The 60,948-nt window shown below is 40.7% G+C and overlaps 1 protein-coding gene across 5 annotated transcripts; it reads left to right on the plus strand.

The window, feature by feature from the left end:
- The first annotated feature begins 5,851 nt into the window (after nt 1–5,851).
- Nucleotides 5,852–59,868, plus strand: nwd2 (NACHT and WD repeat domain containing 2). 5 transcript variants are annotated; one of them, XM_017310539.2, is made up of 9 exons: nt 6,432–6,817; nt 7,010–7,140; nt 7,820–7,991; nt 22,302–22,390; nt 34,047–34,163; nt 41,734–41,937; nt 42,985–43,135; nt 47,175–47,764; nt 51,661–59,868. In XM_017310539.2, exons 1-9 carry the CDS (start codon nt 6,742–6,744, stop codon nt 55,555–55,557), a joined length of 5,427 nt encoding a protein of 1,808 aa, XP_017166028.1. In that variant the 5' UTR covers nt 6,432–6,741; the 3' UTR covers nt 55,558–59,868. The 5 variants fall into 5 exon arrangements, with proteins under 5 accessions (XP_008433687.1, XP_017166028.1, XP_008433685.1 ...); XM_008435465.3 differs by lacking the exons at nt 6,432–6,817; nt 7,010–7,140 and adding an exon at nt 5,852–6,416; XM_008435463.3 differs by lacking the exon at nt 7,010–7,140.
- Nucleotides 59,869–60,948: the final 1,080 nt, after the last annotated feature.

Here is a 60,948-nt window from a genome sequence, read left to right on the forward strand (position 1 = left end):
AACAAGCTCCATGTGATTATGCAGTGTTGATTTCCGAAACAGTTTCTCAGAGGTTGTGATTTTTTTTTTTTTTTTTTTTTCACTCCGGGTGTTCCTGTTTGTGAATAATCCCATCTCCAAAGCCTGCAGCAACCATCAGTTTGCCTGCCAGTCTCACCCACTTGAGAAAAAAATCTAAACACCAATTCAAAGCTGTTGTTTATTAGAAGGCAAGTTTGGACCACAAAACAAGCTTGAAGAATGAAGAGATTCCCGGTTGATGTGATTGTAAGAGGCTATGAATAATTTCGGTTCGCACCTTGGCTTTGGATTGTTTTAAAAACGAGGGAGCAAATAGCTGATCTCTCTCTCTAAGTGACCAAATATAACCGCGGTGTCTTGGCTGATTGTTGTGGTGCAGGATTCACACTCTGTGGGAAGTTAGCAGGAGGAAGAAGAGGAGGAGGAGGAGATTTGGGCATGTTGTATAAAAGTCTGTTTCAGTTTTTTCTTAAAATGAAAGAAATTCAAAGGTTTGACTTCAGAAATGTGACTGATAATGTTTTTGGGGTTGTTTTTTTTTTTCAGAAGGACTGCATATAGAAAGAGAAGGTTACAGCACCTACAGCTGATGTCTGTCATAGCAGGGCAGCAGACTCTACCTGTGTGAGTCTGTGTATGCAACAATAGACTTTGACATCTTTCACAACATGAACACAAAATACATAATACTGCTTATATTATTACATACATAATATGCATATATTAGCTGCATGGTTACTCAGTTGATTTCACTGTTGCCTTGCAGGAGTTCCCATCCCAGCCTGGGGCCATTTTGCCTGAGGTTTACATGTTCTACCTGTGGATGTGTGGGTTCCCTCTGGGTACTCTGGCTTACACAGTGTATTATAATATGTGCAATATTTTCTGCTTCTCTAAAAACTGTCCCTGATTGTTTCATATTTCATTTTTAGAAATCTAATTGCCGTGTTATCCTATATGTTCACATATTTGATCGCTTCAAACCATCCCCACCACCTCCTAATCCTGTGCTCTTCTAGCAGATGTTTAGAACAGATCAGAATAGTGAGAGGAAGTAATGATGCTGATCTCCGATCTGCATGCTGGTTTGACTAATAGTAGGATTATATTTGAGTCCGCCAAAGCCAGAACTGCCAGGGTTGATTCTCTTGTTTTTCTTGGGCATCTCCTGGGTTTCATTATGCGAGTGGCATCAACGGACGTGCAAATGTAAACACCGTCCAGGGAGACAATGTAGAGGAGGACAGATGCGCTTATAGAAAGAGAAAAAAAAAAACTCGTCCTCGGTGTGCTCAAATCATTTCCGTACATCGAAACCAAAGTGGCGAGAACAGCTCTAATTTATTGACGTGGAAGATTTTTCACTCATGAATAAACCTTGTGATTTGCAAGGTGCCGAACGTTAATCTGCTTAGCATACATAAATTGTTCATCCGTTACTTATGGGAATCTTGAAATTCAAGTCAGGAAATCAGCAAATTGCCTACTCATTCACACACTAGAGACGAACCTGAGCTTGCACATGAAATGTAAAAAAATAAAATAAAAATTATCATTCTGTTTAAGCACAAACGGTAGGACATGGGTGAGAAAGGTCATGGTAACAACAGCTGGAAGTGAATCTTAATCGTACAACAAATAAACGAAGGTACGGCTCATTAAAAATTCCTTTGATACTTTATGGAAATGAACAATGCGGAGAGAAATGAAGCTGGGTCAGAGTGCAGCCTCTGGTATGACAGTGCTTTCATAAGCTTGTGTTCACTCAGCGAAACATCTGTATATATTTGGACTCCTTGTCCCTTACTTTGGTGTTTACTACTGTTGATTCATTGTTATTCATGAACATATTTATCTGGTTGCTAGCACAACAGTTCACTGGCCGACAGCCTTCAGGCCACAGCTTCTACACTTGGATTTGTGAACATGGTCTATTCACATTCTGTGTCCGCACCCTTCTTTGGAAATGAGAGAAATGAGTTAAAGATCACTCAACCATCCATTGCCAGCTCACCTGCGCCACTTGTTTGGTTTTACCTAGTCTGTCTAGGAGCCCCCTATGCCACCAACTACCAGGTGGTGATTGGTTGAAAGCTCTGCCCTTTTCTTCACCTGAGTATCCAAACCGATGGGATTACAAAATGCTATTACAAAATGCTATTACAAAATGCAATTACCTGGCCCAAGGTGTCCAGGTACCAAGTACACTTCTGAACCTCTTTTTGCTGGTCCATGCTGTTTATAAGACATTATGTGCCTTGGACAGAATTCCTTTAACAAACCAGGCCAAGGCTCCCAAACTCCCGTCACCCAACTTGCATGGCAAGTGGGCCACATAGGACATATTTCCTGGATTTTCTTTGGGCTAGGCAAAGGAAAATAACTAAAGCTCGGCCGCCAGGGGAGGTCACTGGTGAGCTCTGAAACCTGATTTCTATCAGAGTGTCTTTCTAATCCAAGTCAGGTTCACATCTTCTTGTGTTTAACCAGATCATTGGAATCACTGAATCAGTGACCACTCCCCTGAGGCCAGTTTGACATGGGAGCTAAACTCTCCACCAGATTATATTTATTCACAGGGCTACCTTTAAATCGCAAGGAGCTTGTGTAAAGTTAATGTAAACAATCTTTTTTTTTTTTTTAAAGAAAAACCCACTGGTCTGTGCATTTCAGAAAGTCTCGTTCAACCCAGACATTCACTCGCAACCAGCTTTTGGATATCCAGTGAACGCCAGATGGGTGGACAGAAATGCTTCGTTGATGACAGAGGCTGAAGGGAAATAGACAGACTGGTTTGACATAATAGAAAGGCAACAGTAGCTCAAATAACCACTCATTACAACCATCTTATGATACTATCTCTAGAGAGAGATCAAAATTGGGCAATAACAGATTGAGTATTGATTTCAGCTGCAATATTCAGATAGTAGGGGGAAACGGCATAAACGACATGAAAGTGTGTCGATGGTTCAGACTTGTGGTGGCGTAATGGTGTGGGAGGTATTTTAATGAAATACTTTGGTCTCTTGAGCTTTGTTCAAAGGTCACAGAGTACCTAAAAGTGTTGTTGGTGACCAGGTCCTCCAGACAACATTTATGTAGTAAAACAGAAGATTCACATCATGGATTTAGTGCATATGATGAAAATGCACGACATTAACAAGTCAACGTGAGTGAAAATCTCTTAAGATCTCAGGAAGGTTGCTGAATTTTGTCACCTTGAAGAATGAAGACAGTTCTTAAAACAAACAAAGGTCCATCAAAATCAGTATGAGCAAGAAATACCTAAGAATTTAGCTATTGTTGCTATGACTTTTCATAGCAATTGTGGAATTCCACAATTGTTATGAAACCAATTCCACAATCTAAATCTCACTCTCACCACATCAGTTAAATCTTCCCACCGCATCAGTGTCTTAAAACTAGGAAGAAAACAAACACGTGCGATTAATACGTTTCACCTCTGAGTCAACAAACCAGTCCAGGGAGCGTTATAACTGAAGAGTTAATGTAGGTGATACCAAAGGGTATCACCCCAAAATAGACCAGCCCTGCCCCAGTGTTCCTCCTTCCCTCCCACTCTGTTCCTCTCCAGCTGTTTTGAAGAATCAACCGTCCATCACCAGCTGTTTGTGCAGTCATTGTTTCCGTCTGTGTGTATGGACGCCAAGTGAACAGCCAGTGTCTGTTCTTTGTGTTTGTGTGTCTACCAGGTGACACATCACATCTCATCATCCCAGTGACTCACATTTTGCTTTGGGTGGTCCGATACAGCAGCAGTCCTAGAACATTCAAGATGTAACTTTTTTTACATTTTTTTAACTCGCCATTATTTAACTCCATTAAATCCAAACGTAGCTTTGCTTCGGCAAGAGTGAAAGCGCACATTTATTCGGCCTGATCACATTAACCCATCAAAGCGCGTGCTTCGGAAAGACTGCAGTGTAATAATCCAGTGCAGGTGCACCCATGATTAACTAGCTGGGTGTTATGAAAGGAAGCGGAACAATCAAATAAGGAAAGGTCATACCACTGTTGGGAACAAGGCTCCGGTCCCCCCGGTGCTCCAGTTGAGCTCTACCGGAGTCTCCGTTTTGTTCTGGTGTGAGTCGGTGGCCCTGCAGGCTGACTTAAATGGGTCGGAGAGACCCTGCAGAGCCCCAGTCATTCTCAAGACCTGCAGCAGTTCTCTGCTGTCTAATCACGCAAGAGGAATATGTTTATTGAAATAATCTAGATTTTTAAAATCTACTGATCTAATTAGATTTACATACAGCTGCGGATCAGTGTACTCTTCTATTAAAGTGCAGCGCTTTGGATGTTTCTGTTTACGTTCAGGATCTCAATGCTAATGTGTAGCTGTGCAGCCAGTCCAAACATTTCTCCATCGAAATGTGTGAATCGAAATGTTAAATGTTCAGATGTTAAACTTTGGGTCAGGGCGCCACATGCTTCTCGCCAGATTCAGACAGCAGCTGGAACACCGAGGCTGGAGTGAGGAAAAATATATGGTTCTGCGTCCCCCACCTCCAACACCACCACCCTCACAAGAACAGCACAGTAATCAATTCCATTTAGTACAAGTCCAATGCACTTAAACTTCCAGCACGAATAACCACAGGCTGCAGAGCAGAGGTACATTTATCGATAAAGCAATTAATTTAAAACCCCTCCTCATCCACTGCTCAACCTGTCTGAGCAAAAGGGACAGTCAAGTACACCCTGATGAAAAACAAAAGAAACAGCAAAACTTACTTGTAACCCTAACCCTAATTAAAAAAGAGACACGTATTTAGTTATGTTCCTCAATTTATTTCGCAATTTCTGGATTTGACGAGGCCAAATCTGACTCCAAAAGAGTAACATGAAAATGTAGAGATGTTTTAAACATTAAGATGGCTGAAGAACAAAGTTAGGAAGGTTCAGTCAGCGAGAAATGTTTAGCCAATGTCCATCACAAAAGAAAAAACATTTCAGGTTGTGTCCAAGACGTACAGCCTCATTTCTGGAGCATTTTATGGGATGGATTTTTACCTGCTTTTCTGCTCTGGCCCTGGTTTCCGGTGTGAAAATGGAGGAGGGAGAAAGGCTTATTTAACATATTTATGTTAGGTTTTACTTCTAGACACGGTGTACTTTTACATTTCTACTGAAGTGTTTAACTGGCAGAGCTTGGAAATAGATACTGGAGCCATGTTTTGGTATGGTGAGAAAGCTTTTCATTTTAACCCGATGTAGTATCTGGTGATAACGACATTTATATCTCTGTAAAAACCCAATATATATTCTCTTTTAAACAAGAAAGGTCGTAACAGTAACACCTCTTGGGGTATTTGAGTGTCGTCTAGAAGGATCCACGGTGAGATAATGGTGAATCAGACTTTTTTAAAAGTCGTAATCTGTCAGGAATGTGTTTTTATATCTCTTAGAGTTTTGTACCTGGGTGTAGTGAAAAATGTTCTCTGGTAGCTGCTTCTGTATTTATTTCCCAGCTCTCGCAGTTAAGTGCTTTCTTACATTTCGCTATGGCCGCATCAGTTATAAGTTTAACCCTTTGATGTGATAAATTACATGTGATTTACATGTGAAGGAATTAATAAGAGGTTGTTCCTGTTTTATATAATTAGGCTAGCTGCCATAATCTTGGTCTGAAAATTGTGAACTTTTAAATCAATCAAAAGGAGAAAATACAATACAAAACAAAGAGAGCAGGATTTAAATTTTTATTTGTTTTTTACCAAAAACTTGCACTATCTCTTCTCATTAATAAGTATTAATTCAGATTGACAACACAACACAAACTTGCCTTTCAGTTGGCTGCTACCTTTTAGACAAAAAATTGCAAACTTTTTCCTCATTAGAAATACAAATTTATATTCCTGAGCTATTCAATATTAAGCACAGGATGCACTTTGTTTTTTACCATCACATTACACAAGTTTGGCGATATTCATACATCAGCGGCTGTTCCCCATTTAGCTAATTGGGCTAGCTGCCGCTATCTTGGAGAGAAACTGAGAAACTTAGTCTCCACAACAAAAAAGACAGCCAACATCAGAAAGTAAAAGCTTACTTCAAATATATGTGAGATTTGCTGATTATATATCAGATTATTTTGTCGAGCTTTTGCGCCTTTTATTCATTTGGTGTGGACATAACAGAGGTAACACCATTTATGACTACACAATGCTGACTTGGCGGGCCGTCACAATTTTAATAGGGCCTAGGGTAAACTCCCCCTTCGCCGGAGAGGAGGGTGACAGGGTTTAGGAGGAGGAGGGACCTCCACAGCATCCTCTGCTTGTTCCGTCAAGCCGGACATTCAAAGCTAGGAAGCGGCCGGAACTGCGCTCCTCTTTAACGTAAAAACGGTAACTTCGGCGGACGTCGTCTCGGTGAGTACGAGGCTAAAAACTTAAAAACATAACACTCGCGGGATATACATAGGTGTATTCATTGCTTATTTCCTTATTTTTCTTTTATTAAATACTGAAAATGAGACGCTTGTAAGACGTTCCTGAGCGCGACGGGATTTATTTTGAAGGTGTCAACCGGTAGTGGTGCTTTAATGTCTGCGGACTTTACGCTCTCTCCCTGGGCTCTCTCGGAGCTCCAAACAGTCGGCTCGCAGAAACACAGCAGGATGCCACGGGGAGCACTCCGACTCTCGGCGTCCGTTTCACCGTCTCCAGACGTCTCGCGTCGGTCACGGCCACTCTGATGGGCGTTTTTGCCCCCTTCTTGTCGCCCTCGACGCTTGGACATTTTCGGAAGCCGCGAAATGAAGCGAATGAACGTGAGCAACAAGAAGTGCATCCTTGCTGTTGTGCCTGTCTCCAGCATCACTAGTAGAGACCACTACTCTTCTCTGTGGATGCGGTGCCTCTGTGCTTTCACTATTCTTAGTCCTTGTTTTGAGGATTTAATGTAGACTTGGACTACTTGTTTTCTTTTTTATTATTATTATCACTGTTGTCTTTTTCTCGAGGTTTTCCGTCTGTGAAACAAAAAAGATTTCAAGATAGAGAAACTCCGGAAAACCAGCGACCACCTCACTTGGCATCTGGAATAACCTTTGTTAGCGGTTATTCGCCTCCACAAGCATCTTCTTTCTCTGGGGTGGGGAACCCGACTGATGCTTGCCTTTGCTCGTCTGTTCGACTTCTGTATCGTCTCGTTCTGTTTGTCTGTTTGTCCCCACAGTGGCATGACAATTCATGAATGCGTCCAAGGACATGTTTGCACATTACGCATGCACCGTGGCGGTATAGTAGGCTGTGCGTAAGCTCCTTTTTTATGAATGCCTTAACAGATTCATTCAGTATCGTTGCTGTGTTTTAGAACAGATTTGGCAGATTCATTCTAACTTGACGGATGCGTTTGTGCGTGGTGCGTGCGTTTGTGTGTGTGTGTGTGTGTGTGTGTGTGTGTGTGTGTGTGTGTGTGTGTGTGTGTGTGTGTGTGTGTGTGTGTGTGTGTGTGTGTGTGTTAATGGGGGTTACATCTGTGGCATATCACATTGTTTCACCAATAGGTTTTATTTATTTATTTTTTTTAATTACAGGATTGTAATTTGAATTGTTTCCAAAAAGTTTAATAACATGACATGTGAGGTTTACAATGTTTCAACGCCCCATTAAATGTGTGTGCGTGGATGAGTCAGAGGGAATCTGCGCGCAAATGTATTGTCAAATATAAAAAAAAAAAAATTCCTGGCTGCTCTAACACAATCCCCTTTGTGTGTGCGTGTGTGTGTGCGTGTGTGGGTGTGTGTGTGTGTGTGTGTGTGTGCGCGCAGCCACGCTGGAAGTCGCCTCCCATGTGGCCATCGGGAGTGGGGAGCAGGCAGCCGTGCCCGCGCGAGTCGGCGCTGCGCAGGGCGGCCATCAGCGGCAACATCAACGCCCTGCCGCCGCACCACGTCCCCACCGGCCGCAGCGTCCGGGTCTTCATCTGCGCCAACCCCGATGGTAAGACTTGAGAGCGTGACACCTGCTTGATACAGATCTCAACCCCGTGGAGCCCACAGACCCCTCTCATCGTGGCACCGGAGCATTCACCCACAGTGCCTTGTGCAAAACTGTTCGTAGACTTCCTGAACTTCAATGTTTTGAGCAGCATCATTTAGTGCTTAATGCAAAGTGAAATATGAAAAGACAACCCCCACCAAGCTCCCCAAAAAAAATAAAACGCCCTCATGAAGATTAAAGATTACCACAGACACATCAGTTGTAAGAAAGGGATAAGCTTAAAACAGGGTTAGATAATGCAGCAATAGCCAAAGCTGAAATAACATGAAACGTTTTGAATACATGACAGAACTGTCCAGTCCATTGTGCAAAAATGCAAAGAAAAAGACACAAGTCCAAATGTCTGTGACAACTACAAAAATCCGCCATTTATGGAAGAAAATCATTGTTCAAAAAAAGTTCAAAGAAGTTCAGTTTGTCTCAAATCAAACATTTTGATGAAGGTTTGGGTTAAGATACAGATTTAACTTTTGGTCTACACACAAAACACAGTGTGTGGCAGAAAACCAACATTGCACATCATCCTGAAGCATCACTGAATCATGGTGATGGTGGCATAATGCTGTGTGGATGCTTCAGGAGAGACAGGGAAGATGGTCACAGCTGATGGGAAAATTGGTGGAGGTTAGTAGCTGGAGACGACTTGAGACCATTTCCAGCAGGACGGTGAAAGAAAAGACTGGAATGAGCTGGTTCGAGTCGAGACTCTGTGGCAAGACTGGAAAACTGATGTTTTTACAGACAATCTTCAACCAGTTCCATTAACTTGTTCCACTTTTCAAATGATATTTTCTAAAACACAGTGAAAACCATGTAGACTTTTTCTTTCAAATTCCACAAATATGTATCGCCTTGGCCTTACTCTCTATTTTCAAGGCACTTTTTTTTTTTGCAAAGGTTTCACGCCGCGGAGCTTTTAGAAGCCTTTGCAGTGTGTTATCGAATGTTAACGCAACTAGATCCCGAGTGTGTGTACACTTTTATTTCCTGCATAAATCACAAACGAGGAGACATTATCGCCACATTCCGAGCTTATGTGTCTTTGGCTTGCTGCTACAAAAACGTGGCACTTTGATTTACACGGCACTGAGGTGTTCACTTACCCACTTATTCTAATTGTAGCACAGCAAGGGAAAGCTGGGAAGAAAAAAAAAAAAAAGCGTTGTGAGCCTTTTCCAATAAAGCATGTGACACAACAGATTGCTTTCAGCACAGATTGCGTGGTGCGAGCAGAGTGTAAGACAGTCGGGTCGCAGAGGAGACACCCAGTTGCAGCTCTGGATTGGAATATGCCCTCTGGGCGAGGGTGTAAAAATAGTCTCGGTAAAACTGGAGTAAACAAGGCAGGAGAAGTAGAGTAGGCTATGAGAGAGAGCGACGGACAGAGCGGAGGACGGCGGTCGCTGTCATTGATGTGTCTCCGCCGCTTCCCTTTCTTTGATCAGAACGAAGCCTGCGTTGAAGGAACAGGTGAACTCACCTGAGATTATTGGGGCCGTAAAGAGCCGGGTATTGTTTGGCCACCTGTGGCCTGCTAGGTCGGGGCAGCTTCCTGTGTCGACGGGATCTGCTCACGGGTGGAAAAACGATGAGAGGGCGAGCGAGCCGTGCTCGGACTAAATCTTTTAACAGCATCAAGCACAAATGGAAAGATACACACCTCAGTCAAAAACACAAAGACCTCTAATTACGAACCTGTGTTTTCAGATAAGTGAGGCACAAGCAACCAGTGCAATGCGCTGGTGCATTCAGTCACCAGGAAGCAGATTGTATTATTCACTCCCTCAGTTACATAAAAACTCCAGAGTGTTCAGAAGCTTTACTAACCAACAAATCTGCCCTGTTGGTAGTAGATTCAGTTGGTATCTAACAATCACCTCCGTCCCTGATTAATGAAATAACCTTTCTTTGCCCATGAGCCCTGCTGCAGAGCGTGTTTCCTTATGTTCGCTAGAGGGGGCTATCCATGCACTTATTTAGCACTGTACTTTTCTCAGTGAAAAGATGCTCTAATCTAAGGTCAGTGACCTGAATCGGAGGAATCGGTTCACATTCTGATGGTGCTTTGAGCAGCTCAGCCTCTTTTCTCCTCTTTACTGGGATTTAAATCCCAAAACAAACAAACAAAAAAGCTATTGATTGTAAAAGTCCTTTACAAAAACAACTAATCTGAAATGATAACATAAAACGAATATTTGAAATATTTTTTCCTGGATAATTGAGAGAATTGGACGCAATTACCAGTAGTGTTCAAGCATATTAGCGCAAAAGAGATCCTCTACATGTGTCCTATGTTTATTTATAAAAATAAAAATGTTACAAAATTATGCAGCGTTTTCCGTCAGCTTCTCAAATCAAATTGTGTTGATTTGCCACATAGTATCCCAGACTGTGGTTTGTGTTTAAGACATATAATGGGAACATTTTCAATGCGTTTCGCTACAATTGCAAAATAATTTATGTGCATGTGTGTGCGGCCACAGCTGATCATTTAAAAACCCATTAGGTTTTGTTGCTACAGTACCCAGACAGCAGTAACAAACCAGGAAAAATCCTCGTGTGATTTGTTTTGGCATGTATCGGTGGATAGATTTTACAGCTCGTCGAATCGGTCGATTATCTGCGTGCGCCCATGGATCCATACGGAGGCAGCCGCAGCGCCTGGCTCAAGTCACCTCTGGGGTTCTGGCGCCGAAGCCGTAGCCTGCTTTCAAACGGCAAGATGTCTCTTAAGCTGTTTAAATTTGGTAAAAAGCAAGAGACCTTAGAGGCAAGACGCATGAAATCCAGCCTCCAACGCACCACAATCATTCCCACTGTTTTAATTTACATTTTTTCATTTTAACATAAGGCTACTTCACCAGAATTTCTTTCAGCCTTTCTCAAGCTTCTTTGTTATCTGTTTCTTTCCACTGAGTCTGAGGGAAAACTATGTCAAATTGTGGCTGCTTTTTAAATAAAAGTGCTTCGTTGAAAGGGTGCTGAAAGTTGGACTTCTGGGGCTTTGCACGTCCCCATTCTGTGCCACGAAAGTGTTGGTGTTTTCCGGATGATTTCTTCTCTCCTGAGGCTTCTTGCCTCTGCTTGCTCCCTGAGGGAACGGAGGAGGTTCCTTTGATAAGTCTGGCAGCAGCTCCTGCTGACCTCTCCCCCAGTTTTGCAAAGCATCGCTGAGCAATTAGGAACTCGGAGGAATTGGTCTTTGGTCCCAACTCTCTGAGACTTTGGGGCTTAAAATGGAACAAGTTAAATTAAAAATATTTAATTAGAGTCAGACGGTGCTGCTTTTTGCAAATAACGATGGCCCCAATTTTGGATAATCTGAAGACAATGAAGTGATAGTGACGATTACCTCCAGTTATATGTGTAAGAAAAACTCAGAAGTGCTAATATAAATATTTGAATTCATTCAGGAATCTGTCAGTGGGGTACATTTGTTGCTCATGTTACATCCGCTGTATCGTCCTTCTGTTTAATTTTGCGTCTTAAATTATTAGATGTAAGAATTTAATTATGCACCAATAATCTTGTGAATACTCTCTCAATCTTAACAATTACCACCCAGCAGTTTCAGTCAAGTTTTCAGCCCCAACACAGTTAACAAATCATCAAACAATCGAGAGACGTAATCCTGCTCCTTGCTTTTAACAACACTTCTCAGAGATGTGCCTTTGATGTAGTTTCTCATTATATTCTCCTCGTGAGATTAAAATCGTTTGCCATCAGTGGCATCTCACAAATTCTGTCTTCCAGATCATAATTATTATGTAGCGTTACAACATTTCAGGTTCACCATTTGTCACTGATGTTACCCAAGGCTCTGTCCGATTTCCTAGTCTTTTTATTTATTCTTCTATAGCTTTTGGTTTAAGTATTTGGAAATAAGGCAGGGGGGTTTTGTCTTCTGCTGATGATACCCAACTTTTATATATCTAAAAACAATAACAAATTCCACACTCCCAGCTTCTTTCTGATTGACTGTCAATCCAAAATTGAATCATGGTTATCTGCTAACTTTATTAACGTAACCCAAATTTGTTTGGGATAATTTTTTTTCTGTTAACAATCATCTGATCTCTTCTATCAATCTTACAAACTTTTTTTTGATTATATACATCCACTTTGATTCAGTTCAACTCGGTTTATTTAATTTGTTCCAATTTACATCAAATGTTGTCCCAGAACACTTCACAAAAATCTCTAAACAGAGATATAAAGTGCATTTTATCCAATCTTACAGACAGATTCAATGACAGTTTAATGTATTTCTATCCAATCCTAGTCAATGTGGTCAAGTTCAGTTTATTATTGCAACTGATAAGAGTTTGTAAGAAAAGCCAGCTGACTGCATTCGGTCTTTGACTTTGCAGCAGTTAAGCCTATAACTTATGGCTAATGCTACTGCCATTTTTGTCGATTTTCTGCTTTGCTCTGACCCTATAACAATAAAATCTATGTTGTTCTATGTTGTTTACCAAGACCGGGTGTGCAAAATCTGTAAGATTCCTCTGATTTTTTTGTTTAGCTTGTAGCTAGCCATATTTCCTTGTAAAACTTAAACTGGTCTTCATCGATAGTTCTTAAGTTGTTTCGTTGGTCGCACAGCGGTTCTATGAAATTCGACTGCTTTTTCAAAGTTTGTTTCTCTCTGGTATTTTGATCACATCTGTTCATAATTTGGGGGAATTTGGGTGTTTCCTTCAGTTTTGGCAGTTTTAAAATGGAAAAACTTTGGCATATAAACTGAACATGCTATGACCTTTTATTGCAGCTGCTATGAACATATGCATATTTCTGTCAGGCTGAGTATTGCATGGAAACACTGTCCTGACTATGTAATCGAATACAAGGTCAATGGGCATGATGCGGGGGAAACTTACTACAGTTATCCTCAACGCTGATCAAGCTGACGTAGGTAGTCTCTCTGTAAGCTCCAGTGGGTTTTCTCCATCCTCATTAAATTTTGTTTACATAAGCTCTAAGGTCTCCTCATGATCGTACAATGCAAGAACATCTCATCCTTTTGACTTAAGGGTCACTTGTTATTGATCACCATTCTGTTGACACGTTTCGGTTCAGTTCAGCAGAAGGTGTTGAACGCCACATTAAGCCCTTTTGGTGAAACAGCAAGTACTTTCTCGCAAATTAAGTATGTGTGCTGATTATGGGCCCGTTATGCACAGTGTGTGCTTTGGGGGAGATAGTTGGAAAGTGTATGACGTGAAAGTGCACAGGTAAAGAATATGTTACTTCTCAGTGGTGTAGACGCATGCTTTTTGTTGCTCAGGTGTTTTGTTATTAACTGTCATGCTGTTGGTGTCTTTCGGTGATGTTCTCCGCATGTGTGTCATTTGTCGTGCTTCGTTTTGCAATGATGGGTGGAGTAGCCGTCTTCATTGTTCATCTTAGCTCCATTTTTTTGTTTTACTTGAACAGGTGCATCGCATCTTACAACAAGAAGGACACTTTATTTTTTCATTCCCATTAACCAACCAATCATTTTGGGCTGAAAGCTCAAATATCCATCCTTCCATTTTCTTACATGCTTGTCCCTAATGGGGTCAGGAGGAGTGCTGGTGCCTCTCTCCAACGAGACACTTTGGGCGAGAGGCGGGGTTCACCCTGCATGGGTCGCCAGTCCATCACAGGGCAACACAGAGACAGACAAGACAAGCAACCATGCACTCACACTAGAGAGACCAATTAACGTAACAGTCATGAATTTGGACTGTGGGAGGAAGCGGAGTACCCGGAGAGAACCCACACAGTACATTGTACATGAGCTCCTCCTAGTGGTCAAATAACGAGTAGCTGAGTAACTCAGCCAAAAGAACAAACTGCTTTCAGTTTGCTCTTTGTCACTCTTCACTTGTGCAGACAGAAGAATTTCTCTTTGCGGAATAAAATAGTTTAAAGTTATTTCTGTGGCTCTATTAAATAATTGTTTGTTGCATCTTTTGCTGCAAAGGAATACATTTTAGGCAGGATATTTGTATTATGGTACGTTAAAAAATTTGTGTCAACCTGCTGTTTCTTTTACATCAGCTCTTTATCAGAGCTGATTCTGTAAAAATGCAACTGAATGTTTGTCCTCTGGATTGTTTTGTCAGTAACTTTACAATAAGACTTGGATAACACTGGAATTACTTTTTTTATAATGCGTTTTAACCAAATAGGAGAATAATAGTTTAAAACTAGAAAATTCCTGCAGAAATTCCTGCAGAAATTTCTGCAGGTGCCTGCAGAAAAGGGGCATGCCAAAGTGTGGCCGTCGGATTCTTAATAAAGCGTTCCGATGGTAAAAATTAGCAATCATGCTTAAGAAAGCTGCAGTGTAGTCAATAACGTGGGAGTCAGAAGCATGTTTTCTTAAGCTGTACTCGTACGGTAGTATGAGCATTTTTGCTCATTTTAGTATGTTGCATAAGCTAAAATGAGCCAAAATGCTAACAATAGCATGAATGCTATTGGAGCATCAGTAGCATGTTTTCTGTCATTACTTGCGTCACACATGGCAGATCAATCCTTGCTCCGACCAAGCTTCCAACCAAAAAAAAACCTGACCTGTGTAACAGGTCACAAACACGACAAAAGTCTTTTTAAATCCTGAAATTATTCAAATAAATTCTTCATAAACCCAATATATTACCCGGATAACAGTTTATATATTAACCTGATAACAGTTTATGACGGAGTATTTCCTTGCAAACGGCTACGTTTTTAACCATTACACATATGCTGTAAGATATATTTATTCTCAGTACTAGATGTGGTCTCAACAAACCCATGGCACTTCAACACTATTATTTTACCTTTTATCTGGAAATAGTGTCTGTTTATTCTTGCCATATAGTCTCTGTATTAATTATTGCTCAAAAGGTCTTGCCATACCAGTTTATTCCTCTGTATTTACTTTAGTTTCTTTGTTTATTCTTGCATTGTGTTCTTCATTCATTTCCATTTAGTTTCATTTGATTAGTTTTATCCTCTATTGGTTTATTGCTTTGTCCACTTTAGTTTCTTTCCTATTGCTAGATTTATTTTATCATTTATTGACGCTCACCATCAGTAATCTTTACTCATCACCTGCTGCACCTCCTAATCGTCATGTGTTTCACATCATGTGTTGATTTTTTCACCGTTCAGCGTCAGATTCTCTGTTTTTATGCCATAATTCACATCTAGTTCGTCGCTCCGTTTTATGTCCCGCTTCTCCTGTTTCAGAGTTTTGCGCAATGTGCGCGTCTGTTAATTATTTTTTTTTTACCGCGTATGGTGCAGGGCGGTCGGGAAGCGTATCGATGGGGAAAAGGCAGACTGACATAAACATTTTAAAACAACGGAAACAATATCTGCATTCTGATTATTTAAATTTAAAAGTGCTGTGTTGTTCTATCACCCCCGTTTCATACCGGACCACTTACAGCACCGTGTTAACGCTATAAAATGAACGCTCTCTATCGTGGTATCACCCATGGAGGGATTTCTTTATTTAAATGGGTTCATTTTTCAGAGGGATACAGAACCGCTACTCTAAATCATTGTTTCTTCTGCTGTGCCATCACAAATAATAAATTTTCAAAAAAATGAATCACCAATGAACTGACTTGAAGGAAGATGGACGAATCTCCAGCAGTAGCAAGCCATAAACAGGAAACGGGCCCTCCTGCCAGTAGGGCATGTGCACAGCGCATTGCAGGGTGTCAAATTACGCAGTTAAAACTCTGACCCGGGAGTGAATTTACAAAAGCGATCACCTGATGTCTTGAAAGGTCAGTCTCTGCCATCACATGGTACTGATCATGTCCGGTCAGCAACTAAATATGTTGTTTACAAAGTGTGTTTTATAAAACCACGACATGCCCTATAGACCTTTAAATTTCATCAACTGTTTGTAAATAGCTATAAAACCAGAACATTTAGTGCAAAACTTGCACATGGGATTGTTTTCAAAGAATTAAAGACTCCTCTTGCGGACAAGCAAAAAAAGGAAAGTCACGTGTACAGGTTGTTTACCTGAACATCCGCAAAACAGGTGATTAGTTATGCGATTAGTGATCCCATGGGTAGGCTCATCAGGTGCCTAGCAGTCATGCTTTTGGACTTTGGGAGGAAGCCGGAGTACCCGGAGAGAACCCACGCATGCATGGGGAGAACATGCAAACTCCATGCAGTTACTACGAAGCCCAGGAGGTTAGCCAAGAGACCAACAGGAATAGTTATGGAGCATTGGAATTCGGGCAGGAGACTGACAGGACTCGTTATGAAGCCCTGGAGAAGTGTATTGCATATTGCATTTTCAAAAGTGTAGTGGAGAAGTCTCCAACCACACATCTGACTACAGGCTGCTGCTTCTGTGGCTGGTCTGAAACAGCCGCAAAACACATGATTAGTGATGTGATTAGTGATCCCATGGGTAGGATTGTCAGGTGCCTAACAGTCATGCTTTTGGACTTTGGGAGAAAGCCGGAGTACCCGGAGAGAACCCACGCATGCATGGGGAGAACATGCAAACTCCATGCAGTTACTACGAAGCCCTGGAGGTTAGCCGAGAGACCAACGGCACTAGCTACGAAGCGTTGAAGGTTGGGCAGGAAACCGACAGGACTCGCTACCAAGCCCTGCAGGTCAGACCGGAGACCGACAAGTCTTACTACGAGGCTCTGGAGGTCAGGCAGGAGACCGACAGGACGAGTCCTGGAGAAGCCCTGGAGAAGTGTAGTGCATATTGCGTTTTCAAAAGTATAGTGGAGAAGTCTCCGACCACACATCTGAATACAGGTTGCTGCTTCTGTGGCTGGTCTGAAACAGACATGCTGTATTCATGATGGCTAGACAAGACTTACTACTGGCAGCTATTTATGCTGCTTCTCTGTGTCCCTCAGCCTTTTCTCCAACTGTTCCACTTGAAGCTGCAGGTTTTTGTATATATTCTCAAAAATAGTGCCCTCCTTCTCCAAGGTGGTGTATTCCTGCTCTAAGGCGGTGTTTATTTCCTCCAAGTAAGTGTTTATTTGCTCCAACATGGTGCTTTTCTGCTCCAGATCGGCCTTTTCCTTCTCTAGGGCAGTGTTTTCCTGCTCCAGGGCAGTGTTTATCTGTTCCAAGACCGCGCTTTTCTGCTCCAGAGTGGTCTTTTCCTTCTCCATGGCAGTGTTGTCCTGCTCCAGGGCAGTGCTTTTCTGCTCCAAATCGGTCTTCTCCATCTCTAGGGCAGTGTTTTCCTGCTCCAGGGCAGTGTTTATCTGCTCCAACATGGTTCTTTTCTGCTGCAGAGTGGTCTTTTCCATCTCTAGGGCAGTGTTTATCTGCTCCAACACGGTGCTTCTCTGCTCCAGAGTGGACTTTTCCTTCTCTAGGGCAGTGTTTTCCTGCTCCAGGGCAGTGCTTTTCTGCTCCAAATCGGTCTTCTCCATCTCTAGGGCAGTGTTTTCCTGCTCCAGGGCAGTGTTTATCTGCTCCAACATGGTGCTTTTCTGCTGCAGAGTGGTCTTTTCCTTCTCTAGGGCAGTGTTTATCTGCTCCAACACGGTGCTTCTCTGCTCCAGAGTGGTCTTTTCCTTTTCCATGGCAGTGTTGTCCTGCTCCAGGGCAGTGTTTATCTGCTCCAACACCGTGCTTTTCTTCTCCAGAGCGGTCTTCTCTTTCTCTAGGGCAGTGTGTTCCTGCTCCAAGGCAGTGTTTATCTGCTCCAACACGGTGCTTTTCTGCTCCAGAGTGGTCTTCTCTTTCTCTAGGGCAGTGTTTTCTTGCTCCAGGGCAGTGTTTATCTGCTCCAAAATAGTGCTTTTCTGCTCCAAATCGGTCTTCTCCTTCTCTAGGGCAGTGTTTTCCTGCTCCAGGGCAGTGTTTATCTGCTCCAACACCGTGCTTTTCTTCTCCAAAGCGGTCTTCTCTTTCTCTAGGGCAGTGTTTTCCTGCTCCAAGGCAGTGTTTATCTGCTCCAACACGGTGCTTTTCTGCTCCAGAGTGGTCTTCTCTTTCTCTAGGGCAGTGTTTTCTTGCTCCAGGGCAGTGTTTATCTGCTCCAACATGGTGCTTTTCTTCTCCAGAGTTGTCTTCTCCTTCTCTAGGGCAGTATTTTCCTGATCCAGGGCAGTGTTTATCTGCTCCAACACGGTGCTTTTCTGCTCCAGAGCGGTCTTCTCCTTCTCTAGGGCAGTGTTTTCTTGCTCCAGGGCAGTGTTTATCTGCTCCAACACAGTGCTTTTCTGCTCCAGAGCGGTCTTCTCCTTTTCTAGGGCAGTGTTTTCTTGCTCCAGTTCAGTGATTATCTTCACCAAGATGGCACTTTTCTGCTCCAGAACGGTGTTCTCCTTCTCTAGGGCAGTGTTATCCTGCTTCAGGGCAATGTTTTCCAGCTCCAGGGCAGTGTTTATCTTCAGCAAGACGGCGCTTTTCTCCTTCTCCAGCTTTTTATTTCTAATTTTAATCCTGTTCATGTTCTCCTCATTTTCTTCCGTCAGAGTCTGTCTGTTGACAAACAACATGCTGACTTTTTTCAATATTTCAAAAAACCACATACTGAGCTGACTCTGTAGATAAATCCAAAAATTCAATCACTTAAGAGACAATACTTATCCTTACTCTTCGACTTCTGCAGTGGTAATGACCGTAGAATTCAAGACTGCAGCCTTGTGACATCAATGCATCACTCTCTGTGACATCAATTTGTGTGATGTCACAAATTGATGTCACTACCTCAACAGAACTAAGTAACAGTAAGATAACAGTTTATGACGGAGTATTTCCTTGCAAACGGCTACGTTTTTAGCCTTAGCTCTCTGCTAAAAGAAAAAGTACAACACGGTGAAAATGTAAGAAAATAAACACAAAACTCACCAAAACCGATGTAACTTAGTTCTCATTAAATCCCAGTCAGTTTTCGACCAGGTAATTTATGTTTTCTCAACTATATTAAGCGAATCCTCTTCTGCTCTCTCTGTCAGGTTTGTGATCTGTAGCATCACCCAGGCGCCGCGTCTGTGCCGCTGGTTCCTTAAAGGAGCAGCGACGTTATTTTCTGTCCACAGACTTTTAATCAACTATTTATTCTTATTTATGTCAGATTTTAACATGGGGGGACATATGTGTAATGGTTATAGTCTTGAATCAGTAGTATAATGCTGAAAACACAAGAAGTTGTAAATACCAGTAAACCCTACAGTGCAGTCCTGGGGAGCTGCAGTTCCAGACACTGTGTTCTGTTGCTATGGTAATTAATCCCCTGCAGCTGTGAGAGCCAAAGAGCGGGAAAATCCTCTTCAGACACAGTTTCTATACTTGGGAGACACCAGGCGTCAGTCTGAAGGACCCTGACAAAAAGCATTAAGCCCTAGCAAATTTTTGTAAACATTGTACATGAGCAGGCATGTGTATCTATGTTATGACCAACTTTCAGACCAATAGGGCGATATTTATGCCTGTGAGGGGGATTTAAAAAGGGTTTTTGATTCAGCCATAAACAGTCCTGTGTGTGTGTTTCATAGAGAAAGATTACTGATTCTGTGAGACACAAAATCTCAAATTTTTTAGTTTTTATTAATTTATGTAATCATTTTAACTCCGATCCCCAATAAAAATAATAGGTCCCTTCTCGGGTACGAGCCGCACGTTTTGATACCACTTTTGTGGGTGGGCACGCAGCGGTACGAGCCGCATTAACGGTAATGGAAGAAGATGTTATAATAATAATAATAAACAGACATTCTATTGGGTGTAGAATAGGTGCCTGCCATGCAATGCATAAGGAGAGCAGTACTGACTTGAAGCAAGTCAGTACTGCTCTCCTTATGCATTGCTATGGCATGCCCCTAAAAAAAAAAAATCTAGGTGTAGTCTTGGACTCTTGGAGATCTCAGACTATTTTTGGATTTTAGTCCAAAAATAGTGACTCGGAAGGGAATCATCAGGGATGTGTGGCTTATTTCCGTGTCCGTCCATTACTTCTCCAGAATGAGGAGAAAGAAAGAGATGAAAATAAAGACTGTGACAGCACGAATAAAGAGACCTGACAGCACATATAAGAACGGCGTATTGTTCATCGCTAGTCAAACCAACAGATAGGAAAACTGAAGAGATGGACACACGGGGAGACAAAGCGGGCGGGTGTAGGATCCAGTCTTTGTTCTTCTGCATGCTGCTGTGTGGACGATGGACCCACACATACGTCAGGTTGCCATAACTCGTCATCATCCCACCGAAAGAAAAGCGACAGTTCCTCGTTACGAGCACAACACAAATAACAACACAGTGGAGTGTGTTGAGACGGAGAAGAGCTCCAAACATCCCAAATGCCTTAACAGGGACAATCTGATTCCACAAACACTGTCACTTTTTGCAGATACGTCCTCGTTTCTGTCACCAAAATGTTTTGTTTGTTGTACTAATGGGATGAGATGAGAGCAGCCCCCCGATGCAGCATCTGCTATATATTTCATGTGCATACAGTTACATGCATTTGGTTTGGGTTTGACATTTTGCCAGGGCTGCTGCGGGCAGATATCTGCTCTGTCACAGCCCCAAAGCCTTACTAAAGATAGACGAGAGATAGATACGTCAGAGTCGATTTCTGGACTCGTCCACTCACGCTGTGTATGACACGGTCAGCAGCTGAAGGGCTGTTTGTTGCGCGCATATGTGTGAGCTTCTCTGCCACACGGGGCAGTCTCTGTGGGGCATGTTCTGTTTTTAACTTTCCATCCACACCCATCGCAGACAAACAGAGAGAAACCAAGACTGGGCCTGTCCAAATACATTACAGTAACCATTTGGAAGATAGTTTTAAAAAAAAAGTGGGGAAACAGAAAGTGGGACACACAAACAAGCAGTGGAGTTCCCACTCTGCAACATGATACATAATGAACACTGTAGGGTATAAATGTTCATATATGACACTGGTGCTGAGACATCATGATTTTTTTGATAGACAAAATTCCAATTATGCTGAATAGATTTTTTTTTTTATTTTTTTTAGTTTTGAATAAAGCAACTGTGCTTGCTGGTTAAAATTTAGAAATTTAAAGAGAAACTTTGGATTTTTCATGTGTTGACTGTGGCTACTGTCGCCGTCTTGTAATTGGAAGATCGTAGATTTGATTTCAGCTCCTTCCTGTCACATGTTGATGTGCCGTTGGGCAACACACTTAACCCCAAGTTGCATAATTGTCTGCATTTTGCTGTATAAATGCATGAATGAGTGAATGTAGCTCTACTGTAAAGCGTTTTGGATAGTTCAAGCTACGTCCATTTACCATTCATTTCTCTAATTTACCTGATGTGTTGGTGAGTAATACTTTGTTTGCCGTTTATTGTTCTTTTAGTCACAAGCAAAATATTGTGACATTTTTTTTTATCTTGTACAAACATACCAACATAGCTCTACAACCTCTAGGAATGTTTTAGTGTTTGCTGCTGAAGAGCTACGGAGTGAAGCTTAATACCTCGATTTTCCCTTTGTCTACTTTTATCTTAAATTGCAGTCGACTTCCTCTGAATCTGTTGGCGTCATTTAAACATTTACTCATCCCTTGCTAATTCTACCCAGGTAATTCAGAGAACACCACATCAGCTATTAAATCACAACCCTCCAGTGTACACAGTTCCACCTCGCTGTCTCTGCTGTTTGCATCAAGTGGCCAGGAAGTTCAGTTTCCCCTTACAGTTACAGCAGACACCCACACCCAACTCTCCTGTAAAGACAGAAGAGAGTGATAGGTGTCAGGAGACGAGGGAAGAGAGCATGATGAAAGGGGGAGAAAGTGGATTCATCTGCTGGTTCAGAATTCACAAATAATTTTTCCAACAGATGGGTTTTCTGCAACACCCTGCCTAGAGCGGTGCAATAAAAAGGTAGAAAGACTAAATATTTGATTCACCATCTGAAAAGAGTAAATGTAACTCGATCTTTACTAGTCCACGATGCTGTAGATTATTAAAATGACAGGACGAACTTTCATGATGAATCCTTTCGTGGGGTGCAATGATGACATGACACAAGCCCAATTTTCTGATCTTGTCTTTGAAATGAAAAACATGCGTGTACATGCCACTAAAGTAAGGCGGACATGCGTTGTACGCTGACACACTTAGTTTGTTCTGCTGCGTTTGACCTGTTTATGGTCATATGAAAAATAAAATCAGGAAAGAATAAATACGGGGAGAAACATAATTTGCAGTTAAATAATCTCACAAGAGTTCAGCTAAAATTCTTTGAATGCTGAAGAACTCATCATGTTTTCTGCATTTCAGACACAGAAGCAGAGAGGAATGCACTGAAAGAGCATGTCTACCCTAAACTGCGAGACTTCTGCAGGGAGAACTATGGGATTGAATTCCAGGTAAGAGGCCGTCTTTGTCCTTTTTATTGTTTTTGCCTCCAAAGAACGAGAACGTTCAAAGTTGTTTTTTTTTCCTAGGTGCCTTGCAAAGCTACACGTACATTATGTCTTTTAGAGCTGTTTGGAGGTGTTACAGGCGCCTCGGGCTGCGAGCGTGAGTCTGTTTCTCTTCAAGCGGACACAGAAGGGTAGCGGAGATAAGGCTCCCATTGGTGAAGTTTGGCACGCATGTAGATGTGGATAAGGCAGTGCGATGCGAGGGCTTTCCCTTTGTTGTTGTTGTCGTCAGGGAGCAGCCGCGTCCTCTCTGCGGCGTCCACTGATCCAGATCATTTGCATTTCAAATCAATGGACGCAAAGAGATTGCTATCAGAAGCTTGTTTGTTTAGCAAGGAGAGTCCTGGAGGCAGGGGACGCAAAGGGAGTTTGATTTCTGCCATACGGTAATTGGTTCCTGGACAGCTTCATGGCATTTTTGACGAAAAGGGGGAACCTCTGACTTGTTTATGATGACAGTGATCACCTGATTCTCCTTTTAATGATTGGGAGCCAAAGCTCTGCTCAGAGCGGTATATGGTTGTCCTTACCTTACAGTTTGTAATGATTACAGCATCCAGTTTTACACCCTACATGTGTTATTTAATTACCAATTCCAAACATTGGGTAAAAAGTTCAGCGAGTGGATTAATAAGCAAAGACTTAATCCATCTTGTTTGCCATCGGAGCAATCGATTCGTCCTGATTGTTTTGTTTCAGAGCATCTTTGTTGTAAAACTCACACTCTGCGCTGTAAGGCAGATTGACCTGTGGTTTTATCCATTTGGTAGCCTCTCGTGATGAACTCACATTTCACACATACATGGACAGAAGCGTGTGCGATAAAAGAAGATAACAGAAGACTCTGGGCCACGTGTCTGTCTGGTGATTCAGCTCCCTTCGATGAAGCGTGAGCTGAAATGATTATGCAGAAGGCCTGGAAGTTAATACCGTGACTCACTTGCATTGCTTTTCCTCCTCCCCCTTCTTCTTCTACTCCTCCTCCGCCTCATCCTCACCTTCTCCATATGAGAGTCGCCTCCTTGGCTGGAATCACCTTTTCACTGGCGCTCGCTGATCATGCGTGCCAATATGTGTGACCACGTTTGGCTCATGAATCATTTGCCGTGTGAAATCCTTTTTTTTTTTTTTGCCCGTTCCGTGTTGTGGATTTTTTATCGAATTGAACTCGTTCGTTCTTTTTTTTCTTTTCTTTTTGGATTCATAATTTACGATCAGTCCCACCTCCTTCACATCCACGCACCCCTCCCTCCGTTACTCGCACACGCTTGTGCACGTCCGCTGACACACATATGCCAAAGCTGCTGCCGAAAACCAATTCTCCCAAGTCCCTCATCATTTGACTCAGTTTCCATACGGAGCATTCCCCAAACAGGATGGAGCAGGATTGCGGGAGATGAAGCGCCGGGGAAATGGGCCACTGAAATCCAGCCCAGAGGCCGAGGGTCGCGTCCTCATTCAGTCAGCGCACAGCTTCCTCAGCCCTCTTTAGCAAATTTATTCCTCTGTATCCTGCTCCTTTTCTCTTTTTAATCAGTCCCTTGCATCCTTACTCTTCTCATCCAATATTCAAAACCGAACCAAGGCGAGAAAATAAGTGGTTACAGTAGAGAGGTTCCTCAAGCGCAACTGTCTGACAAGGTGCAAGTGAACAATTGAAGAAATACTTTAATGGACACCAAGAAAAACCTTCATATTCAGTGTGAGAACTAATTAGGGTCCCATCAAATTGCCACCAATTGAGCTGATAGTGAGACACAAGCTGCGTTTACATCGTCTCAGGAGAAAAATAAGTGTTTTTGACACCACACAGAGACCGCGAGCTGTTATTTGCAGGGCCAGATTACAAGCATTACTGTCTGTTTCCTCCACGACTGCTTGTTGTTTTGGAATGAAGCCTAATTGTCAGTCCAGTTTGCTGTCCAACGGTTTAGATCGGATCTTGATTTATTTTAATACTTGTGTTTTTGTAGGGAAAATTAAGAAACAGGAAGCAAATAACTAAAATCTAAACTAGTAAATATATATACATTAAATATGCGATTTACCAAAAGCTGAGCTACATAAAAACACAAACCATTTTTGTAAAAAATAAAAAAAAGAAGCTAAAAACATTCAATTCTCTTTCTACTTCTCAGTAATGTACTTTGTGTTGATTTCTCACATTAAGTCACAATAAAACTTATTTGAAAATATTTTTAGTATTTTCAATAATAAAAAAAAACAACTAGTCAGAACAAGTTCAATTTTCCGGGTCATTTGGGAATAGCAACAGAAACATAAAATTTTAACTTTTTTCTGTTTTGCAGGTTGAGCTGGAGGTTTTCTATTTGCTAAAACCAGCAAAGTCTGAGTTGTATTAATTGAAGGGATTCTTAAGGTTCTCCTGCTTTGTTATTGGCCAACAGAAAACAAGATTATATGAAACAAGGAGCATCTTATGTGGGAATGCAGTTACTGTCATCTGATGTTGCCAAACAATAATCTTGATTTTCTTACTTTTAATTCAGCTGTAAGACAAAATTAACTCCTCTCTTAACCAGGAGTTAAACAGTATATAATAGCAGCTAACATTGCTGCCATCATCCTCTTAGTATAGTATACAGTGTTCCGCCATTGTCACTTTTGTGAATTTTAGTTCTTGCAAAACAAGTGGAACATTTAAAGACGAACGGAAAACAAAGCTTTCTTAATGTATTCCATTTTGCCTGTATTTAAAGGGAGGAGAACTGCCTGTCACTGCTTATTATGAAGGCTGGATTTCTTTAAAAAAATAACACCCACTCATAAAGCTACTAAATCTATTTTTCATCTTTTTGGGAAGGAATTGAAGAGTCAAACTTAATCATATTGTAGAGCTAGAAAACCTAAATATAAAACGGAATCCGCAATGTGTCTTTTCCTTCGTTTTTAGACCTGAGAAGTAATTTTAAACAGTACTTTTCTGACACTTAAACAGCCTTTAGAGCTACATCTTTTGAAAGACGACCAATTATCTGGAGGATGACATGCTGTCGGGAACAGCAGGGCACGAGTGCCTGTTTTTAACAGGAAACAGACCTGTCTACTATCAAACGGGTGTGTAGCTGCTTATTTGCAACAAGAAAAAAGATGGAGTTACATCTCTGACTCTTCTCAAAAGCCCTTTGTAAAGGAACTGATGATTCTTTAATTCGGTGAAAATGTCAGATTTTCACCTACGACAAGCAATACCGTCTGCGGGTGACCGGCTTGGAAACCAATAAAATGTGAGGAAACTAAGTTCAGACAGATTTGTTAAATGGCTTGATAGAAGGTGAACTAAGAATAATGTTTTCACAGCTAGATTATCGGGGGTTTTTTTACCTTTATTTATGCAGGTTGTACAATTGAGATCCAAGATCTCATTTACAAGTGAGACCTGTTTTGATAAAACAAAAATTACAAACAAATCAACAAAATAAGCAAATAAGAAATTTGATGACCTAAAACCTAAAATAAATAACCTAAATAAATGTGAGCTCAAACTAGATTTTTCTTTTTTGTCTTATAAGAAATTTGAATTGTACCAATGAAAGCCTCTTGAGTAAAATACAGATTGATTATTTGTAGAAATGTCAGACTTTCACCTGCTTCTATTCACTGCTGCTACATTTTATGCAATTTTTATGCATTTTATGCATTTATGTTGACATGTATTATGAAAACACAGTTACAGCCTCTCTGGGAAGCTTTAAAATCCCTGAATATGGTGCTGATTTGTTAGATCTAAAGAAGATGCTCCACATAGACCCCATTTCTCTTAGATTTTGTTCCTCATTAATGGACAAATCTGCATATAAATGAGTTCACGCTAGAACTGGATACTTGGCTATCATTACCTTCTCTCTACCTGGACATTGTCTTATACCTACTCAATCAAACAGAAAAAAAAATTCCAGACATTGTTTAAAATTGGGTGTGCCATCCTAATTGCCTTCAGGCTGAAATATATATATATATATTTTTAAATCAAATGCACTTGTCGTTTTCTATCTGTTTACCTGGACTTTATGATTCTCATTTTGTGTCTCATTCTTCTCTCAGTCTGTTGCTTTCCGTCTCTGGCAGCCGGCCATCATCTCTGTTCACCGTGTGTTTCCTCTGTTTAGTCCCTATTCAGAAAAGCCAGCTGCCTTCTCATAAAAAGATGCTGACAATCGATGGAGATAATCAAAAGTCAAATATGAAACATGTGTGGGGCTTCGCTGGCGCTGTATTTATAGATAACCCACGGGAGAGTTATTCATTTGGTAGAGGATGTCTCACTTATCATGTCAGTTTGTTTCTGTAAAATCCGGTGAACCTTCGGAAACAACAACTGAAAAGACATTGCTCTACCATTCTACAGATTTAAGTAGATTTTCTGGGTAAATATAAACATATGCTGCCCCATAGATCGAATGTGCTCTCCAAATGCCCTCCAGTAACACCTACACGCTCTCCCACACTTTTTGCCCTCGAGCAGGTTGAGACTACCTCAGCCTTCTTCCAGCCAGCGGCCAGTCTGTCTAAGAGACAACTTTCTGCTCTGCACTTTACACTTAACTGGTTGGTGGGAAAGGCTGATGATACCCAAAGGATCCATTGCCACCAATGTTTCTCTGAGTAGAGAATTAAATGGACTTTGAGTGCAGGCGTGGTTGAAATGCAACATGTGTGCCCTGGGATGCAAATATGCTAAAAGGCTTCTCATCTAAACAAAAAAGAAGAAAAAGATATTGGTGTCTGGAGAAATGTATATTTTGACTCAACTATTGCTAAGAGATGAAAACAGATCTTTCACTGTACACGTTTGTCCCAATCCATTTGAAGAATCGATAACTATCCTCCCCACACAACCAAAGTGTAGCGGCAGAGTTCTTACAGCAATCTGTGCAGAAGTGGAGCTGTTTTGCAATCTTTAGATCTTTATATAAGTTATAAAATTCATCCACAGCTTAATTTTCTTGTTTTAATACTTTTAATCGTCTTTATAACGGCACATCTTCAAGGTTTAAACAGTTCTTTAGGGGACTTAATCAGTGCCTGCTCATGCATAGCTCTGAATTATCTCCATCTACGGGAAATCCCAAAAACAACCCTGTTCCAAAAGCAGTGTTACTCTAGCTGATATGCCGTGATAATATTAAACAAATTAAATTACAACAGAAATCTTTAGTTGCCTTAGAGAAGCAATAACAAAAGTGATAAATGAAGAACTCTTTCACAATGTCCAATAGAAAACTATATGATTCAGAGTATCTACTCCTAATCTAATGCTGGGAAAGGGGTTTACATCCAATGAAGTATTATATCTCTAGGATGTCACTCCTTGTCATTTCTGTTTGATGTAAGGAAAGGGTTCCCTAGAAAATCCTGGGAACATATGAAGCTTAATTTAAGTAAAGTTAGCCTTAATATTATCCATTCCCCTGGTTGGAATGGATAATATTCCTACCAGAGAGCAATGTTTATGAGGTAAAATTACTCTCATAATTTTACCAACATTTTTCTTCCCACTTGAGCAATTTATGACACTTCATTGTAGAAACAAACATTTTTGTTGAAAGAAGTTAACTTAAAATAATTTTTTTTCTTCCTTTCCTTCATCACTTTCTGCAGGTTTAATTTAGACCTCAGTAGTAATATTACATGCTGATTTTTAAACCTTAACTCTGAAAACGATGATGTTTTGATGGAAAAATGTAGTGTAGCATCCACGAGATCAAGGAAAAGTGAACGCCCCAACAGGCACTGCACTCCCAAGACACTGAAATATCAAATGTCTTTATTGTCAAATCAGTCTGACATAAAAGAAAACCCAACACAACCACTGACGTTCAACATATACCAGGATTAGATTGGCTAAAAATCATCTTAATAATTAAAACATATGACAATTAAATATGGTTTCATTGATTCTCCTGTTACTAAATATGTGTTTGATGAAAACTTTGTGACAATATTGCATTTACTAATTTTTGGAAGTATGATCCAACTGAGTGATCATACTCAGTTGGTATGATCACTCAGTTGGATCATACCAACTGAGTGATATGATCCAACTCAGTTTCATCTCTCTGCTGGTTTCATCTGCTTCACCAGATGAAGCAGATGAAACCAGCAGATGAAACCAGCAGATGAAACCAGCAGTTTCATCTGCTGGTTTCATCACCAGCAGATGAAACTAACAGCTTCATCTGCTGGTGAAGCTGTTAGTTTCACCAGCAGATGTCACTAGTGAGGCATGAATGAAGCATCGAGTAATAAACCTTTTTGCAAAGCAAAGGGCTGGAAAGCTTCATTGCTTCCTGAGGCTTAATTTGCCCATCACTACCTACAGATGTGTTTATATATATATATACTCATACCTGAAGAAGGGGAATATTTTAAATATAAAGGAGCAGGATACGGTGTCTGCTCCAGCCTATATTATTATCTAAGGAGGAAGTTCCGATTCTCTTCAACTAGTACAAGCTCTAGACCCCCCCTGCTGGTTGCATCTGACCATTACATCAGCTAGACATCAACATCTTCAGCCCAAACTGCTGGTAAAACATTACAGCTTTACCTCTTAACATCAAAAGGATAAATGTATCTCTGAAATAACCAAATTTCAAATGTATCTCTGAAATAACCAAATTTCAAATGTATCTCTAAAATAACCAAATTTCAAATGTATCTCTAAAATAACCAAATTTCAAATGCATCTCTGAAATAACCAAATTTCAATCCATCACACAAGCAGATGGAAAAACAACAAAACGAGCATAACAACATTATTAAATGTTTTATAAATGTACATTCTTAGTACAAATGGGTGAATTTATCATCTCTGAATGCAGAATGGGATCTGCAAAGCAGTTGAAGAATCAAACCCATCCAAAATGGCTGACTTCTGTGTTGGTTCTGAGGTGCACATGTTTGTTTTGCACAAGATAGTTGGTCTGTTCTGAAGTTTTGCGGTTTGTAAAGTAACACTGGGTCCCTGATAAATTAAAGTTAGACAGTTAGTTACATGTAACAGTGTAATTCTAACTCACATTGTTTCTTAGTTTCAAAACAGTGTTATCTGAAAAAAGCTACGGATGGAGCTCCTGCTGTACGGAACCTCTCTATTATTTTGCTTCAGAAAAAAAATGTCCAAAGTGACAACTTTGCATTTCCACGATCAGGAAGGATGTGATGGGAATTATCAAGCTTTTTCCCATGGCTCAAAGCTCAACCAGAGAAAGCCGCGTTTCCATTTGCTCTGGCATCTCATTTAAGTCGATTTTAAACCTCGGGAACAGTATGACGCAAACTGTTGGCCATTTTGGCACAGTGGCTGTTAAAAACTATGTTATATAAACCAAGAATAAGTGAGCACAGTCGAACACAAGAAGACACATTAACCCATAAATAGCAAACATAAAAGTAGCAGCAACCACCTAACACAAAGGGATATCATTTGAGTCACCAAGAGCATTAAACATGTTAAGAAGTTTCATAAAGTCAAACAGCTTTAAATCATTTCTCGTAAAAAGGATTAGCACTTCCTTTGAAAAAGAGGTCGTTAAAAACATTTAAAGAGTTGATGGTCAAAATACTCCATCTTATTTGTTTCATATTTAAGGAAAAATAAATTTGTCAGTGGGTTTGTTGGCAAAGCCTCATTATTTAACAAACAACATGTGTTTAATAAAACTGCTGGCAGTACTGAGCTTGAATTCGTTAATGTCGGAGCCGTATCTATTTTTACTCGTCTCTTGCCTTTAAGTCGTTCTCATGTTGGGCTTTTTCCCGCCTGATTTCATGCCCTTTCTTCCTGGGCATCTTGGGCTGAATCCCAAACTCTAATAGTGTAACATTCAATAAATAAAAAAAACAACAACATTAAAAACCTCTTCTCCTGCACTTGACCTGCCATGGGCAAATGCCTCGCAAGGGCATCGGAAAGCCGCTTAGCGGAAGCTGCTTCATCTGTTATGTAAGCAACAGCACCCCCGCGACTGTAGTTGAGCAGGAAGCGTTGAGGAAAGGGAAGTTATCAGGGAGAGGAGCAGTAAAGTTGCCTGAAAGAAAAACAGAGGAGTGAGGGAGGGAGAAGAGACCTGAAGAAACAAATCCAGTCCCGCGGGAGTCTTCTCCTTTGCTTAAGGCGCTCTGAACGCTTCCCTCCGTTCTGCTTCTCTTCGTCCTTCTTTCCTTCGTTGGCCTCTCCATCCAAGCCCGGCAGGTGAGGGCGCAAATTTAATCAAAATATCCTCGCCGCATGCACGCTGCGAGTAGGAATGAGTAATGTCTTCATTTAGCTTTTAATTACTGTGCATCCCCCCAATCACCTGCTGCAACCTTTCTGCAATCAGGGGGGCACTCATCTCACTTCATTCCTCTCCCCTCCGGTCCTTGTCAACACAAGTCCCATCACGGCCACCGACACATGCGCTCTGGAAGTAGATTAGTGACACTGATACAGTGTGACGGATGTGCCAAGCAATGAGGATTTCACAATAAGCCAATATGAGGGATGTTTATCAAGTGTGCACACAACTGAGTGGGAGATTTTTTTTCTTTTTTCCTTTTTTCCCCCCAAAGTACCATAACAGTCTTCTGGTGGGGGAGGATAAGAAGTATATTTAATCAACCAAAGTGTCGTTTTGATCCCACACTCTCATGAATTACTTTCCTGCTGGCTGTGCCAAAGCAATTTGCTCTTTACCAAAAAAAGTTCATTGCAAACCATTCTTACAAAGCTTACAAAGACAAATATGTTTTTGGTTTTTGGTTTAAACTTAGCCACAGTCCCAGCACTTTCAGGACTGTTTGAGATTTGTTTGTTTTTTTGTCACTATAGTGGATTTTATTCATTGCATTTTAAGCAGGAAAGTGGCAGAAAACCTTCAACAAAGGTCCTGAGTTTTAGAGTGGAACCTCACACTGCGCCCTCAAAAATTTTGATCTTAAAGTAAGTCTAGCATTGGGCTAAAATCAGTCTAAAAGTGAAGATTTAGTGGTTTACTAAACCCGGTTTGAGATGTTAAATACAGCTAAGCTGAAAATATTTATATCAGAGGCAGATTTGCAACAAAATCTTTCATTCAACCAAGTTTTCTTCCTATAATAACACAACATTGCAAAGAAAAATCAGTTTTGTGTTTGTGTTATTGCACATTTTTATAGCCTTGTCGTTAATAATCAGTGGTTAAATCTTTATTTGCATTGCATCAACCAAAGCCTTTTTTTGATTACTGACCAGTTTTTGGATATTTCCACTGGTTTATCTTTGGCAATAACCTCCAAACGTTTGAGACTGAAAAACCTTCTGGCTACCTCAAGTTCCCTCCATCAAATCTCCATCAGACTCAAGTCAAAAATCTTGCTCGGACTCTACAAAATGTTAATATTCAGAAGAAACTTGTTAGTATATTCCAAGCATTAATTTCAGCGTAAATAAGCCCAGAGTCTGAATAACTTTAAGCTTCCCTGAAGTACGTAAAAATAAGACGTAGGAAAGTAACAATAAATCCAGTTTAGAACAAAAATATTTATAAGAAAACTAACATTCCTATTGTTTTTGTTTTCAAACATAAGAAAAGTTTCTCAGTTTATAAACTGTTATTTTTGTTTTACACGTGCCATCACATATAAAACAGACATTTTAATGAATCATCATGTTTGCCTGCATTAACCTTTTGTCATCTACAAAATGTAGCTAATTTATTATCTGTCCCTGTTATCTTTCATTCAACCACTTGAGGAGCTACTCAGGCCTGAGGCGAGGTAATCTTCATTAGTGCAGACTGAGCACCTGCATAGAGCAGCACAAAAGTGATTTATGGTTATTAAGATGACATTTACATAAACAAAACACATACCTCTGACTAATTTGTGCAGTATATGTTATGTTGTTTCATGTATAAAATACATCGGATATAAAAAGTCAACGTTGGAGTATTATTTCCAGTGCATCTTTGTATGTAGGCGCAGCTACGCAATTGTGTCTGTGTTGTCATTTTGAAGCTTGTAAAGTTTGACATTTTAAAATGTCACCTCTTTACTGTTTTTCCAATAATCTATAAGTTCATCTCTCTCCCATCTCAACAGTTGATTGTGATACTCGACATACTGACATGATTAACGGTGGAGAAAACTTGGAGGTTGCAATAGGTTTTCACTTTTTTTTTGTTTTTGTTTTTTTTTTTTTTGTTGCATCTATAAACTTAAGTTTTAAAAACTAAACTTTCTGAGTTGAGTCTAGATTTCCCCCAGAGAAATCCAGGACTAAATGAAGGCTGTCTAGACTCAACTTTCAAATTGCATCCATTGCTTCCCGTGAGGAAACCTCCGGAGAGTTGACAGCTGACAGCAGCACATCTGCTCGCAGGTGCATGACAACAATCAAGTGTATGAGCAGAGGTGTATTTCCAGCCCTGTGCCAATAATGGCAGAGGCGAGAGTTTCCCTACCTGTCAAAGTCGAGTCACGTGTTCAATTTCTGGGTAAAGTGGCCTGCCAGTCATCCTCTCCACCAAAACCGGCAAGACGTGCCACTCGCTTTGCCGGGCTGAAGTCATTTCAAATGGCTTTTCTTTTGAGCAGAAGAGCACAAAGATATGCTCGGGGAGCCCACGCGTAGTAGAAAGGAAGGAGAGGAATCACGTGACAATGATCATGCATTTTTGTGCACCTGCATCCTTTATCTTCTCCTCCTTGAAAACTGCAAGGCCGTCAGGGATAATGCTGTGAGCCACACGTCAGAACCAGCAGGACTGAAGCTGTCAGAGAGCCAGGAAGCTGCAGCAGGAGGGCTTGTTGTCCTGTTCGATGCAGCTTCACCGTGGAGTTGGCCACACACACACACGCACGCACAACCCCACACACACACACACACGCAGGCTTACAGGCATTTCATCACGATTCTCTCCTCCAGCGGGAGATTCCCCTGTGGCGTGTTTACAGTCGGAATTGTGTCAACCGGCGGAACTTTGTGATGAATGCGTTGAGAGAGGACTCTTGTGAGCGTGTGTCCCTGCTCCGATCTGGGAATGATGTGTGTGTGAGGATGTATCTATGGCATGACGCAGGCTATATGTGTTTCTGCGGTAGAGGTTACAATTGGTTTTGGCTCCAAACCTGCTAATTCCAGTTTGAGCTGCAAACTATAGGGTTGATTTCTTTTGTTGAACTGATTCTTTACGTTGTTTTTCATTAGATTTAGGATGACTGATTGTCAGCTGGTTGATTTTTAGGATTACGTGCGATGTTCTTACCCGTGAATACATTTAAAGTAGAAACACAAAACATCTACCAGGTTCTATACTGCTGTGGTGGTTGCTGTTTATCCTTCTTTTTTTATTTTAAACATACTTAGTCTAGCAAAAGTACTAATTCATACAGAACATTTTCACATCTTGTCATGTTAAAATCACAAACTTTAGTCTACTTTAGTGAGATTACATGCAACAGACCAATTCTGAGACATGGCTGCTGGGATGCTTGTTCGTCCTGGAAAAGTGAAAAGTTTGAAGGGTGTGAATACTCTTGTAAGACAAACTACAGAAAATTAGTCCTGCACATTAACTGGACTAACTGTTTGGCAATATTTGCATATGTCCAGGTGGTGGACCTGTACTGGGGAGTCGATCCAGAGGAGTGGGACAATCCAGACCTGCAGAAACTCCGAATGAAACTTCTGGAGGAATGTCTGAAGACATCAGCCGGGCCATGCTTTGTTGTGAGTATTGCAAGCTTCCAAGGTACAATTAGACAAACTGGAAAGGATTCTGATTGTTCTGTTTTGCCTCGTAAACATAATTTGTCTTTTATTGCAGTTCCACATTGACAAAATTGTAAAAAAAAAAATTATGGAGGGGGAAAAACTAAATCAGTGTTGCCAAACTTTCTGTCTGTTCCTTTAAAATAAAACATAAGTGAAGCTTTTGTTTTTATTAATGCTTTAACTCTTTATGTTGCGCAGAATTTAAAGGAATTTTATTTTGTAATCCTGGGCTTTTCCATTTCCATGATTTCTTACCTCTGGTTAGCCAGTGTGTGTTGGTTCTCACATAAATCAGCCTTTTTATAGTTGCCTTTCTCCATGATTCTCTGGCTGTTTTTGTTTTTTTATCTGACACTTTTTGGCTTGATATCACAAGGGAAAAAAAAAAAAAAAGACTGGCTAGCTCTTACAAAAGCTACTCTCAGAGGATGAACAGCATCTGGAGTAAAGAAAGACGTTGAAAAAAATAAAAACTTTTTATGCCAACTTTAAAAAAAAATCATCCACCAAAGTTTGTCTCTTTAGAAGTAAACCATGAAGGGCTGAGTGGTGCCTCTAAAGTCTCACATTTTGCTTTTTATCTCTGTACTTTGGTCCGATGTGGCTCGGAAGTCTTTTGTCTCAGTTTGCTTTGGTTCCACTTACGTTTAAAAAGAAAAGCACACAAAATGCAGGTTTATTACCGCCGCAGGTTATTTTCTCCATTTAGAATACAGAAAAGTTCACGAAACCATTCAGGACATCCCTTAAACTAAAAAGGACAAAAAATGCTAAAGTATTCTAATTTATAAAAACCTAATGGTGCATTTAATCCGTACTTCAGGCTTTGAGATCATTTCTGGCTTTGTTAGAAGTAATAAAACAGGGTCAGTGAGGGAGGAGCAGAGGAAGAGCACGAGAGAGGGGAAGTGATTGTGAATTATTCAGATGGAACAGATTGAGTATAAAGGTTGAGAGAGAAGTGAGAGTTCGCAGGTAAGGCATTATGGGTACAAAAAGAGCTCAGTTTCTAAGACATAACCCCTTCTCCTCAGAGCAAGTTTGGTGTCTCGTCATCTTCCTGCATGCACCGCTTCCAGATGCTGCTTTCAGTCCAGAAGTTCCCTCAAATAATAATTACACGGGGAAAAAACCCCCGACTATGATTCTGTCGTTCATTTATGCCTCATATTAAGCAGCTGAATCTCCATTGGAAACAAAGACTGGTCAGCCTTGTGTTGTAATCTGGCCTCTAGCACAAGCTAAATAGATAATAAAAAATTGCGATTTTTTTTTTTCTGTGCAGCTGCCAGTAAAAATCCTAAATAAGTTTCCACTACATTTTATATATATATATATATATATATATATATATATATATATATATATATATATATATATATATATATATATATATATATATATGCACAAATGTGCAGAGATAATTATGTTTGTGAAGTGAAACGATTGAATGTGAAATAAATTAAATACACCTGCTCCTTTTCTTTTGCTGGCCTCTTTTAAATCCAGAGTGTTTTCATACTTTCCCCACAGTCTCTCTTTGCTCTGGTGTTGCTGCGGTTTCACCATCCCGACCTCTACCGACCCCCAGCTGCAGCACACTGATGGGTCAAACACACATTATCTCAGGTTTTCTGTTCAGTTCATTTTTTCCTTCTCGTGCCTTCAAACACAACCTCTGAGTTGTGATATTCAGAGTCTGTTAGGAGATACACACACAGATCCTTGGTGCATGTCTTCCCCATCTGGCCGGTTTAATGTTTAATGGCATATTCTAGTGGGGGGTTGGGGGGGACTTTATGCTGAGGGTCTCATGATAGCTGCTCAGTCTCATTCAGACATGTCAAAGCCAGCTGCTGCTGTCCTCGGAGCCCCTTGGCGCGGCTTCCCGTCAGCCAGCCGGCCCCGTTTTCAGAACCAGGAAGCTCAAAGCCGGCAGCAGCGATGGCAGTAGTGGTTTCTCTGATCTGATTCTGACAGTTCTAGGTTGTCTAAGGCATCTCTGGAGAGTGGATGTTTATTTTTTATTTTTTTATGTTTTTTTTTTTTACTGGGTGGTAGTTCTAGATCTAGATTTGCATGTAAGTACAAGAGAAATTGTCAGAATAATTCTTTTTTTTTTTTCTGGGTAAGCGGTTGTGCGTTGGGCTGTCGCCTACAGTTCAGGGAATCCTCGCGTTTGTGTGCATTCTCCTAACTCCTCTGATGAAAACACACTCGCAGCCTCTCATTACCGTCCGCTTCACCCACTCAGGTGTCACCCCCCGCACACGCGAGACCCAGACAACTTCCACACAGACAACGGAATAGGAATGAGCAGATGAAAAGAACAGAAGATAAAGTGAGGACACACTTTGGAAAGCCCAATTACTATCGATTCCCCCCCCTACCCCCCGCGAAGGTTATGTTCTCTCTCTCCATCTCAGGAGAGAGTGAGAGAGAACACGGGGAACGGTGACTGACATGTGTGCTGCAGGGCTGTTTTGTTGCTGCCACAGAAGATGTGTGCAACAACTGGAAACGTCTCTAATCTCCGTGCCACACGTAAACTGCCCCTCATTCTCGACTTTGCAGAGCCGTCCTGCAGGGCCAGACCGAGAGTTTCTCGGTGAAGCCGCGGATGCAGTTTTATTTCTGTTTTCACACCTCTTTTGTCAGGACGTCTCTGTCTCAGAGCTCGAGAATATCATTTTACTCCTCATAATCACCGCCTCAGAAAATCTAGTTGGTGGGTTTTTGTGAGGTTTTTCTTTACACCCTGACATAACAATCTCCTCTTTGCGTACGCCTGAGGACTAAATTGGTTGCAGTGGGTGTCGTTCACATACATACCAAGCCACACCTTTGCTAGAGCGGCTTTTCTCCGTACCGTTGATTCGGGAAAAGCTGGTTTCCATGGCGATGGCAAGGGTTGGCATGGTGATAGTGTCATTGACCCGAAGATTAAGCATGACAATGAGCCATGACTTCTTTTCTCTTTTTCTTTCTCCAACAGTTTCAAATTCCCTCATGGGAAAAAAAAAAAAAAGAACCCAAAAAATCCGATAAATGCCTGAAGGATTCATTTCAGCAGAACATTTCAAGCTTCCAGATGTCTGCTGCGTTAAAGGGGATAGTAAAAGATCCTGCTGCCCATCTTTTACCTCCTTTTTATTTCCAGTCACATTAATGCACCTCATTAGGCTATATATATATATATATAAAAATATAAAAACTACTCATAGATTTGTTTGCATGTTGCTGATGTCTTCGTCTGAGCATCATATAGGGACTATAGTGACAAATATAACCAAGCTGTAAATGATTTGTGCTTTCCACACAGATGTGGAAATAAAAAATTGTACTTCTCACGTCGAATATTGTAAGACACTGTTTCGGTCAAGCGTAATTTTGTGTAACGTTTCTCTTGCTAATAGAAAAGAATGAACAAAACTAATTCCTCGTCCACTCGGGAATGTTTCTCCTAAAATGGGTCAGTTTTGAAAATGTTTTTAAGAGCCCAAGCATGTTGCTGCTGTAGCACCATGCTTTGTGATCATATGTCCTGTTTTTCGAAGCAGTTATGCTATCTAAACATTAGCCTGCAGGAAAGAAACAATCAACCGTAAGAAGCAAATCGGTTTTACAGTTCAAAAAATGTAGACGTTTCATTAATTAAATGCAGTACTTTTAAAAAAGTAAAATAAAATCTGATCCTCCTGTTCTGTTTGGAAACATTGTGTTTGCCTCTCCTCTGCTGCAGACATCTACCCAGCTGACTGTGGGCATTGTGGATTAATTGACTGCATGACTGATTGATTTGTTAATTCATACTGTGGCTGTGCGCAATCTTAGCTGCCTCTCCAAGCTGGTTCATCAGATAAAGTGCACTTAGCCGGAGTATAAAACCCCGGTCCAAGGATGGGGGGAAAAAAAAAACTGAGGAAAGAAGAAGGGAGGACGAGGAGTGCAATGAACGCTAAAATTGCATTCGTCCCCTCTGTTATCTTCCCTTTACCCTCCTGTGTTTCTCACACCTTCCTCTCCTGCGAGGAGGAATAAGAGCTCCACAAATCCCTCCTAAACGTCAGGCACGCACGTACTGAACATGGACTGAAACATAAAAGAGTGAAGCTGCAGCATGAGGTAATCCATTTAAGATGGTTTTAGCTCTCCAGCTAAGACAGATGTGTTAAAGCTCCTAAAAGTCAGGACGTTGGAGGAATTTTCTCTTAACATCTCTACCCTTTTTGAAAGTCAACAGGATGATTGGCAAACCTTTATGCTGGAGAGCTGGGGCTGACAGGTGTGAACACACTTACGTTAGCATTTTTAAACCTGTGTCGAGATTTGAAAAGAAAACTTTAGCTTCGACTCTCCCCCCACCCCCATCTTACACAGCCATCACCCACTCCATTCATCCTGCTGCAGACGAACTGACAGAAACCTTGTCAGCAGCGTGGAGAGTGACTGTTCCCTCTGTTCTCTCCGCGCTACATTTCTGTCCCAGTATTGCAGTCGTTTAGCCCAGTGCCTCCATCATTTACTGACACATCGCTGCAGAGCCGTGAGTCAGAAGCACGAGGTGACCTGCAGGGCAGCTCAGTGCTACAGAAGGTTTTAAAGAACCGCTGATGCGGTACAGTGCTGTGAAAAGGTTTTAGTCCTCTGTCCAAGTATCCATAGCAAGTCTTAAATTCATCTTTAAAAATGTAAGCTATACATATGTTAATTAAAGGCATTAATTGTCATTAAAGGACAACTTCATCTTTCACATTCTCATCTATGCAGGGGTTTGTTTTTTTCCCTCACTGAACTTTTCTGTACAGGTAAAAGTTTGAATCTCACGCAAACATCTTTTGTGATTTGAGGCAGTTGAGGCTACTGCTAACTAGCTGCTAAGGTATGTTAGCAAGCTAACTAGCTTTTTTCACGTATCAGGAGTAAGCACAAGTTTATCGCCAGGTAGCTGAAAGACGTTTGTTTTTGCCTCTGACTCACATCTGGTGACATCCCATCTGAGTCTGGGCATAAAGAAACGTTTACATCTGGCTTCACTAATCATCTCCCATATTTATAGTTTATTTGGTCTTTCATTTCCTTCAAGGTGGTACTAATGTTATCTAATACAAAAATGTTTATTGTATCAAAAGTACACTGTTAGTACACGGATGTGCCCCTTCATAAAAGGGGGCGTCACTGATTCCCTTAATGGAAAACTGTCTTTGCCGCCCAGATCAACCTTTGCCACTTTGTGCTTGTTGAACAGAAAAACATTTGCCCAAATGCTAATGAATCTCCAGCGGACATTTGTGGGCTATAAGAGTAGGCCGTCCAAACAGACGACGCGGCACGCCATCATTAGATTTCTGCTTCTTCTCTGCATCTGTTCCCACTGAGAATGCCAAGGGAATGAGGACTCCGGCGTGGAGTGGCTTTGAAGCGTCATTGCCGGGGGGGCAAGCCGTCGTTTTCCTGCTCATTGGACCTCACAGTCATTTGGCTCGTCTCCCGCACGGGCTTTGCCTCCTCCCAGAGGAGTGGCTTAAGGTGCATGAGAGTTATGGCACATGGAGTAGAAAAAGGAAATCATCCGGTCATGCCACTGCAGCTTTGTTTTTTATTTGCCTTTCCTCTGCTCACAAATGAGTGGCAGACAATGTTAAACAACATGGGGAAACAAACTGCCCTGGTTATTTGCTGGATCTACTGCCACTCATATCCATGGATGAGCAACCGGTTGGAAAGGCTGCAGCTTGATTTTATGGTGTCTCAATGTGCTCTTTTTTTCCCACATTCAGGCTACTAAAGTCGTTTCAATAACCCAAACTTGTAGCTCAGAAAACCCCATAAAAATCAGATTTCACAGTTAACGTACAAATCCACGTACCTCCCTCTAAAATCTTATTTTCTTTTCTCTCCCACAAACAGCCCCATCTGTTGGATATAAAAAGAAAATCTACTCATTTTCTTAATGCCGCTGATTACTGGGAATTATAAAACATTTTGGCTGAGTCTGCGTCTTTTTACGCAACAGTGTGTCATTCAGAAACATTTGCCATGTAGCAGCAGAACAAATCTGCTGCATTCACCAAAATACGGGTTATTTACCAGGCAGGGATAGCAGGGAACGAACGCCCTGTTTGTACTTCTGCTTTAGGACGAATTTATTTAAATTAAATACGTTTATGGTCGGAGTGAAGGTGGCAGAAAATTCAGAAAAAAAATTATTTTGCTTTCTTTCAGAGCTACAGGGGAGTTTATTGTGTGTTTCATTGCATATTTAGTCCAGTAAAACAGATGTAGGAAGAAAACTCAAAACGACTTAATTTGTTATATAATAGTAATATTAAAATCATTCTTATTCAAATTCAGCACCAAATCTTGATTTTAATAATTCGCCTTTCTGAATAGAACCGATTTAAAAAGGTCACTCTGGTGTCTCTTCAACGCCTCATCCAGCCAATCAAAGACTTCATCGGTTTTCATCAGCTGTGCTCAAGACAAGACAAATCTTCATCGTCTTTTGATCCGGTCAGGTCTGGTGTTAGTGCCTCCCTAGATAGATTTAGGATGTGTAATAACTGTGCATAATACGTCAAGTGATTTTTTTTTTTTCCACGTTGCTGCGTTCAGAATCTCCATATTATCCAGTCGACTTGCTGTTTGTTTCATTGTTACTCGTCGCCGTCCAACTTCGCTGTTATCAAAACAGATCTACATTTCCTTCCGAGGTTTAGCTCACGAGGCTTCACTTTTCTCTTCATCAGGCTGCAAACTTTTCTCCTTCTCAATAGATGAGTGAGAAGTATTAAGAAAATCCCCCCTAGAAACTGTGTATCAGTTAAACATAAAGCAGTCAACAGATCTTCTCAGTTAGCTCTTATCTGCATTTGTTTTAAGATCATCTTTGGTAGTTCTTTGCATGCTATCTGGATTATTTCACTCAAGTTTTCTAGATTTCCCTCCTTATCCTCTCAAGCTCTTGGATTTACTTCATCAGATAATATTTTGTGTGTTATTCAACGGAGAATCTTAACAAATTCAATTGGAGCACTTTCAGTATGGTTATGAACTCCAGGTATTTCAGAAGGCCTCTCTGCCATCACCCTCATTTTTCCTTAGATTCAAGTCAGGACTCTGACTAAAATTACTGCCAATCAGAGGAAACTTGTTGGTGAAATTAAAGGATCAATTCAATGCCGGGGACATGAATAAATTGGTGCTCCGTGGTAGATATCAACAATTAGCTGAAATCCGGAAAAATATGACTTGTTGATGTAATAAAAAAAACTTGGGTTTAAGAGAACAAAGGCCAGAAAAATACTGAGAAGAAAACTCATCTGGAGCTTAACTGTCGGTATCAGTGATTTGGAATTAAGTTTATATTCCTACTAATCAAAACTGTGGTATAAATAAACTGCCTCAGGGATTAAACCGTGTCCGCACAGAGTGGGGGTTTCTAACAATCCACCTGCACCACAGTGACAGAGCCACGTTGGCTCGCGTTCCTCACCTTCTGTTGTCTCCGTCCTCCCGTCCTCAGGGCCTGGTGGGTGAAAAGTACGGCAGCATCCGGGTGCCGGGCGAGGTGGAGTCGGCGGAGTTTGAGATGATCCTGGACGCGGCTGTGGAGGCGGGGCTGGATACCCACATTTTGGAGGAGTGGTACTGCAGGGATGAAAACTCTGTGCCACCCGCATACTACCTCAAACCCAAAGCCCAAATGCTCAAGAACTACCAGAACTCTGTGAGTCCTATCCGCTGACCGCGGTCCGATTACGATGCCTTTCTGTCTGTATGCAAACGTACACAAACCTATCGGTCACATTTCACCACGTTGAAACCACAAACTTCAAGGTGTTATAACAGAATTTTGCACCTTTTTTTAATGGGCATTGGAACTGATACTTTGTGTTTTTTACTTTTTTTCCTCAATAATAAGTCTTAAAGTGTGGCTTACGTATGCATTCAATTACCTGTGGTTCAATACTTTGTACGTGTGTCAACACTTGAATGCGCACCAATCTAAATTAGGGCCGCTCTACGTTTCATCATTTCATATTATTTGATTTTCCCTCTACTTCACCATTTACCACTGCTCTGAAGAGCAGTGAAGTTTATGGTTGTGATGCGAAAACATACAAAAAAGTTGAAGGGGAATGAACGGTTCAGTTTGACTGAACTTTGGAGGGGAAATTGAAGCTTTAGTTTTCCGCTGTTATCTTGTAGATCCACAAACAGAATTTGTAACCCGCGAATGAAATTTTTATGGGCATGTCATCATTGTAGATTTGTGTTCTTATATCCATGTTACGAAACACCCCAGCTCTGCCTGATAAATGTATTTTATCTGCTTCTGCAGAAGGGAGGCTTTGCATCAAGTTTGCGAGTGCAGTTGTTTTTGTTCAGGCAGCTCTTAAACCCTTTTTATGTTTTCTGCTTTAATGTTTTCCCAGCCGACTGCTGGCCCCATGAAATCCTTTAAAAGCAGTTTTTTTTTTTGTTTTGTTTTGTCAGCGAGGTTTATTTTGAAAAACCTTCCTTAACGTTTTACGAGAATATTTTGCACTTATGCTAATGGTCATGACTCAAATTTGGAGAACGCTCTGAAAGCAGACCAGAAAAACTCTCAGACTGATACAAATTTCAATAACGTATAGATTTACCCCCCCACCCCCTTTCTTGTTGTTCAGTTCTGCTCAGTAGTCACTCAGACGAGAATGGCAGCTTTCCTTCAGTACATGATGAGCTTTACAGTCAGCCTTTCCTCTCTCTGGCCCTCATCCCCTTTTAGATGGAGTCGAGCAGCGCAGCAAAGACCAAGAATGACAAGGCCTGGAGGAATGTGTCAGAGGAGATCAAGAGGATCTTCCGGACGGCGGTGCTGCAGCTGCAAGAGAAAGGAACCATGAAGAGCGCAGACGCCAACAAATTCCTTTGCTCTGGTGAGATTCGGGCCTTCTTTCTTTTCTTTTTTTTTTTTTCTTTTTTTTTAATGAGATTTCAAGACAAATGTTTTTGAATTGTTCTTGTTAAGCCATGGACTAAACAACCCTCACCTCTGACCTTATAAAAGTCAGAGGTGAGACTTTTACTGTTTTTATTTTCTAAAAAAAAAAAAAAAACTATGAATACTAAATCTTTTTTTTATTTGATTTTTTTCCCCACTGTTTTCCTTACTTAATAAGTACTAAAACAAATAATCTGTGATAAAATATGTTTTTAATTCTTTTTTTTTCCAGGTTCCTATTATTGCAAAAATCTTTGTCATCTTTAAAGCAAGTTTAACTTTGTATTACATTGTAGGGGACTCTTAATGCAGTGACAGCATAATTCACACTTTGGGATGTTATTTGCACAATGTGTTCCCCTGCCTTGGTTTCTTCTCAGTTAAAGTGTACTGTCTCTTTAAGAGATTCTGATTTCCCCTGTTTTTTTAGGTTAATGTCTAAAAAAAATGGTTGTAATTGTTTTTTGGTCCTGCAAAATAATTGAAACACATCAGGTGGAGACAAAAAGAGGCAACAGATTCCTTTCTTTTCCATCCACCACAAAGTACAGGCTTAAATACACACACACTCATATTTATTTATCTGTCCATTAAAATGTTGCACTGCAGCCACATCGTTTTGTGGTCTTCAACGAGATCCAAATGCAATTCTGGCTGAAAATTATAATGGTAAACTAACTTAGCTTCCTAGCATAGTGCACAGATTGTCAATTATATTAAAGTTGGGGTTGCTTTAGAAGTTGAATGTTATCCTGTTTTATCCATTTAAAAGCCGTTTTGTTGTGTGTTTGGGATCATCCTGTTTGACGAAGCACTGTCAGGATTTATCAGCTCTGAAGACGAGAGCGATGGGATGAATTTTGTCTTCTGTTTATAATAATAATAATAATAATAATAATAATACATTTTATTTCAAAGGCGCCTTTCTGGCACTCAAGGACACCGTACAATAGTAAAAAAACTGTGACAGAAACAAATAAAATGTAACAAGTAAAAGTAGATAAAAATAAATAAAACAAAACAATGTATCTATATAAAGACTATGTAAAATCAGGCAAACCAATTGTGTCATGTGGAAAAGGCAGATCTAAAAAGGTGTGTTTTGAGTTCGGTTTTAAAATTTGATAATGACTTTATGTTTCTAAGGTATGGTGGTAATGAGTTCCATAGTTGGGGAGCAGAGCGACTGAAAGCTCTGCTCCCCATGGTGGTGAGACGGGCAGAGGGGACAGTGAAATGGATTGAGGAGGATGATCTGAGGGAGCGAGAGGGAATGGCAATATGAATAAGATTTGAAAGATATGGTGGGGAGAGATCGTAAAGGGCCTTGAAAGTGTACAGAAGAATTTTGTAATCTATGCGGAACTTGGTGGGCAGCCAATGGAGTCTTTGCAGGACAGGAGTGATGTGGTGCATGGATGGGGTTTTGGTAATGATACGGGCAGCTGAATTCTGGACCAGTTGGAGCTTATGAAGAGATTTCTGGGTGAGACCAAACAGAAGGGAGTTTCAGTAGTCCAGGCGTGATGTCACAAGACAGTGAACAAGGATGGCAGTGGAATGGGGAGTAAGGGAGGGGCGGAGGCGGTTGATTGTTGCGTAGGTGAAAATAAGCCGAGCGGGTAATGTTATTAATATGAGACTGGAAAGACAGGGTGCTGTCAAGGATGACACCCAGACTCTTTACCTGAGGGGAGGGAGAAACGGGACAGTTATCAATTACAAGACTGAAGCTTTTGATTTTGGCCAGAGTAGATTTGGTACCAATGAGAAGAACCTCTGTTTTATCACTGTTAAGCTGAAGCAGATTTGAGGAGAACCAGGATTTTATTTCAGTCAAGCAGTCAGTAAGCGAAGACGGTGGGAGGTTGGAGGCGGGCTTACTGGAAACATAGAGCTGGGTGTCATCCGCATAACAGTGGAAATCAATGCCATACTTGCGAAAAATATTGCCAAGGGGAAGGAGATAAATAATGAAGAGAAGGGGCCCTAAGACAGATCCCTGTGGAACTCCTGATGTGACAGAGGAAGGCTGGGAAGAGAAGGTTTTGATCCGAATGAACTGAGTGCGGCCAGAGAGATATGATTTAAACCAGTTTAGAGGAGTCTGAGTGATACCAATAGAGGAAAGTCTGTTGAGTAGGGTGGTATGGCAGATAGTGTCAAACGCTGCACTCAAATCAAGTAGGATGAGAATGGACAGCAAGCCGGAGTCAGCTGCCATAAGGAGGTCATTGGTGATTTTTATGAGAGCTGTTTCTGTACTGTGGAGGGGACGAAAACCAGACTGAAACAGTTCATACAGGTTATTGTTGGATAAATAAGTGTGAAGTTGGGATGCTACTATCTTCTCAAGAATTTTGGAGATGAAAGGCAAGTTGGAGATAGGACGGAAATTATTCAGATTATAGTGATCAGCACCAGGTTTTTTTAAGATAGGGGTTATGGCAGCAATTTTAAATGAAGCAGGAACTGTTCCAGTGGAGAGAGAGGAGTGAATAATGGCAGAGATAAGAGGGAGTATGGATGGGGCACAGGCTTTAACCAGGACTGTGGGAAGGGGGTCAAGCAGACAGGTGGACGACTTGGATTTATCTCGTCACAATCTTTTAAAAGACAGTTTTTTTGTTATCGAAACAAATGGTAGATGTTTTAAAGCAACTTTAACATATTTTCTTGTTCGCTATCGTCTAGACACTGTTATTCATGCTGCGTCTCCTCTCTCGGATGTGTTTCATTTTATCCAGGTTCTTGTTTTTTATCCTGTAGCTTCTGTTCATTAAGAGCAGAAGACCTAAATCTGTCAGAAGCTTTATATCAGAGCAGTGTTGTTATTATGCAGCACATGAATAATTTTAACTTTGGAACTGGATTTTATTTCAGTTAAATATAGCTACTAGACGGTAAAAAAAATGTTTGTTTAGAAAGGATTGCTGTTACTTATATTTTTAAATCTTCTTTACATGAATAATCTTGACTGAAGTAGACAACTGAGCACAAATATGCAGTTAAAATGTCGATCCACCTTAAGAGACCTGCTGATTTTTAGTGTAAAATCAACCTAATATTATGCATTGCATCCCCTAGAAAGCACTTCAATAAAAGTGGAACGTTAATAAAACCCAGAACAACAACACATTAATCTGCTTTTTAAGCGCCACAAACTGAGTCTTACATGTTTGTTAGTAATATTTCTAAGTCTGAGCAACAGATAAAAGATTAAAGAGTCAGGCTGGTCAGATGGAATGTTTACCTAAAGACAAACCACTCGCTTCCTGAACATCTTTCTACTCCAAATAAAAATTTTTTGTAAAGATTTTTTTTTTTGGAGAGAATTGGTAAACATCAGCCTATTTCTGCTGACAGGGAAGCAGTGACTTTATGCACAATAACAATAAATTAGTCGCTATAGAAACATCAGAAAGATTGATACATAAATGAGTTGTGTTATATACTGGTCTCTGCAAGTTGAAGCAGCAGCAAAAATAGTCACTTGCTTGTCGATTTCTCACCGCTTCCTGTCTTACAACATTTTACCCGAGTCTGAAGTAAAATATGTTGAAAATATGTCCAGTTGTTCTCGGACTGGAAAGCTAATTTAAGCGGCAGTCAGACTTTTATCCTGATCGGTATTAAGTGTAATAGCTAGAGAAGAAGCAGGCTTTTTCCACCAGATACACATTTTAAATTTTCTTTCATTCCTATTTCATTTGGACTATACCACATAAACAGGAAGAGATTGTGCTACCAGTTCTAATCCCTATTAATTACAGGACATATTCTGAACCTTTATTTTATCCTTAATGAACTCAAAGAAGAGCTTCAGTGAATAAAAAAAAGAAGATAAGGAGAAAAATGTCCTATCCTAATCCCTTATTGACTGATTGTTTCGTCTCTTGTCATGGTTCTTATACCAAAGTGTTTTTCACATCTAAAGAAAAAAAAACCTTAAACTCTCATTTTTGTCAATGCAGCTTTGGAGGATGAATTGGACTTTGCCCTCGGGAAACAAACGCCCGCCTTTCTCAGGAAATGCGTCTGCTACATACGCAAGATCTCCAACTTTGACCGCTTCGCCAAGCTCCCTGACATGGCCCGCTACATGGACATCGTGGTGAGCGCCGACCGAGTCATGCGCAACCAGGAGGCCTACGAGCGCCTCCTGAAGGTGCGCGACGAGTTCATCCCTACCATCGTGGCCGCCTCCAACCTCCGCGTCTACTCTTCGGTCACTCACTGCGACATGAAGCTGGGCTACTCCCAGGAGGTGGAGAGCCACTACGTGGAAGGTCTCTGCAAGCAGTTCTACGAGGACATGGTGGACATCATCCAGGCCACCGTGCAGCAGAACTTTGACACAGAGACCGACCCGCTGTACGATGAGATTTTGCAACACCTGTCCCTGTGTAAGACCTACGCGACCCTCTATAAGTACAAGTCGGAGACTCTGGATTACGTGCAGGAGTACCTCATGCCGTCCAAAGGGAGCAGGACGAGCCCCCTGGTGGTGTACGGAGGGCCCTGCACCGGGAAGACGCTGCTGCTCTCCGAAGTGGCCAAGCAGGTGAGGCGTGAACAAAAGGATGTCCTCCTCCCTGTCACTTTTTACTCCTCGGTTATCTCAGTTTGTTCACGCTCGCTTCCGTCTGTCTGTCTGATCTCAGCATGTGTCCATCTTTGTACAACAGAGCATGAGGGGGCGTGCAACTGTTCATCTTCTCGCAAGCGCTTGCTCGCTTGACCATCTGTGCATCTGCCAAGAGGCACTCCATCGCTGTGCATGCGTGTGTCGTTCGTTTCCCGTGAAGCCAAAGCAAGTGTGCACAAGTCGATACGCTTTTTTTTCTTTTTCCAACCCCGCTTTTACTTTTTGTCCATGTGCCAGCGTTGGCAGCGTCGTATTTTGTATTATTACTGATATTTTTATTTTCATTCTCATCTTTCACCCTTTGCTTGCGTGGCTGCCATCTGCCTGTCCAGCCACATAACTATCACCCTACAGATGTCCTCAGTCTATTCCTCCAGGGTCACACATTAGCTTTATGCACCTTTTCAGGTTAAAGAGACAAATAACATGGTTAAGGTCAACATTTGGCAACCGCATTCTCTGAGCGTTAACTAAAGAAAGGGATTAAATATACAGTTTTAAACTTTAGAGTAAAATAAAATAAAGACACGTGCATGTAAAAGTATCTTGGCGCATTTCAGTGGGACAGAAAGTTACCCATTACGGTGATGTGGAGGAAAATGAATACAAAGTTCTCTATTCTTATTATAAATAAGTATCCGAAATGTTGCTCTGTCAGTTGAGCTTTATGTCCTACATGCAAAATGCTGCAACAGACAACTACAGTCACCCTGAGCAAACCAACTGACATGTTGGTTTGTCTCTTCCACTAAGGGGGTGATCTTGAAGTCAGCAGATGGAGTTGTTTCCTGCTTGACTTCCAATGATCTTGGATTCTCCAAGTCGATGGAAGGACTTTATAGGGTTTTTGGCCAGTCAATATTCATGATAGAAGTTACATCTCTCTTTTTGGTTAATATTGTATAATGCATTAACATTAGTACAAACATTAGCATTTCACTGCTTCCCTCTTAACATTAGCCTTTTCCCTAAAAATAGCTTTTGAATATTTTTCTTATTTATTAGTCACGCTTAGTATACTGAATGGTGGAAGTAAATGTAAGACAATATGCTAGTGATGCCCCACATACTATTGACAGCATTTAGGCTAATGTTAGCAATTTGGCTCATTTTAAATTGTACACTCATTTTAACATGCAGAATGGTATAAGTCCATGTTACTCAACTTGCTTGTGATTCTCCACATGCTATTTGAGTACATTGCAGCTTACTTTCAGAATGCTGGGTTTCCAACCAATGGGCACACTTTGGCAGGCCCTGTTTATATTCCTTCAGAAATTTTCTAGTTAGTATTATCTTCTCTTGGTTTATTGCTATGTCCACTTTAGTTTCTTTCCTGTTGCTACATTTATTTTATCGTTTATTGACCTTCAGTAATTTTCACTCATCACCTGCTGCGCCTCCTAATCGTCATGTGTTTCACATCATGTGTTGATTTTTCACTGTTCAGCGTTGGATTCTCTGTTTTTACGGCATAATTCACATCTAGTTCGTCGCTCTGTTTTATGTCCCGCTTCTCCTGTTTCAGAGTTTTGCGCAATGTGCGCGTCTTCTTTTTTTTAAGCCCCTAAGGTGCAGGGCAGCCGGGAAGCGTATCAATGGGGAAAAGGCAGACTGATATAAACCTTTTAAAACAACGGAAACAATTTCTGCATTCTGATTATTGAAATTTAAAAGTGCTGTGTTGTTCTATAGCCCCCGTTTCATACCGGACCACTTGCAGCACCAGTGTTAACACTATAAAATGAACGCTCTCTATCGTGGAGGGTCGTGATTTCTTTATTTCTTTATTTAAATGGGTTCATTTTTCAGAGGGATACACAGTGAGGGTATCGTGATTTTAGCTACCAGTAGCAGGAGAACCGTGCTGCTCTAAGAAGCTAACAGAAGCTAACCAACACTGAATAGAAGGAGAGCTGCCATCAATGCAGATGCAGCCAAGCATGTTTTAATGTTACACAATACAGTTTTACCAAGTTGCTCAAAGTCTAAACTGGTATTGTTGTGCATTTAAGATGTAAAGTTTACCTTCGACCAAACGCCCCCCAAAGGCATCCCAGCGCCCCCCTTTTGTAAAAATGTCCGGCAGCGCCCCCTGCCGTCCTCTAAACGCCCCCAGGTGGGCGGTAACGCCCTCGTTGAGAACCGCTAATTTAGAGGTATCTGAGTGGTTGGGAACTAAAACAAATGTGTGTTACATTTCTATTTATTTTGTTTTAAGTTAAAACTTTGTATCACTTTTCTTCCATTTTATAAGTATCCACCACTTTGTTTTGGTTTATCACATAAATCCCAATAAAGTGCATAAAATTTATGTTTGCAAGGCAACAAAATGTTCAAAATATCTGTTAGGATACAGATAACAGATACATTTAATTAAGTTAGACAAATATCACTTCACATCAGCATTATTGCTTTAGTGTAAGTGGATGGGAATAATTTTTTCTATCCTGATTTTTGATGCCAGCTATATGTAGACAGAGTAATATTTGAATGTTGTGCACAACATACTTAAGAGAGAAAAGTGCTCTGAGGTCACTGAGCTTCCACTATAATCCCAATGGAGGTAATTTACACTTGATTTGCTTCATCTAAGCCTGCAGTGTGGTGTAAAATAAGAGGGCAGCTAAATTCTTCCAAGTCATCTGAGCTGTGCATTAAACTGCTGTTAGAACAACATCCAGCTATTTTCTATTTGCATGAAAATCACTAATTTTCCCAATGTAGAATTTTTTCTCCCAATGTAGAAAAAATCCTATGATATTTTTGCCAGTAAAAATATCATAGGATTTTTACTGGCAAATATTTGGTTATTTGCTGGACCTTTATCATTAAAGCAAAAGTACATCCATTTTTCTCTTCCGTTTTCCTTTTTGTGAATAAAGTGGGAAAATGAACCTGCGATAGTGACCCTGTTTATTTATAGATTGATAGGATACATTTTTTGGCTTGTTCCTGTCTCAAAAAGATTGTTGCCTTAAAAACACTCTACTATTGAGACTACTAGAGTGACACGAAGTACTCTGGTGCTTTATAGTACCAGGAAATGTTCTAACCAGATAACATATTTTTCTATTCCACCAGGGAAAGTGTTCAGCCTTTATACACAGCTAACTGACAGCTCACAAGTAGTACCATCACTACCCTTTGTTGTACTCAGGCAGAATAAAATACAGTACATTTTTTGAAATCCATATATGTGGACGGAACTGCATTTTTATTTTTCAGAGGAAAAAAAATATTTTTATTGTAAGGGTAGGAACTCTTCTACATCATATTTAAACTGTAAATTATCTCCAAACAGAATATATATTCCTGGGGGTTTTTTCTGCCTCCGTCAAACACAAAGCTTAAAATGGAAAGCAGAGTCATCTGGGTTGCCCTAAAAATGTCAGATAGCATTAAAATACTTGCTGAAACTCTCAACTGGGCCATTTAATGATTTTATGAATGAAATTATGAAATTTTGGTAGACTCAATATTAGAGCAGTCCTTCTCCACAGAAACCTCCCATCAATAAAAAAGAAATTATAATACCACAATGTGCAGAATATAAGAAAATAATAAGGTTAAGGTAAACAAAGTTATCTGAATTAGAATATTGAATGTCTCCTTTTTTTGCTGTGGTAAAAACTTCTGTTAGAAAAGTATTTAATCAAACTCATTTTTCAGTTTTGGTTTCAGTTTTGATTAACAGAAATTCTAAAATGTCAGAAAAGGTTCAGCTTTCAGCCAATTTGGTTTTAACCCTTGCATGTAGATTTATTTTATGAAACCATTTTGACTGTTTGCACTATTCCTTATTTTCCCAGGCCTACACATGGCTTCAAAAAGAGATGGGTCCAGAAACAGATCCAGTGGTCATCGTCCGATTTATTGGCTCCAGCCAGCTCTCCACCGACCTACGAACCCTTCTCCAGAGCATCTGTGAGCAGATTGCAATAAACTACCGCTGCCTGATTCACTTCTTGCCTAACAAGATTCAGGAGATGAGGGAGCTTCTAATCAACCTCCTTGGGGAGTCATCCTTCCACAGGCCCCTGGTCATTGTCCTGGACGCCATGGAGCAACTCTCTGACGCTGACGAGGCCCGTAAGCTGTGGTGGCTTCCCGTACACCTGCCGCGCACCGTCCGCATAGTTGTATCAACACTGCCCAACAAACATGGTATCCTGCAGAAGCTGCGTCATCTCATTCATGATGAGAGGTACTATGTGGAGTTAATCCAGCGAGACCGGAAGGTCTGCAGCCAAATGTTAAAGCAGCAGCTGCTCGGGGTGAAGAGGAAGGTAACGTCAGGCCAACAGATCTATGTCAATGAGGCACTTGCCAAGTGTACTTTGCCCATGTTTGTCAACCTCATCTACAGAGAAGTAGTTCATTGGAGGTCTCACAAAGATGTCGATGATAAGTCTCTGTGCTCAACAGTACACGAAAGCATTGAGCAGCTCTTCTACTCTGTAGAGAACAAGCTGGGCCAACGATTTGTCTTCAGGGCATTAGGATATGTCACCATGGCAAAGGCAGGGCTAACGGAGGTTGAATTAGAAGACATCCTATCTCTTGATAACATTGTTCTTGGAGACGTCATAGTACCAAGTTACCTTAAAAATCCACTAAGGATTTCCTACGACCTAGTTGCTAAACTCAAAGAAGAGCTGGAAGGCTATCTGGTTGAGCGGCAAGTGCGAAATGTCACACTGATGGTCTGGGCCAACAGGCACCTACATCTCATCGCCCAGAAGCTCTACCTCAGCAATGAGGAGGATGTACATCAAATGCACAGCCTCCTGGCTGAGTACTTCCTAGGAGCATGGTCAGGAGGCAGGAAGAAGATCTTTACCTATGACAATAACCATTTCACTTCCCTGAATATTTCACACCACAAGAACCCTCATCATCAACAGTCACATGAAAAAACGTCCTCTGATAAATACTCATACGACAGACAGACTCCTGAACAGCCTTGGGTGTTCCAGTGCAACCTGCTGGAGCCTGACATCTTCTTCGTCAATCACAGAAAGATGACAGAGCTGGTGTACCACCTGACCAGGAGTGGCCGGACAGACGATCTCATGTTTGGTGTCATTATGAACTTCAGCTGGCTTTACACAATGATCAAGATTGGTCAGTTTGATAAGGCTATAACAGATATTGATCTTGCTTACACCTGCAGCCAAGAAAAGGAGCTAAAATTTCTGGCCACCACTCTCCGTAGCATTAAGGTGAAAGTACTAAAGAACCCTGCATCACTGTCTGCAGAATTGCAGCAAAGGCTTCTGCCAGTTGTCACCTCCCTGCCTAAGCTCAGACACCTTCTCCTGGAGTGTGACAAAGATGGTCCCAAGTACTGCTCTATTGTGCCTCTCCACTCCTCTATGGACGTAACCTACAGTCCAGAGAGACTTCCTCTTTGCTCCAGCTACATACAGATCGTGGAGATTTTACCCACTCTTGCCCCAAACATAGTCCTTGTAGCACTGGAAGATGGATCTATCAGCACCTGGGATGTAGAAAGCAGGCAGCTCCTTCGGCAGATTGACACAGCCAGATCTGTCGTGCTGGGAATCAGGCTAACCACCGATGAGAAGTACCTGGTGGTTGCCACAACCAAAAATACTCTGCTCATCTATGATAATCACAAATCCTGCCTTTTATCAGAGGTTGAAATTAAGGGGTCAAAGCACAGTGGTGTTGCTGGAGGAGTTGCTTTCATAAACGGTTTTACCCTTTCTACCCACCATGCACTTGCGTGGCTTGAGGCTAGTAAGGATGTCAGTGTTATTGACCTTGTTTACGGCTGGCCCCTCTACCAGTTCCATTGCTGGTATGAAGTAACCTGTGTCCAATGTTCGCCAGATGGCATGTATGCCTTTTGTGGCCAGTACCTGAACACAACATCAGTCTTTCATCTAGGAAATGGAGAAAAGTTGTCCACTGTGACGTCAGAGTTCTCTGGGGGGTTTGTCAAGTCTATCCTAGTACTGGACACTCTTAACCAAATGGTAATGATTGACAATGAGGGAAGTCTGTCAGTGTGGAACACCAAAGAGATAACCAACCCGAAGCTAATGGAGGATTACGACTGCAGGGGGGATGAAAGCGAAGTTGTGGGTATTGAATTATCTGAAGATCAGCGTTCCATTCTCATTTGCAAGGCCAGTAGTATTGAGGTTCTGGATACAAAAGTATGGAAAATGCTGGAGAAATTCAAAGCTAAACGTAGTGAGCGATTTGTTGCTGCTGTTCTCTCCAAAAATGGGCAAAGCATTGTTGCCTCAATGGAGAATACTTCATCCATTTTTGTCTGGAGGAGAGACAGTGGGCAGTGCATGGCCAGCCTGATTGAGATCTCAGGAGCTATTGTGAAACTCATAAAATCAGCCCACCACAACCTACTTCTTTCTGTAGCCAGCAGCGGTGTTTTGTCTGTCTGGGACATTGATATAATCACAGCCATGTCTAACATCGATAAAACAGGCAAGAAGATCCAGACGTTACAGCTGACAGGGCGAGAGGACTATGTATTCACCATGGACGGCTCAGAGGCAGTCCACAAGTGGAACTTTAGCACCGGGTTTATTGAGACGGTCTTCAAACACGAGGGCATGGTGGAGAACTGTGTCCTCACCTCCTCAGGGGATCTCATGGTGACTTCGGACGACAAGTCCAGTCAGTATATCTGGCAAACCAACACCGGAGAAAACATCTTCCGCATAAACGGACAGAGAATCTCACAGCTTCTGATCACCCACAATGACCAGTTCGTGGTTTCTCTCTGTGAGCAGAATGCCTCAAGAGTCTGGAGACTGGCTACTGGGCACAAAGTCTGCAACATTTTGGTCAGCCTCCAGAATGCGCTTATCACTACAGCAAACACTTTCCTGGTGGGCACTTCCAAGAACAAACTGCTTGCTGTGAGTCTGTGGTCAGGCAGTGTATCAAAGAAATTTGTCTGCGATGATGGCATTACCATTGTCAACTTCAAGCTCATTCCAGACTGTCCAGATTGTGCGGTCTTTATCACGTCCACAGAAACAGTCTTCATCTGGAGTGTGGCAGACGAGTCAGTCTGCAGGAGAGTCCAGTTGCCAGCCAACTTCCTTAAAAATCTCGAAGATTTTCAAATCTCACCCAATGGAAAGTTAGGAATAGTCTCCAAAGGTGATGAGAACATTAACGTCCTGGATCTTCACAGCGGAAAGCTACGGCTTGTCCATGCAGCCGGTATTATCTGGCGTCAGAAATTATCAAGAGACGGCCGCTACCTTGTGTATGTTTGTTTCCGCAACTGTGATGAGGATGACGAGGCCGGTGTGGTGTCCAATTTGATCGTAATGCGTCTTGCCGACGGCAAGAGCATCGGCACATGCTCACTTTACAAAACTCCCACCTTCCTGTCCCTGTCCCAACGTGCACTAAACATCATCATCGGCTTCGAGGACGGTAGCATTGGCACATACACGGTTGTGGACCGCGTGGATGCTGCCCTTAAGATAAAGATAGCCACCTCCAACAGCCGACAGATTGTCAACAACGCTTCACAGAAGGTGCGCCCCAAATGTGGCAACCATTCGTTCAAGTCTGTTGCCGACTGCATCTGGAGGGAATCGACGGAAGTCTTCTCAAGGGACAGTCCCATTAACGTGTCGGACTCAGGAGAAGGTGAGTCGACAACACCTACAAAGAAGACTGAACTGCTGCAGTGAGAGTTTGGGGGGAGTTGAGGCAGGAGACAGGGGGAAAGAGGTAGGAATCTCTGGGGTTGCAGTTGATTCTTGTTTACAGCCACGTGATTCAGCTGCAGATGTCAGCCCTGTGGGTAGTTATTGGGTTGACAATTTTAACGCTGCACTCAAATGATGTATTACTTACTTCCAACATATGATACACTTTCTGTTAGTTTTAAACATGAAGACTGTTAGAAAAAATGTTCTGTTTTACAAAACAAAAATATATATATTCTGTATTAGTTTACCATTATGTGTCCTTTTGCATTTGAAGAACAAAATTCGTATCAAAATGTCTCGTTTAAGCATTATCCAATCCAACCCAGTGATCTTTTGTATCCACAGTTTGTTAGCCGCCTTTGTCATTTTCTTTTCTTCATAAACATTAAGCCATGATGTTGTTCCTAAAAGAGTACATCCATGTTTGTATTAATATCAGGTGGTACTGTACAAAAAGGATGAACAAATGTACAGAACATATCTCATTTTGGCTGCTGCAATTTGTGCAACTCCTTAAAAATGTTACGTTGTGCTTAATGCAATCAAAGTGAGTGCCTGAAAATAAAAAAATAGCTCATCACGTGCAGATCACAAAATTAACGAAAGTGCAGGGACTTTGTAAACATAGTACACACACTGTTGTATATGAATTGCATCTGATGCCGATTCTACTGAAACCCAGTCAACATCAGGAGAGAACAGCGACGCAACTCTGAGGATTGATTGCTTTATAGTTTTTGGAACTGTTTACATAGATTTTAATATAGGTTTACCTGCTGTTCCATCAGTTTGCGTGCAGGTCGTCTTTATGGGGAACACCACTATTGAGCATACAGTGTAGCATAGCACCACGCACATTAACGCCTTAACCTGTGTACTTGCTTTAGGTTCTGTGGAGTCTGTTTGTCCATTATAAAAGGACAGAATGAGTTTTACATTAAAAACTTGGCCAAGTGAGCATATTTAGAGGTTTAGTCAATAGGTGGATGCACTTTAGGAGTGGTTTGTGAGATAGAGTTATATTTATTCAGCAGAAATATATGAATTACAAAAAATTATTTAGATTTTTCTTTTAAAGCAATTATTGGCTCAGTTTACAGATGTATATAGATTACAGTATTACAGAAGAATACCTAAAGAATGGAAGATGGAGACATCAAAACAAGCTTTTTAAGATTAAGTCTCTGTTGTAATATAATTTTGAAAATGTGGGGGGGGGGAAGTTTTAGTCCTAGCAAAAAAAAGAAAATGTGTTTGTGAACATCTGAGCACAGATTAGTACATTTTTAACGAATTACCTAGACTTATAATTCCTAGTTCAAAAAAAAAAATCTTCACAGCTTTACAAAAAGTGGCACAGGCTTCATGGTTCTTGTATAAAACATCTAAAATATAACATAATAGCAGAATATGTCATTTTGTTCTGAAATAGATTCCAGTTTTTATGTTGTGTCTAGGCATGGGCCGGTCTCTCATTTTAAAAACCGTTGTTTTAAAAACCTTTCCTTTTCAATTATGTCCAATATCGTAGCTCACAACAGTTATAGTTCTGTATTTGAAATTGAGAAATGTGTAAAATGTAAAAAAAAAAATAGCACAAGACAGAGAAGAATGCAACACAATGTTACCTAATAATAACTTTAGCGATGCCAAACTCAAACATCAATACAATTGGCACCATGCAACAATACAAGACAACTGGCACAAAGGGCACAGCATCACCAGTCTTGTTTTTCAAAGTTCATAAGGTGAAAATGTATGTGAAAATGTCCCTAGTGAGTTAGAGAAAGTCAGGAGAAATGTTGCCTGCAAGCAGAACCTTGAACACCTGATAAACTGATGCCCTCTGGAGATTATTTAAAAGCTGTAGCACTTACTTTATTTATTTATTTGTATTATTTATTTTTTGCACCATTCAGTTGCAATTTCTATTCTGGTTCAGACAAGTACTGGTGTTCACAGGTATGCATCAACATGTTCTTCCCAAAAACTTTGATCAGAGTAGTCTACTGTAAATTAGCAAGTCATGCAGCAATAGTGGAGGTCTACTTCAGTGTTTCACCTACACTACAGTTATGTAAATGCATTAATACAGGGTACCAAAAATAAAAAATGTACAAAAAAAAAGCCGTATCTTATTTGGTAAACTTTATATTCACAAAAAACATCTGTGGTCGGCTTAATAGTCTGGCTGTTTACTCCCTGTTTAAGCTGTCTGCTTGACCTGTGGCATGAACTGTGTTGTGTTGTGTTGTCCTCCCTCAGGTTGGGTTTTTTTTTCCCCAGTTGTTATGAAACAATTGAAATATAGGAATCTGAGACTTTCATCGTGTCACATTTAAGGTAAAACCTGTTTTCAGCCAGCTGACTTCTATGGAGCTCATTCATGTTTGCTGCATGGATGATCTATTTAGCAGAAGTTATACCCCCTTCATTATTTACCTGAGTTGCTAATAAGGTGCCATTTTCATTCAAGAAAAGCATATTTTAATTTTATTTCATGCTTTCAGTGTTAAAAATGAGCAATTAAGATATCATATTTATATCATAAATATATTTTCCAATGAATACATTATGATTTTGGAAAACCTTTGATTTGGGAAGTGAACATTTTTATCATGCAGTGTTTTCTCTTGTGTTTGACCACCTAGTGACTAAGAAAAGGAAACCTTAACACTTCTACTCTTGCTAAAAATGTGGCGCCCACCACTCTAATAAACATTAGGAATTACCATGTACATCAGTGAAATAAATCACATACTGTGAAGCTGGCAACATTACTTTACAAAAAGCCAAAGATAAAACATATTAATTGCAACAATGATATTTTGTGTAATTTTAGCTTCTTTACCTTTTATATTTTTCCTACAAGTACTTCAAAACTGGCTTAGCTCCCCAATGTTTAACACGACACAAAGATAAATGTCAGTTGAATACTTGAGACTGAATTTGAATTTAAAACGGTATTCAAAACTGAAATATATAAATATGAACAAAAAATGAATATTTCTATTGGTTGTAAATTCCTTTAATGACCTAATTACCCTAAAGACACTGTTCTTTAGAGTATGTGTCCATCAAAATACTTGATATATTGAAAGATTAATATAAAATGTTCATACTGAAGGTATGCTTTTAAATTAAAAGTCAGATTTGATCAGACATTTTTATGAGTTTGTTTTTAAACATTAGTTTTAAACCCATGATTAAGTATTTCTGCCCAGGTTGATTGTACCATCAGAGTCTCACACCGGCCCATGCCTACTATAACCGCGTCCAGCACCGTACTTAAGAGCCAGTAAAACACAAAGTGCACGCTTTGTTATGAAAAGAAACATGAATAAAAAATGTGTCTTATACACGCTGCTGTTTATATGCTCAAAGGTATGTCAAACAATAGCACATGTACGGAGCATGTAGTGTATACATTCGGACGTTCTGGTCGGTCAGTAGACCTGATAAAGGCTGAAATAAAAATCTGCAGACAATCTACACCGTTTGGGGATTTCTGAGGAGATCGCATATCCTTAAATGAAATTTTATTTTGATCTCTGATTAATCAAATATTCCTTATTTAAAATGTAAAAGAAACAACACAATTTCAACCACTTTGTAAGGGCTATATCATCCTAATATAAGTTTACCAGTTTTGAATGGCCCTTGGGAAAATTTCAAACGGGGTAGAAGCACCGAGCTTTAACATTTCCTGCTAACTCAAGAGTTAAAAATAAAAACAGAAAGAGATTCAGTTATGTACTTGCCAAAGTTTTATTTATTGGTTATTTTTATTTCATGACTGTCTCACTTGTTTTATAAGGCTTGTACTGTAATTATATTGTTACCAAACTGTTGAAGTGTTCGACTGTGGTTATGTTAAGAGAAAATGTGCTATCTTTGCTAAAAAGTCTAAAAGAGTCCTCCTACAAAAAAATATATCGGAATGCCAGTTTAAGAGTATATTTGAATGTGTCCACATGGAAGCCAGTAAATGGTACTATTATGTATTATGTTATGTAACTTGAATGACTTTTAAATACTTACATGTTTGCAACTTATAGTTGACATACTGGTAATGAATGTTTCTATGGTATTCTTTTTATTGTCAGGACTGATGTACCTGTTTAGAGATTTATATTTTCATAAATGTTGTACTTACATTTTGTTACAGAATTGTTTAACTGTAAATAAAACGGAAAAGAAACTTATGTCTGAAGCAATATGAACCTAGTGTGTATGCATTGTTTGTATGAAACATTTTACTGTAATAAAATGGTTCACTTTTTGCCTCCACGTTGCTCTTGCACATTTCTTTTGCTTTCAACGCTAATTGTGTTTAATTCGGCGTAGAATATTCTAATTCTCATTTGATCCCAGAGGAATTACAGCACATAAATTGATCTTTTTTTTTCCCTTTAAAACTACTTGGCAGCCACAGATTCTTCCAGTCTTTCAGGAAGCATACTTCATACTTCCTGATTGTCTATATGGGTTTGTATTTTGGCTACTTTTGCACTCATTTTCAATCCAGCATCTTACCATTTTTACCAGAATATGTTTTACTTCCCAGGCGACATTACTTTAAAATGTTCCATTCTCATAAAATGATATAGTGAAAGAGAGCGATTATTAAAAATTGCCAGTGTTCAGCTCTCAAACACGATGCTAGTTGTGATCTAAAGAGATCAGGCTAAAGTTAGCTTAAGTTAAATGGAGTTACTCTGTCAGAGAATCCCCTATGTGGGTGCAAATAGTTTGGACAGAACTATTTATTTTGATGAATATATACAAAAGAATAACGTTGACAAATTCCGACAGGCAGAAAATAATATTTTGACAAATCAACCTCCAAAGAGGTATTAGCTGACAACTTGATGATTCATTCCTCTGGTCCTGTATCAGGACTGTGATTCATTGTATACACTGTTTATCCCCTGCTAATGTTTTATTAATCTGCACAGCTCCCCTTCAGCCCTCCTCTTGTCCCCTGCACACTCCATACAACATACTTACCTACTTACCAGTGTTAGAAGTTCAAAACGACTTCAGAGAGCTGGGTGAGAGATCGATCAACACCGCTTTAAAAGGTCTGACTGCTCTGAAAGCAAAGTGGCAATGAGAAAACACAAACACTGTCAACACCTTTGAACGGACAGAACAGAGCTGTAAAATTATTTGATGGGCCAGTAATTGCCCTCCATGCGCTCGGTACCCAATGCCAGACAACAGTGGTGAATAGTCCTGCAACGCCGGCTGACAGCGCGTCACCAGAATTAGACGACGCAGGAGGCCGCACACCTTCACGCTGACCTGCGCCGAGCACAACAAGCTCGCAGAGTAAAGTCACCGACGCTCCAGCTATGATTGGCCGAC

This window comes from Poecilia reticulata, chromosome 18 (assembly GCF_904066995.2).
Source record: "Poecilia reticulata chromosome 18, P_reticulata-male-v2, whole genome shotgun sequence".
Lineage (NCBI taxonomy): Eukaryota > Metazoa > Chordata > Actinopteri > Cyprinodontiformes > Poeciliidae > Poecilia > Poecilia reticulata.

What these genes read in the sequence shown, in the direction of transcription:
- nwd2 (XM_017310539.2), top strand. Translation starts at nt 6,742, where the DNA reads ATGGGCGTTTTTGCCCCCTTCTTGTCGCCCTCGACGCTTGGACATTTT. An exon ending in CATCTGCGCCAACCCCGATG is followed by an intron (nt 7,992 to 22,301) that starts GTAAGACTTGAG and finishes TCTGCATTTCAG; the next exon opens with ACACAGAAGCAGAGAGGAAT. An exon ending in TCAAGAACTACCAGAACTCT is followed by an intron (nt 41,938 to 42,984) that starts GTGAGTCCTATC and finishes ATCCCCTTTTAG; the next exon opens with ATGGAGTCGAGCAGCGCAGC.